The sequence below is a fragment of the Tenrec ecaudatus genome, chromosome 15 (assembly GCF_050624435.1).
Source record: "Tenrec ecaudatus isolate mTenEca1 chromosome 15, mTenEca1.hap1, whole genome shotgun sequence".
NCBI classification, from domain to species: Eukaryota; Metazoa; Chordata; class Mammalia; order Afrosoricida; family Tenrecidae; genus Tenrec; species Tenrec ecaudatus.
The window spans coordinates 69,955,533-70,027,621 of NC_134544.1; the positions used below are offsets into that span (position 1 = coordinate 69,955,533).

The window sequence follows — 72,089 nt, forward strand, 5'->3', positions numbered from 1 at the left end:
TTTCTGTTTTATCTTAAGCACCAGACCATTCCTTGTGTAGCTTGGGAAATCACCCTTCTATTCCCCATGTGCTGGCAGTATCGATTAATCTTGTGCTCTCACTCCAGTTCTTCGAGTTTTCTCTTTCCTTATTCCCCGAGTCCAGCTGGGAAGCAGAGTTACGTTTATGATTATGAAATAAAAGATAAACAATAAAAAAGCACATTTGTACATTGGTTGCCATCATCATTCTCAAAACATTTGGTTTCCACTTAAGCCCTTGGCATCAGCTCCTCATTTTCTCCCTTCCTCCCTGCACACCTTCCCTCATGAACCTTGATAATTTATAAATGATTATTTTGTCCTATCTTGCATTATCTGATGTCTCCCTTCACCATTTATTTCCTTTTTTGATACACACTGAAAACAACAAATTTAATGAACACAAATTAGATATCCTTGAACCTCAAATAATAACAGACTCCAAGGGACAAAGGTGCAGTTTCTACATGAGCAGTTGTTTGGTTTAATTAATGGAGTGTGTTAAAGGTGTGGGGTTCATTAGAAGAAGTAGCTATGTTCACTGGTAGAAGACTGGATCAATTTTTCAGAGTGCAAATGAGTTAAGAGTCTCATTTAGATTCTCAACATCATCCAATGTTGGTCCAAATTTTTTGTGGGGGCTAAAGTGTGACCATTTGAATCAACATCCTGCATTATCAGAGAAAAGCCTGGCAGTTTGCCTCCTTAAATATCACAGAGTCACCTTTGAAACAGTTGATCTTGATACTTGATGCTGCCAGGTATCAAGACACACTGGAAAACAGTGGGCTCAAGATATCCAGACAAGGGATTTCTTTTTCAAGGACAGCACCCAATTCTTGTTCAGAAAAGACACATAAGTGTTTCCAAGTGCTCTGAGATTTCAAACAACATAGTAGTCATTGAGATGGGGAGGTCCATAGTAAGAGAAAATATTGGGACACCTAGAATTTGCACTTCTGAGGGTGAAGTAAATGGGTCACGATAGGTCACCACTTTCCAAGTTGAATATTGGCTGGTGAGACTGTTGTTCCTGGGGCTGAGAGCATGAGAGTCACACTCACATTTGACAAGAACTTCAATTGAGCTGAGCTCAAAGAGAAAGAAGAACCTTGGTATTGGCCCTCTTTCAGGATTTAGGAGAAGCAGCTCCATTATTCTGTGCCCAGTGATCGGTCAAGTTGATTGTTGACATCATTGAAGGCAGGAATTTGCAGGTGTCTGAGTGGTACATAGCAAAAACTGAGTAGGTTACAAGGGACATGCAGTGCACAGCAACTTGGCTTGAGAATGTTTTCGAAGGCAAACACTCACTGGTAGGACTCTGCATAACCATGACCATGTCCACGAGATTCCCTGAGATGTCCAGTGACAGCAGGCAGGGGCGAGCATGCTCAGGGAATCAGGATCAAGCGGGGGTTCCAAGGTCGGAAGATGGGGTCACAGCAGCACCCAGAAGCTTTGACAGGATGCTGCATCTCAAAACTCTGAGGGACAGGGTCATCTGTTGACGATCCATCAGCAGGCAGGGGCTCAGAGGGAAGGTGCACAAGTGATCGTGCTGTGTGCCTCATGTCCCTGGACTCCCTGGACTGCTGGTGGGATTCAGTCCCAAGGGCTCCTAGTGCGACTCCCATTTGTGGAGGCTGGAGACACTGGACAGATGGAACTGAGGTGGGAAGTGGGGAGACACTGGATCCCGCAGGACTACTGACATTGAAGGTAGGGACCTCAGACTGCACAGCAGAGCTGCCTGCCCAGGAGGGATGTGTGAGACCAGGACACACCAGTGCACAGCCCCCAAGCCCACTGTGTTGCAGCCAGAGTCAGAGAGCAAGTCCTGGCCCTGCGTGGATTAAAGGACTGCAGATGCCCCTGAAGAGCTTGGGCTTCCTTCCAGGCCGTCCACTCCGGGCTGGTCAGTGCTGTGAGCTCCACGTGGTCCACGGAGGTGCGGTCCCTGCCCTGTTTCCACAGCTCATTGCGCCCAGGTTGCAGAATGCGCACGAAGGCGTCCATGGGAAACGTGACCCCAGCTTCCCCGCAGCTGCACTGAGAAGCAGCTTTACCGTAATTAACCCAGCGCAGGACGGCGAAATGGATGGATTCCGTACAGTTGAAACCGCTATGGAAGCCAGCGTGGGAGCCCTAGGGGAATGTGACCATGAACACGCCTGCTTCCTGGGTGATCCGACCAAAGGGAATGCATTTTCCCTGAGGAGGCTGGGTGAGATGAGGGCCACCTTGTGCCGCAGGAAGTTCTCTCGCAGACACTAGAACTGCCAGGGAGCTTTTCCAGGCGGGCTCCTTGCTCAGGGGGCACCGCATACCAAGTGTTGTGCTCCTTGAAGTGCAGGTGGGTGATGCTGTACAGGTCCTTGTCCTACGTGTGCCAAGCGGAGGTGGTCTTCCACAGGCCAAAGTACAGGGAGTAGGGATTGACGCCTTTGACAACAACTCCACACTCCTGCTCCAGGAGACCCTGGATCGTCCCCAGGTGTGTGAGGTTCCAATGCCCTGTCTTTTCACCAAACAAGGAGCCGCATACCTTAGCCCCATAAATGGGAGAATGGTACAGGCAGCTCTTCCAATATGTTCGCTCCAAATCCTCAACATCCCAGTGTGTGGGAGTGCGATGTCTGTCAGTGTTGGCCAAGTGGCGATGCTCCTTTACGGTCATTGATTTCTTCGTTTTATGGTCTTGCAAAAAGACACCTGCCTGCCCCATAGCTACCTTCTGAACAGGACTGGCTATGAGGTGGCATCCACATTGTCAGTTCTGTCTGGCTGTCCACCCTTCAGTGTGATTATCTTTGCCAGGCCTGCATGGTGGGCACCTTGGTATTCCATATAAACAATATATTTGTTGAAATCCTTAAATTCTTCCATGAGGGGCCAGAAAATCATGATTTTAAGACTTGTGTTCTGGCTTTGATAATCAGGGGACTTCAGGCTGCAAAATAAAGTCATAAAACCCTGTTCTCATGGCCGTTCTGTGTATCTTGGAATTCTGTGCTTTTGTTTCTTTATCTCTCTGAAAATTTATTCCAGTGTATTGATTTCTCCGTGAGAGCAAATGTACTTCCTCCAGGCATGTTGATTCACTAAGGGAATTCTACTATGGTGGACAGCTATTGTTTTCCCCCAAAGAGACAGGACTTGGAGTAGTTTTTCCCAGACTGCCCCTGCCTCAGTATGCTGCTCTGGAAGGTTACTCAGTTGGAAGGGTATCTGTATTAGTTGATACTTAATTTCAGTTGCAATCATGTGAAATCTCCAATTCCACTAACAAGAAGTGCCTCCAGGGGTTTTTTAAAAAGTAAATCTAAAGAAAATAATTCAGAAACATTCAACATAAGTGAAGGTTTCCAGAAATGCAAGTAAAGAAACAATCTGGTAAAGAAAAATAGCATGAAGATGGTAATATCAAAAATAACACTTAATGTAAAATATGAACCAAGAGAACTAGCCAAACAGACTCAATGACATCAGTTCGACCCTATAGGACATGGTGGAGATGTCTTTGTGCTTTTCTCTGGCTGTAACTCTTTTTTAAAATTTTATTTTAGCCCATTATGGTTTGTTCTCTACAATATTTTGTTGGAGTTCAACGATTTGCACTCGTAAGCTATATAGCCAAGAGGCAACAGAGTGTAACACAGAGACTTATTCTGAAGTCTTTGTACTGAATGCCATACAAATCTGCTTCGGAGAAACAGATGTAACAAAACAAAACAAACACATAACTTCCAAGGTTCCAGAAACCCAGCAGAAAATAACAATTTAGTGTATTTGTGGGTGTTAACATATGGAAAACAGATATTGTGCAAATCTTAAATTGACACCCAGGGCTTCTTTTGTATAGATATTATAACAATATGCAGTACTTCACCTACAAAACTTTCTTGTTGAAAGGTTCTCTAACACGAGTGGCTTTATTATGCAGAGACAACATTTTATGAAACTCACAGTGGAAACAATCCAGTATCGACAAACCCTAGTGATCAAACACAATCCTTTTAATGTAAAGTGAGGACAATTTATAGAGTATGTCCTAGCTGTGGGTATTATGAAACAACCCAATTTTCAGACCAAAAGGCACTCACAGCAAAGGATGATATAAACTATGAACCAAGCCAGCAGTCAGATTGGTTCTGTGAAATCTGATTACCTACTGTTCAGTTATGCAGCTCAAGGACAAAGGTAACACTAAGCAGAAAACTCACTTCCTTCCATCTACAAATCATATATGTATCTGGACACCCTCATGACTGATCTGGTCAAGCAGGTGGAAGGCAGTTCAGAGCTGTCATCTCCCTAGCAGAGCTGCCACATGGATAATCCAGGCTTCTGTTTTTCCTGAGAGCAACCTGCCATACGTGTTTCTGAGGTGTCCATCACTGTACACTTCCAGACCAGGCACTGTTCAGGACTGACACAGAAAGCACCATTCCTTACAAGTATTTTCCTTGGCCAGCTCTCAAATCCCCTTGGGCAAGCAAAGGGGGAAAGAGCTTTTCCATTGCTGTCTTTTTGTGTGGGAGCAAGAGGAAAAGTGGACGGAGTAAGGCTTCTTCACTCCAAAAGCAGGAGGCCACTTCAGTGTGGTGCTGGGCTCAAACCAGCCTATTTCTTGTGCACTGATTTTAACATTTCATTTTCTTAAATGGCAGGTATCCTACGACACCCTCACCAAAATAAAAAATGAATTGTACACTGGTGAAGACAAATAGGTAAACATTTATACAAGAAAATATAGGCTTAAAGAGCATGGCACTATAAATGCTCGCATGGCCAGTCTCACTGAGCGTGCTCAGGGGTGAAAGTTGAGCACTGGGTTTTTTGCTTTTAAAAAAAGCTTTAGAACCTAAACACAACTCTAACACAGAACATTTGAACATTTATGAGTCTACCCCTATGTACTAATACTGTTGTACAAACCAAAGGTGGATGGTTTAATTCAGAGCCAACCATCCGTACATCAAACCATGGTGTAAGACTGACTTAATATTTTCAGCATCAGGAAATCTTGATACAATCCCTTCATCTTCAAAAGGGTTTTGATCAACCTTACAAGGGGAAGGTGGCAGGATGTGAAAACCCAGCAGTTAAGACAGGTGACATGACACAGGTTTCTCGTTTATCAGCCCAACCTTCCCCTTAACCTTTCTGCATCCTTGTCAGAACAGCAGAGCACAGTGTCAAGAAGATCCACTTACATTCTCATTGTTACCAAAAACCAAAGACACTAATGCCTGGAACAGAATGCTCCTCAAATTGTACCCATTTTCTACATTCCTGGCAGGAGGAATCTCAAAGGAGCTCCTTTGGCCCATTTCAGAAAGTCACACCTTGTCCATATAAACTTTAATACACCAATCATTGTGTTCATTGGGTTGATGTCTGATCCATTTTACGAATTCTCTAAACATGTTGCTGAAAACCAGTAATAATATCCTTGGGATCCTTTCTTCAAACTGGCTACATCTTCCCATCAATCATTTTAGCAGTGCCTCTGTTAAGATAGATCCAAAGCATCTCTCAAGTCCCTTCGTTCTATGAACTCTGCCACCAAATTAGTGAAGAATAAGCCAGACAGGAGATACTTGCTGACAGACGTGGAAATTAGCAACAACGGCAACAGGCAATATGTCACAAGAAGGTTGACTTATCTTGAATGAGTTTAGGAATTTTCTCTGGTGCAGTGGAGATTTCCAATACTTTAGACAAGCTGAAGAGTCACCTTGTTAATTAACAGCTTTGTTTTAAAGTCTTGTAAGAACCCCGCTGTTTAAAGGTCTTTCAGAATGCTTGCCTGAAAAGAAAAACGCTTGGAGGTCCTGAATTCTTCCCTAGAACAATGTGTCCTTACGAAGGTCAATTCAGCTGCTTGTTTGATCTCTGCTTTCTGAGAACTGAGATCCAGCTATAGGCACTGCTCCCAGAAGAGGATTTGAGGTGTCCGGGTGGTAAGGAACAGACATCTCCTTCACACGTGTGCAGCAATGACATCAGGTCCTCCTTTGGGCATCTCCATTCCATTCCATTCCTCAGCAGGCTGCACAACACTCTAAATAAAGAATGCTACAAAATTGCAACTGACACATGAGGTTGTGTCCTCAATCGCAATTCATTCATTTGCATGGGGAAGACATCTTTGAAATCATTTCTTGAGGTAGTTCATCTGCCTGGATTAGTGAAACATTCTGTTGTGTGACCGTGGCTTTATATACGGATCAATCTGTTCTAATATCTTCTCTAGAAACAAGATAATTCACATCCAGAAAACCTGAAACACAAGTGAGTGTTGGTTTTCTTTCTGGTGGACATTTCCAGAGAAGAGTGTCTTAGGGATTCAGAAACAAGTCTAGTGATACTCCACTTGAACTGCAACTGTCCTTTTTCCTTTAGGTCAATCTCTGGTGCAGTTATAGGGATGGCCCCATCCCCATCCCAACACCCAACTTACTGCTGTTGAATCAATTCAGACTCATAGAAACTGTACAGGATAAAACATCATTGCTCCTTTGGATTTCTGAGACTGTAAAACATTCCATGAACAGAAAGCTACATCTTTCTCCTGAGGATTAGATGGTGTTCTTGAACTTCAGAACTTGCAATTAATAGTCTATTGTGTAATTCACACCATTGGATCTCCTAGGTATGGGGTGGTGGTGTAGTTTTGGCCTTTTTAAAGACGGTTCTATTTCATTTTTTAAAGTCGATAAGTAATTTCTTTTAAACTTTGTTCAGTAATTTCCTTGTCCTTGAAGAGAGATGCTGGGACCTTGTTCAGAAGTTACTTACAATGATAACTGCATTATAATTATAGATTGCTTAGAGTGTGTTATTTTCACAAAGTTGAGTCTTCCTCTTCATGAACCTGGTCCAGTATTCTAATTATTTGCTTTTCTTTTGGTACCTTGGAGTAGTGTTTTTCTTAAAGGCTTCTTTCTACAAGACTTGTTTTTCTGCTTAGGTTTATTCTATTTTTTTCTTATCTTTTAGGGGGCTATTGTAAGTGGCATTATTTTCTGATTTCCTTTTTAGAACTTTCAATAATTTTATTCTAGGGCTTTTGGATTTTCTGTGATTAGAGTTATCATCAGCAATTACAGAGTTTAACTTCTTTGTTGCCATTTTGGATGCAGTTGGTTTACATTTGTTGATTGATAGCTATTGTTAACAGTTTGTGTTAGTCAGGGTTGGCTATAGAAAAAAAATCATAGACACTCAAATCTGTTTAAGAAAAACCTTTATATAAAAGAGCAATTGTATATTGAGAAAACATCCCAGCCAAGTACAGATCAAATCCATAAGTCCTATATTAACCCATATGTCCAATGCCAATCTATAAATTCCTCTTCAGACTCATGCAGCACATGAAATGACCCTGATTACAGGAAGATCATAGGCCAGTAGATGGAAAGACTTGTCGATCCAGTGGCAATGGAAGCATCTGAATGCTGGCTCTTCCAGCTGCAGCACTCTAGTATATCTTCATGTGTCTTATAAGCAGGAATGCCTCATAGGAAGTGTGGGTGAAAGGTCAGCCCCCGCCAACTAATCATGGGTTTTATAGGTACAATTGTACAGGTGAGGTATATAAAGATTATCATAAAGTCATAGAGAATAAGGAGAGATTGAAATAATGGAGTCAGACGCATTTCATGGTAGTATGCTCACCTCAGCCCCAATTGGTGGCCCAAGTGGAGATGGGAGACAGGAGGGCAGGAAATAGAGGGAGGGGGAGGAGGAAAAGGGGAAAGGAAATATTGGAGTGGCGAGACAGGGAGAGTGAGGGGAGAGAGCTTTTTATTGCTAACCCAGGTTTATATATCTTTTTTTTGAGGGGGGGCATGCAAGGCCCCTAATTACAGGTAAAGACATGCATTACAGGACAGGGTTGTGCTATAGGTAATACAGTATTGGGAGGGGGTGGCCTAGGGGTACATACCTAAAGGAAAAGGAGAGATTAAGGGTATACATATGACAGGATGGGCTGATTGTAGATTCAGGATGGCAGCCTAACTTTGGATGTCACCTAGCAGATTTGACCTGTTCTCTGGCTCTCCGTGGAAACCATTATCATTAGGGTGCGAATCCCACCCACAGTGTATCAGAGACCTTCAGGGAGTATATCTCTAGAAGCATCTGACCTCCCACCATGTGCTGGAAAATAGCCTCAGTATGTAGCACATCTTTGGGGGAGACAAAGCTCGGGAAGTTTTTTGTATCCAGAAGGGAGTACGTGTGTATCCCACCTCCAGCAAGCTATTTATTTCCATACTGTTACCAAATGAGGTTATCAAGCTGCGACCTGATTGACAGGCTAAATTCTACCCCTTCACTTTTAACATACTCAAGTGGACAGCAGATTATGCAACCACCACAGTGTTTCAGCACAATATGAAATAAGATTGGTATTTAATGATATCCTTATTTGATTCCAATTTGAAAGGTGAATGCGTGCACTTCCTCTCCATTGAGTGCAATGTCTGTCATTGGCCTCGTAGTTTGCTATTTTAAGTCCTATCAAATCAGTTTGGACCCACAGCAACACTAGAGAAAACAGAATGAAGCATAGGTCTTGCTTCATCCTCACAGTTGTGATGCATGAGGCCTTTGGAGCAGTTACTGTGCCAATCTATCATATTAAAGGTCAGCTTTTTAAAATGACCTTATGCTTTATAAAGCATTATGTTCTTATCCAATTCTCATTTTCCTAACAAATATCCAAAGCACTTGGGATGAAGAAATCACCGCCTCACTTCTTTCTATTAAGCATCAGAAGTATACATCACCCAATGTATAATTATTTGTTCTTCTGGTGGTCCATCCTACCATCACATTATTCCCCAGTACAATAATTCAAGTACATCATTTGATCTCTGATCTTTTTCATTCATTGTCCTCGTTTCACATGCACATGAGACAATTGAAAACCTCAGAGTTTGGCCAGGTACATCTGAATCCTCAAAGAGACATCCTTGCTCTCCACCTTTAAAGAGGTCTGTGCAGCAGGTTTGCTCAATGAAATGCACCACTTGATTGACTCAAGCTTTCATGAATATTGATTGCAGATCCAAGCAAGATAATTTCAATATTATCTCCATTCATCCTGATTTTTTCCATTGGTCCCATAGTGGAGAGTTTCATTTTCTTAACATTGAATTTTAACCTAGCAGGACTGGATAGGGAAGAGGTTGTACACTGGTGCATATGGAAGCTGGAGGCACAGGGAATCCAAGGTGGATGATACCTTCAGGACCAGGGGTGTGAAGGGTGATGCTGGGAGAGTAGAGGGTAGAAATGATTACAAGGATCCACATGTGACCTCCTCCCTTGGAGATGGACGGCAGAGAAGGGGGGGAAGGGAGACTCCAGATAGGGCAAGATATGACAAAATAACAATCTATAAATTATCAAGGGCTCATGAGGGAGGGGGGAGAAGAAAGGGAGGGGGAAAAAAGAGGACCTGATGTAAAGGGCTTAAGTGGAGAGCAAATGCTTTGAAAATGATTAGGGCAAAGACTGTACAGATGTGCTTTATACAATTGATGTATGTATATGTATGGATTGTGGTAAGAGTTGTATGAGCCCCTAATAAATTGTACCCCAAAAAAAGAAAGAAAATGATTGGGGCAAAGAATGTACAGATGTGCTTTATACAATTGATGTATGTATATGTATGGATTGTGATAAGAGTTGTATGAGCCCCTAATAAAATATTTTTTTTAAAAAACCCAGTGGGGAGAAAGCTGATGGTGCCTGACTATCAAAGGACATACCATGTGGGGCCTTAAAGGCTTGAAAGTAATCAAGCGACCATCTAGCTCAAAGTGAGCAACAAAGCCCACATGAAAGAAACACACCAGCCTGTGTGATCAATAGGTGCCAAAGGGATCAGGTATAAGGCATCAAGGCACAAAATATATCATTGTGAATGAGGGGGAGTACAGATTGGGGACCCAAAACCCTTCTTTGGGGACTTGGACATCCCCTTGCAGAAGGGATGCAAGGAGGATAAAAGCCAGTCAGGGTGCAGTGCAACAACAATGAAACATAAAACTCTCCTCTAGTTCTTAAATGCTTCCCCGCCCACCCCCACTATCATGATCCCAATTCTACCTTACAAATCTGGCTAGACCAGAGGATGTACACTGGTACAGATAGGAACTGTAACACAGGGAATCCAAGACAGATTGTCTCTTTAGGACCAGTGCTGAGAGTGGGGATACCGGGAGGGTGGATGGAAGGTGGGGTAGAAAGGGGGTACTGATTACAAGGATCTTCATATAACCTTCTCTTTGGGGGATGGATAAGAGAAAAGTGGGTGAAGGCAGATGTTGGACAGTGTAAGATATGACAAAACAATAATTTATAAATTATCAAGGGTTCATGAGGGAGGGAAGTAGAAAGGGTGGTGAAAATGAGCTGATATCAAGGGCTAAAGTAGAAAGCAAATGTTTTGAGAATGATTATGGCAACAAGTGTACAAATGGCCTTGACACGATGGATGTATGGAGTGTGATAAGAGTTGTATGAGATTCCAAAAAAGTGATTAAAACACACACACACACACACACACACACACACACACACCAAAAAACAGATCCAGTAAAATAAGATATGTCTACAAAGAAAATTATGAAACAATGCGCCAGAATGTTATTACAGTGAAGGATGACAAGACTATGTCAGCAGAGAACAGTTGCTGGAGTAGAACATTATGCTTGGTAAATAAGAGGGTCAGCGAAAAAGTGGAATACTCTCAATGCAATGGATTGACACAGTAGCTGCAACAATGGGCTCAAACCATAGAACAATTATGAGGGTAGTGCAGGACTACACAGTGTTTCTTTGTTGTTGTTGCTTTTAAATCATTTTATTAGGGACTCATACAACTCAACACAATCCATACATACATCAATTGTGCAAAGCACATTTGTGCATTCATTGTCCTCATCATTCTCAAAACATTTGCTCTCCACTTAAGCCCCTGGCATCAGGTCCTCATTTTTACCCCTTCCTCCCTGCTCCCCCTCCCTCATGAACCCTTGATAAGTTATAAATTATTATTATTTTTCATATCTTTCCCTGTCCAACGTCTCCCTTCACCCACTTTTCTGTTGTCGGTCCCTGAGGGAGGAGGTCACATGTAGATCCTTGTAATCGGTTTCCCTTTTCCAACCCACCCTCCCGGTATCGCAACTCACATCACTGGTCCTGAAGGGATCATCCACCCTGGATTCCCTGTTATTCTGGTTCCTATCTGTACCAGTGTACATCCTCTGGTCTAGCTAGACTTGCAAGGCAGAATTGGGATCATGATAGTGCTTGGGGGGGCGGGGAGTAAGCATTTAGGAACTAGAGGAAAGTTGTATTTTTCATCGTTGTTGTGCTGCACCCTGTCTCTAGTGGCCTACAAATGGACTTTGGGTCTCCACTGCACACTCCCCACCTCATTCACTCTGGTAAGAGTTTTTGTTCTGATGATGCCTGATACCAAATTCCCTCAACACCTCATGATGGCACATGCTAAAGTGCTTCTTCTATGTGGGTTTTGTTGCTCCTGAGCTAGATGGCCGCTTCTTTATCTTCAAGTCTTTAAGACTCCAGACGCTATATCTTTTGATAGTCGGGCACCATCGACTTTCTTCGCCACATTTGCTTATGCACCCATTTGTCTTCAGTGATCGTATCATGCAGTTGAACACACAATGATAAAATTTTTTGTTTTTTGATGCCTGATAACTGATCCCTTCGGCACCTCGTGATCACACAAGCTGGTGTACTTCTTCTATGTGAGCTTTGTTGCTTCTGAGCTAGGTGGCCGCTTGTTTACCTTCAAGCTTTTAAAACGCCAGATGCTATCTCTTTTGATAGTCAGGCACCATCAGCTTTCTTCACCACATTTGCTTATTCACCCGCTTAGGCTTCATCGCTTGTGTTGGGAAGGTGAGCATCATAGAATGCAAATTTAATAGAAGAAAGTATTCTTGCATTGAGGGAGTGCTTAAGTAGAGGCCCAATGTCCTTCTGCTACCTAATACTAAACCTATAAATATATGCACATAGATCTATTTCCCCATCCTCATATATAAATATATTTGCATATATACATGTCTTTATCTAGACCTCTATAAATGCCCTTTGCTTCCAAGCTCTTTCCTCTATTTCCCTTGACTTTCCTCCTGTGTCACCATCATGCTCAGTCCCCACAAGGGTTTCAGCAATTCCTCTTTGTTACATTACCCTTGATCATGCCCTACCAGGACTCCCAAACCCTCTTCACCACCAATTTGTATCACTTTTTTCCTTGTGCCTGGGTTTGTTAACACCACTTCCTTAACCCCCCGCCACTTTCCCCTCTCCCATGTCCCCCCTGGAACTGTCAGTCCCATTGTTTTCTCCTCCAAATTGTTCATACAGCCTATCTTATTTAGACAGACCTGTGGAGATAATAACATGCACAAAAACAAGACAGAACAAAACCAAGCAACAATGTACAACAAAACAACAACAACAAACCAATGACAAAAACAAAACATGACAAGAAAGAAAAGCTTGTAGTTAGTTCAAGAATCATTTGTTGACCTTTCGGAGTGTTTTCCAGTACAGTCTGTTGGGGCACCATGCTCTGACCCCAAAGTCCACCTTCAGCTTTACCTGGGGACCTCGCTGCTCCATTCCCTTGCTGTTCTGTTGCACCACCTTAGTGTTTTGCCTCGGTGTGGCAGGAATAGATCAGGTACAATTCCCACACTGTGCCTCTGGGGTTGTCCCCTGTAGTGCTATGGGTCAGTGAGGGTCGTCATGTCTAATGGTGGGGTTGGCTATTTGAGCCTCTCTGGACTCGCTGCTCTAATTGGGATCATCATCCTCAAGGCCTTGTGGGCCAGGATATGCTCCACTCTCTCCTCCTCCCCCTTCTTCAGCACTTGTGTGCTCTGATCAGATATTTCCCTCTCCCAAAGCTGCAGATTCAATGCCATCTTTTGAAATAAATTCTTCTGGGGTGAGGGGCAGGTGTCCACTTAGTATATGAGATTGGAGCCGGCACCCCCAGACCTCTCCACTGGTTCCCTACTCCTCGCCAGCATGTTGCATTCACATCTTGGAGCATTGGGTTGAAGTCTGATCCTTCTTTCCCGACAGTGTTTCCTTGTGTTGTGCATGGGGTTGCTTTAAGTCAGAAACTTATTCAATGGTACCTAAGAACAACAAGAAACCCAAAGAGACCTACACAAGTGGAATAATAGCCCTCATGGATAAGAAAAGTCAATATCATATAAATATAAATGTCACTGAAAACAATTTTAATCACACCAAAATAATTGCGAAGTAGCAACTTTATGCTATATAGAAATGTTAAAAGTTAATATCAACTTCATACGAACAGGGAAGATATACACGATAAGCAATGAACTGCAAAAACAAGAAGAATGAAGTAAGAGACTTTCCACTACCAACCTCAAAAAACATTAAACAGCCACAGTAGTTAAAACTGCTTGGCACTTTGGAAAAGTATAGAAAACCCTTCAACACAGGACTTAAAAGATATTGAATGGGAAAGAATCTTATGCTTCAACCAATGGTGATTGCAAATTGGATCTCCATCTGTAGAAGAGTAAAACAAGATCCATGCCTCATCCCATGAACAAAAGCTAGCGGAAGATTGATGGGGAAAAACCACAAAACTAAACATAGTGGGTGGAAGGAAGAATTAAAGAACTAAAGGAATGGTGTATGTTTCATAGGTGCTGCACTGCACGCTGCCTGGTCCGTCCCTCCCTTGTGGCCTTTCTGTGAGATGTCTAAGTGTCTACAGATAGGCTTTGGGTCTACACTCTGACCCCCCTCACTTGCATCGATATGCTTGTTTGTTTTAGGTTTTAAAATGCCTGATACCTGATCCTGTCAACACTTCATGATCACACAGGCTGGTGTATTTCTTTCATGTGGACTTTTTTGCTTCCTAGCTAGATAGCTGCTAGTTTATCTGCAAACCTCTAAGATCCCAGATATTATATCTTTAATAGCTGGGCACCCACTGCTTCATTCATTTGCTTATGCACTCATTTTGTCTTCACCGATTGTGTCCAGAAGGTGAGCATCACTGAATGCCATATTATTAGAACAAAGTGTTCTTTCGTTGAGGGAGGTGATTGAGTAGAGGCCCAATGTTTGTCTGCTACCTCAATACTTAACATATAAGTATATGTATATATAAGTATATGTACATATGTCTATGTCCCTATCATTATATAAAAATATATTTACATATACATAACTCTATAAATTTATAACTGTATTTATAAATCTATAAAAGTCCTTTCCCTCCCAGTTCATTCCTCTAGCTTTTTTTATTGTAATTTTTTTGCAAGTTTCTATTCTTAGATGATAAGAAAAAATATTTTTAAATAGATGGATATAATGGCATGCTAATGTTTTTATGCTCTTAATAAATTAACAATGAATACTTGATGGAAAGGTGAATATAACTTTGTTACTCCCATGCATATCAATCACCTTGATAGAGACATCTGGAGAATACTAAAAACTGGTAACATATAAGCAAGTAGTTTTTAGTATTAATAAGGATGGCCAGTATTAACACATGGATATTAATAAACTGGCTTTCCCAAAATACAGGTCTGTACATGGCATTATGAAAAAGTTTTGATCAATAAGACTGGGGAAGAGCTCAAGTAATCTGTACCTTTGAAAATCTTTGTAATTAATAAGGTTTCATGGCTAGTAAGGAATTATTGCTTTAGAGCAGTGGTTCTCAACTTCCTAATGCTGTGACCTTTTAATACTGCCCCTCATGCTGTGGTGACCCCCAACCATAAAATTATTATCATTTTAAGCATGTTATTGGGGACCTGTACAACCCTTATCAGAATACATACATACACCCACTGTGTCAAGCACATTTGTACATTTGTTGCGATGATCATTCTCAAATATTAGCTTTCTACTTGAGCCCTTGATATCAGCTTCTCATTTTTCCCTCTCCTTCCCCACTTCCCCTCGCTCATGAACCCTTATTTATAAATTATTATTCTTTTGTTATATCTTACACTGTCCGATGTCTCCCTTCACCCACTTTTCTGTTGTCCATCCCCCAGGGAGGAAGTAATATGTAACTCCTCATAATCGGTACCCCCTTTCTACCCCACCTGCCGTCCACCCTCCTGGTATCACCACTTTCAGCACTGGTCCTGAAGAGATCATCTGTCGTGGGTTCCCTGTGTTTCCAGTTCCTATCTGTATCAGTGTATATCCTCTGGTCTAACCATATTTGTAAGGTAGAACTGGGATCATGATAGTGGGGGTGGGAGGGGAGGGAGCACTTAAGAACTAGAGGAATGTTGTATGATTCATCGTTGCTGCACTGCACCCTGACTGGCTCCTCTCCTCCCTGAGACCCTTCTATAAGGAGGTGTCCAGTTGCCTACAGATGGGCATTGGGTTTCCACTCTGCACTCACCCTCATTTAAAATGATATGAGTTTTGTTCTTTTTGCCTGATACCTGATCACGTTCACACCTCGTGGTCACAAAGGCTGGTCTGCTTTCTCCATGTGGGCTTTGTTTTTTTCTGAGTTAGATGGACACTTGTTTATCTTCAAGCCTTTAAGACCCCAGATGCTATATCTTTTGCCAGGCGGGCATCCTCAGCTTTCTTCATCACATTTGCCTATGGACACATTTGTCTTCAGTGATTGTGGTGGGTAGGTATGCATCATGGAATGCCAATTTAATAGAACAAAGCGTTCTTCCATTGAGTAAGTACTTGAGTGGAGGTCCAATGTCCATTTGCTGCTTTAATACTAAACCTATAAATATTCCCCTCCCCCCACTATCATGACCCCAGTTCTGCATTACAAATCTGGCTGTATCAGAGCATGTACACTGGTACAGATGTCTGTACCAGTTTTCCCTAAGAGGTCTGGACACATGGAATCCAGGACAGATAAGCTCCTCAGGAAGAATAATGGGAGTAGCGATACCATGAGGGTAGGGGGAAGGCAGGGGGAGAAAGGGGAAACCGATCACAATGATCGACATATAACACCTCCCACCCAGGGTGAAAAGCAACAGAAACATGGGTTAAGGGAGGCAGCATAAAATAATAATAATCTATAATGTATCAATAGTTCTGAGGGTGGGAAGGTGGGGGGAGGGAGGGCAAAAATGAGGAGCTGATGCCAAGGGTCAGAGTAGAAAGAAAATGTTTTGAAAAGGATGATGGCGACACATATACAGATGTTCTTGACACAATGTTTGGATGGATTGTTATAAGAGCTGTAAGAGCCCCCGATAGCATGATTTAAAAAAAAACCCAAACATCAATCCAGAGCTACAAAGATCATCAGTGGGAACATAGGTACAAACTTAAGGGCCCAGTTGCAAGGCATGCACATATTATCAAATATTTTAGAGGAAACACACACAATGGAAGACAAAATAAATGGTTAGTCTTACTTACAATAAGACCCATATGTGCATCAAAACATTCAATAAGAGAACAAAATGTTTTCCACAGACTAGAAAACAATCCTAAGCAAGGACACAATGGCCAACTTAAATCTAAAATCTAGAGAATGCTGTAATACCACAATAAAAAACAAATAACTCAATTATAAAGGCAGCAAAACCCATAGTTAATTAAAAGAGACATTCAAATAGCAAAAGACATGAAAACAATATTCACAAACATTAGTCATAAAGGAGATGCAGATTTTTTTAAAAAGTGATATCATGTCACACTGACAATGATAGCCCAATTAAAAAGAAAACCCAAAAAACCCTACTGGAGACGAAGCAGGGAGATTGGGACTTTCACCCACTGGACTGATGGTTCTGTCCAATGGCTCTGCAAACCTATCTGGTAATGCTACAAGCAAATATTACACACTACAAATAAATGGGATAAGAAATTGCATACCATCCATCAACAAGTTTTGTGGGTTTATATCCTAAAAAAGTAAAATCGCATATCGCAGACAGACCTATGCACTTCCATGCTCATCAGAGCACTGTTCACAGTATCAAGAAATTGGAATAATCCCAAAGACTCTCTTTAGAAGATTGGATATAGAAACTTTGGTTCATACACACAATGGAATACTACACATGTCTAAAACTGCTGGAGAAAACACAAAGCACATTATGACTTAGACCTGTAGAAAATTTTAATGAGTGAAACTGGACAATCACAAAAGAACAAATGTTGTATCAGACCACTGTCAGCATAAACAGCAACAGAGCCTGACAACTCTGCTAAGATCATGTAAACATTTAATACGACATCCCAGGCAATGTTGTAACATGATTCTCTAACTATGTACTAGGTATCGCTCTCTCATTTGTTCATCTAAAATTTTAAAAGACTAAGCAAAACAAAATAAGAAAACAACAACAAACATTTCTATAGTAGAGGATCCACCTCAGTTGGGATATGTTGTCATCTAGCAGGAAATGGAAAGGGGCAAATAGCTTCTGACAGCATCCCAGGATTACTTCAATGTACTAGAATCTCCGAACTACTCTGTTGAACTTAAAGCTGAAACTTGCTGTTGTGGGAGGCACAGATGACTGATATCCCGAAGTCTTGGGCTTCAGGGTATGATCCAAGATTTTCAAATGGAAAAGCCAAGATCAGAGGAGGGAATGGTATTAGAGGTTCAATTCAGTGGCTATCAGTGTTGAAGTTCTCTTGGTTGTGGACAGCAGAGACTCCAAGCTTCTAGTGAAGTTCTGTTGTTTTTCTTCCTCTCTTGGCTTTGAGGTCACCAGGAAAAAACAGATGCTTACAGATGTTTGTTCCGCACTTGTTTTTTTCCGCACTCCCAGGTACATTCCAGGTTTATTATATTTGATGACTGTAAGTTTTGTGTGGAGCTTTGCTAAAGGGAGGGGTGATTAATCTGACCCTCTGACTTCATCATTCTTAAGGAAACATTGTGAACGAGGTCTGAGGTGTTGCCTTACAAACATCCATGTTTATACCCCAGTGGCAATATAGGCCCAGAAGAAATTCCTGACCCTCTTCCAGGATAGATCTTCTTTTTTACCTCATCCATTTCCCCCTCAGTTACTGTAGTTTACCACATGTGACCATAACTTATTGTTTGGAACCTTTAGCTTGTACATCTAGGCATTGATATCTTTTTTTTTTTGCATTGATATCTTATGGACAAGAGGGTCTATTTTCCGGGGAAAAAGGTATATGGTATCCTCTTTTCCCCTTGGTGTCTATGTGGTTTAACCAATATAGTATACTGGCATGATAAGAAATTATATTTTCCCAACTATTATTTGACAGCTAGTTCCCCTGGGACATTCATATCTGCCGCTCAGGTATATTTACAATAAAAGACACGCACAATGGCATGTTACTCTGCTAATGACATCCAGCCTAGCCCAGTCCTTCAGCTACAGGAGAGAATACAGCCTCAACAGCCGTCGGATGCCCAGCTCCCCCAATTCACCGGAACGGCGTGATTCTGCATAAGTCCCACTGGAACTGCTGATCTGAGTGAGCTTCGCTTGTTGCAGTATTAAAAAGGAAAAGAAAATGTGGTGAACAAGAGAGAGAAACAATGTGTGATGCTTTCCTCATCAGGATGTCTTTGCGTTTGCATGTTTCCAGTGCAGCTGGTGGGCTCTGGGAGACTTGAGGCAGACTAGGGCACCCCTGGATTCTCCTGCCCAACTTGTGGATTGGCTACCAGCGGTTAGGACACGGATTTCACTGCCAGTTCCCTGTAGGGGCTGAAGTGAGTAACAATTGCTGGTCCTTATGGTGATTCCCTAGCCTACATATACACTGGGAGTAGCTGATTGACAGTCAGAAGTAATGCCAAGAACATACTGCATCTTCAAATGGACAGCCTCAATGTTGGTAACACAACCTTCTATTCCAATAATGGAGACAGGGTAAAGTAAATCTGTAAGCGTCTGGACAGAAACCTCCCTACAGGAAGGTTTGGACTTCAGGGATTGCTGAGGGCTCTCAGCCAGGACTCAGTTCTGGCAGACAGGCTGGAGGGGGGTTAAGAGCTGGCTGCCTGTCAGTGTCTCCATCTTACAGTTTCCCTTGGAGCTTCTCTCGATGTGAGGGTTTGTATCAACCACTGAATTAGAAACTTTGCATTGTAAGGGGAGGAAACAGTCTCCTATTTCCAAAGAGCAGAAGGACACATATGGAGTCAGATACACACAGAGGGCACAAGGAAAACATGGGGGATCTTTCAACCATGATGCAAATCTGTCCCCAGTAAGGGTATTGGGAGGCAAGGGCAGCTGGAATTTCCTAGAAGTTAGCTCAGTCCAGGATGAACCAGCAAGCACATCTCAGTGTCCTCAAGCCATAGTTGGGCATCGGAGCTGTCTTGTGTATTTCAAAAACTCTTGTATCTTAATCCCCTTAACAAGTACAGACACTGACAGGGAATCAGGACCAAAGAGGCGATGGGTTTCGGAGGACACATTTGAGGGCCTGGAGCATTGTGCTACCTTGTGTAGAGTGAGGAGAGGTGCTTTCACTGAGCAAACCTCATCTACTGTTTGCCTTGTGCCGTGGATTGCATTGGCCCCACCCCCTCACAAATGTTTACAAATGACACGTGTCAGATTTCATAGGAGCATATTAATTTAAGTAGGTGTATTTAATTATAATTTAAACATAAATGTAATTCAATAATTAATATAATTTAAATGTCACTTTATTTCCATTTCAACATTCACCTACGCACAATGCTGTGAGCTGAGTCCAAAGGAGAGATCCAGGTGTTGGAACAAATGCTTCCCTCTCGGCCTGGATGCATTCCAGGCCTCCAGCCAGGGCAGCTTGCCAGACCGATGGAAGTGCCTTCCTGAAACAGGGGTCACCATCCATGCATTAAGATTTTCAAACAGGCACGCCATGGGTTCTGGGATGAAACCTTCTCCTCCATGTTATTTCCTAGCTATAAAATCAGACAACAAAACAAAAATAAAAAGTTGTAATTTTAATCTGCAAAGTTTTATACCTGTTTACTGTACAATCATGGCATCCACATTCGGAGATGGAGGTGACCTGGACTAGTGTGCAGCTCCATTACAGTGTGAACCTTAAATTGTCCCGCCAACCACCAGCAACAGATGTCATGAGCTGCGTGTGCTAGAATGACCAGGTTCAAGTAAAGCCATGCCAGTCTGTGTGTGCAAGCTGAATGAATCTAATGCACTCCCAATGAAAAATATTATCATGTCATTTGCTTGAAATCTTAGATTTTGGTGAACCTCATGAGTATTTTTTGCAAAACTTTTGTTTATTCTCCTTAGCAAAATCTGGTTCAAAAAATCCAAGTGACCACCACCTTGTACTTGGATTTCTGCGTTGTTAAAATACATATTAGTTCAGATATACAAACAATCATTCTGTAACTTAGTGGTGTCAACTGTGAGAATGGAGAAAAATCCTTCTGATGGTGTATATAAATGAGAAAATAATCTAGATGGGAGTTAAAATTAAAAATATATATATATTTAGGGATAGTGCTACTGAGTTCCTGGTCAATAACATTATATATATGATGTTATACATATATATTCCAAATGAGATGATCTATGAATTTTGGTGATAAATTCAAGGTTGAGATCCCTGAGCAGTTATCAAGGGGTCACACGTAAAGGACAAATAGAGAGGCACACTTTGGTTGGAAATGCTCCCATTTCAGGTGAGCCAGAGTCCCCTGGGCAAGGGACATTTAGAACAGTCTGCACTCATTCCTACATTTTGAGAATCTGAATGGACCTCATTTAACCCAGAGTGCTTTTTGGGTCTGAGGCTGGTGTATTTTGGTTCAAGATCTGAAATATCGTTTATGGATCTTATTCTTACTTTGCCCTATCTACTAAACAAGTGTTTCCCACTTCTTGCTCTGAATAATCTCTTTACTCAGATTCATGACCCTTGAAATAGTGCCCACCTTTTCTAGGTGGCAACTTCTTCCCCGAGACATTATGACACATGAATCACTGTACTGACACCGAGACACTCTGCCACATGAATCACTGTACTGACACCGAGACACTCTGCCACATGAATCACTGTACTGACACCGAGACACTCTGCCACATGAATCACTGTACTGACACCGAGACACTATGACACATGAATCACTGTACTGACACCGAGACACTATGACACATGAATCACTGTACTGACACCGAGACACTATGACACATCAATCACTGTACTGACACTGAGACACTCGGACACATGAATCACTGTACTGACACTGAGACACTCTGACACATGAATCACTGTACTGACACCGAGACACTATGAGACATGAATCACTGTACTGACACTGAGCTTTTCCTTAGGCATCTTGCACTGGGATATAGTGTGTGCGTTGCTTGTAAGATCCGTGGGTTTCTGATGATCGTGGCCCAAGGTGGGGAAATCCCTGGCTGATTAACAGTAGTAGGTGGCCAAAATCTACTAGAGACATCCTGCCAGACTCGGCAGGTCATAAAATACAGAGACAGAAGTGGAGGGCAACCTCTGGTGCCAGCATCTGGCATGCGGCTTCCTGACCTTAAGAATTTGGACTGAAGGGCACCCACCAGCACGTAAACCATTTCAACCACGGTCATGGGTTTCTGTTGGACGTTGCGATAATTTTCAGAGCCCAGAAACATGAGAGGATATAATCAAGGGAGAAGAGGGTGGAAAATAGCCCTGAATGGCTTCCTGGAAGAGTTGAATATTTGAGGCATCATTAATCCCCAACTCCTTGGAATATGTCTGGCATTAATTCTTCTAAAACATATATTCCCACATAGAAAAACTACCAAGGACTTTGAGGAGGTTGATTAAGAGGCATTTTTAGATCCCTTGAGTTAGAAATACCTCAGTCCTTGGGTTTGCACCAGAAAGAATTCACACCGAAGCCTAGTTTGTGATCAAAGTGAATTTTATTTTTATAAAGGATAGAAACCGTTTTCAGGTGTTAGAGTAAATTGAACTAAAGAGAGAGCGAGAGCAGGAGCAAGATAACACGGCACAGCTGCTGCACCGGACCACAACCAGGCTGCTCTGAACCGTGTAGTAGCCGCTGGGAGAGAGCCATGATCTCAACGTTTTTGGCTTTTTCAAGGGAGGCGTGGTCGATGATACTGGTTAACCCCATTGGCTGAATTAAGCCCACCTGGCCTAGATGGCGTCCCACCCAGGTGTACCGGCTTCCTCTCCCAAAGTCCTGAATGTGAGCATGCCCTCTAGCCTTAAGCAGCTTCCAACTTCCTGTAAGGGCAGCGGGAGGCTTTGGCATGTAGAGGGCCAGCCCTCAGTTCTGCCTCTAGCTACCTCACAGCATCAGGGTCTAAATAAGGAATGGGTTTTGGAGAGTGTGGGCCAATGATGATACTCTGGGGTGGACCTGATGGTTTCAAGGAACTCTGTACTGTCCAGTCCTCGACACACAGGACATACGGGAGCCTCAGTCAGGGCAGGAGCAATGAAGGCTGGAGGGAGAGAATACTGGGCTCAGAAATGCTGGGTTTCCCTTTGACCATTCACACACACCTCTTAGGAAAAATGATCTCTTATTACAGACTAACACACAAATGAGTTCAAAAGAATTACCCTACAATGGACTTAGAAGAAACAAAAAAGCCTCTATTGATAAACACAGGGTTCCCTCCTATGCAAATCCTTCTTCAGACACTAGGTTGAAATCCCAGCCTTGGGCACTGAAGGCTATCAGTTCTCTTTGGACAGGCCTGTGGGTCCCTTGGGAAAGCACAGCTGTGGTCTAAAGATGCCATTGCTGTGTGTTCTCCTGTGCCTGATGACAGTTCCCCAAGGTGAGGGTCTCAGAGATCAGTGTGGAGTCTATGGGGATGGTTGTGACTGCAAGTGACGGACGGATTCCAATTATCTTTATTTATAGGCATCCTGCCCCTGGTGCAGCTTCAGGAGTCGGGTCCAGGATTGGTGGAACCCTCCGAGAAACTGTCCCTCACCTGTACTGTCTCTGGTTTCTCCATCACCAGCATTGGTTATGATTGGAACTGGATCTGCCAGACCTCAGTGGATGGGATACAGAGATTACGATGGTGATACAGATTATAACCCGTCCTTCCAAAGCCAACTCTCTATCACCAGAGACACATCGAAGAATCAGTTTTCTCTGCAGCTGAGCTCCGTGACTGCTGAGGACACAGCTGTGTATTACTGTGCAAGGATCACAGTGAGGGGAAGTCAGTGTGAGCCCAGACACAAACCTCCCCTGCAGGGGAGACATTGGGCAGCGGGGGGCTCACAGGTCCCACAGGACACACACACCCAGCCCTAGACAGGCACATGTGAATGACAGGGAAGATTTCCTGTTGAAATTAGGGCTTCCTCTCTTACATCTTAGCATCTCCAGGGACAGTTTTCCTCCTCCCACCCCACCCCCAGAGTTTCTCCTCACTGCAGGCTTGAATGGAGGAAAAAATATTAAAGTGACTCTGAAACTTCATACTCTTCCTGGATGACCCATTTTTCTTCTCGGCAAACAGATTACCATGGTCGTTCTCATCCTCTCTGTTACTCAAAATCTGTAGACAATGAAATACAGGCATGTACACATTCATGAGTGCAGAGCACGATTTCAATTGCTCTGAGCTCACTGATCTATTACAGCCCCTGGTTAGGACTCTGGAGGTCTCTCTGACATGCTCCCTGTGCACTGTGGGTAGTAACTGACTAAAAATCTCTAAGTCTGAGAAAATAATTGAGGTGACTTTGGGGGTTAAACATGTGACATATCCTTCGTGATGCTTTCTCCCCACTGTGTCCCTTGATGCAGAAACAAGTGTTCTAGGCACAGAGGGGAACAGCTGAACAGGAATGAGCTGTCTGGTTCGAGGACTCCTTTGTAAGATTACTCATTGAAGTCCCAAGGAAGGGAACACATGTTGGAAAGAAAACTTTAATTTCCAAAAGATAGAAAATGTATCACAAGAGGAGGACATTGCAGGCTCATATCGCAGAATGTTTTTAGAACTGAGAATAACGTGACTTCTCACGTATTTTGAACCTGTGATAAGGGGAACTGGTTTCTAGAAAAAGTACATCCTGTTTGGTAGAGTGTCCACAAAACAGAGGAAAACGCTCAGTTAGAATCACAGACACAGTGGCTGCAAACATGGTCTCAAACTTAAGAGCAAGTGAGGATGGTTCAGGACTTGGAAGTTTACGTATTTCCTGTGAGACATTATGAGTAAAAGTGACTCAGAAACACCCAACAACATCTTTGATGGCGTGAGGTACAGAATATTGAGATTAATTTTGGTCAGCTAAGTGTAATTACCTAATATAATCACATATTATACCATTTTTAAATTTTAAAAATGTTAAAATTATTTAACATTTAAAATTCAATACATATAACATTCCTAATTAAGTTACAGCTACATGCTTTTCAATTAGAAAAACAATGTGTAATAAATAAGTAGTAAATACATATGCAAATAAAGGTTATTTACAACACCACTATCCCTGATGGCATAGTGGATTTCACATTGGGATGCTAAGTGCTAGGTCAGCAGTTCAGAATCACCAGCCACTCCATGGGAGACAGATGAGGCTCAAAAAAAGATTCACAAGATTGTAAATTATAGTCCAAATAATAATTGTAATCCAAATCCAGAGGAGGAAATAATATCAGAGCTTAATTGTGAGATTCTGGCATGCAGAAGGCCACGGAGGACAGTGGAAGTTCAAAATCCATGTGCAGGATCTCCACAGGGAATACACCTCCTGTGATTCCCTCTCACCGTAACTGAGGGATGGAAGAAGGTGGTGATCAGAGAGTATTGGAGAGATGACTGTAGGAAATCAAAATGACACATCTGACTTGGATGATTAGCAACTTGTCATTCACTTGATCTCCCCTTTGATATACTTTGTGCTGAATCTGGGTTTTAACATTTTATGGGTTTATTTTTAAACATTTAGGGGTTTATTTCTGCTATGTTTGTCATTGTTGGTAGCGTTTTTGATTCTCATATATTTTATATGTTTCTTAGTTTATGAAGCACAGGGTGGGTGACTCTACAGAGTCAATAACTAGAATAAGGGTAATGGGAGCTTCAGCAAGAGAGGTGGGGGAGGTAACAGAAAGGAGTTCAAGAAGGAAGAACATGTTTTCTGATTGTACAACACTGCTTCATATGATTTAACTATAGATGGGAAGATGTCTGGATTAGGTCCTAATAAAAGGGTTTTTGTTTGAAAGAAATAACATTTTAAAACATAGTAGCTGTGGAACAAATGTTTTAAAGCATTTTCATTTTGAATAATCTCAAAATTCATTTTAATAAACTAATATTGCAAATTAAATAAGAAATCTAACATTGATATAATGTTATCTACTTAATAAAAAATTGCCAATTTCTCAATTAAAAAAAAGTTTTACGGTGCGTAAAACTCTAAGGAGCAGATCTACTCTGCTCTAGACAGTCACTATGATTCAGAATTCACTTGGTGCCAGTGAGTTATGTTGTGTTTCCAATTTGAATCTTATTTTGGTTGCTTATGTCCATTAGTTTGTTTTCTGTATTTGGTTGAATCATATTTAATACGATTGTCAGGAATTGATCTTTTTTCCCCATTACCTTGGTCTCCATAGAATCGCCTACATTGTGTTTTAGATTAATGATGCCATCTTTTTCTGTCGCATCACTGATGGTATTATTTATAATATCTTTATTAACATGTTAATGGTTTTCCTTTTAAATATATTTTTTGTCTGTGCTTCAATTTACAAGGTAGCTTAGTGAAAATAACCTTATTCTTCCTTCCATCTGTATTTTTCCCTTCTTTTGTAGTGTAAGGACGACTTAACAGTGTATTTCTGTTAAACCAATGCCTGAGGTCACCAGCAAAAGCACAGCTTACACACAGGCATTGGATGCAACAGTTGTTTGCTCACACAGAGAAGAGACCGAAGCAGCTCATCATCAGGAGTGGGCTCCAGTCCCCACAGCCAGTGGTTTCACTCAGCAGCCAGTGCTGCAGTTGAACAACAGTGTTCCCTCCTCACCAGCAAAGATAGAGAAGTAGGGTTGTGCTAGGAGGTGGAATCTCCTGGAAGGCAGTGAGATGGTTTTGTTGTTGTTGTTTTGTATATTCCGTGTAATGTGAATAACAGTCAGGTTGGGGAATGCTAGCATGTGTTCAGAAGAAGGTAGAGGAGGTATGCTGTAGGACGCCAGCTCATAAAGAGTGTATTTGGATCCAGAAGCCTTGGGAAAGGCAGTCAGAGAGCAAGGTCATCACATTCCAGGAGCCAGACTGACACATTTGGTCCTAAGACCTAAGCACACCTGGGTCTGTTATGGACTCTGGGGAAGGACAGCAGACTGCACTTGAACTGCCTGCTTCCTCAATTTCCGATTCTTACTGGGGTTTATCTCAGATGTATATTGGCATTGGGGTTAACATTATTGAATTTTTGCTTTGTTTTTCTGTTTTACATTAGATGAAACGTGGAATTTATGAACATATAGACATAGCTAAGACAATAAGGGATTCTGGGGCCTGTAGTAGGGGGTGGCGTGGATAAAAGGGAACTGATGCCAAGGAGTTCAAGAAGGAAGAGAGTGTTTTGAAACTGATTTTGGTAACAATTATACAATACTGTTTGATGCACTTGAACTATGACTTGATAATATTATTAGCACCAAATAAAATGGTTTTAGAGGAAAACTAAGAAAATAACTAAAATATTAAATACTATTCCATTACTAACAAGTTTTAATTTCATATTTCTGGCTTATATAACAATCTTCTATAGTTCAATATTTTCACTAGTTTTTTGAAGTGTTGTTCCCGTAAGACTTTCCATCAGTTTCTGATTATGAAGGAAAAAGTTATCTTTCATTTTTAACTTATTTTTTCTCATGGTACATGTACAGGCAATCAAATAATATTTTCAACATTCTTCTCATGCATAACTAAGTGGCATTAGATTGTCATTATGCTCAACAATTGCCAAAAACTGTAAAATTTCCTATCACACACATCACAGAAACCCATAAAAAAGAATTCTGACTTGACAATTTCCTCCTTAACATGGAATAAATAACTTTATTACTTTCTTGCTTCAATTATTTCAATAGAAGCCTGCTTTAAGGGCCTTTCTCTTCCTGTGGAAAGACTGAAAGCTAAACTCTGCTCCGTACCTCCCTTGTCTTTCAGGCAAATCTCTCTCTTAATCAGTATTTTATTGTGGAATGCATCTCAATATCGTATCTGTATAAATATCTATGTCTATAGATCATACTTCCTTCCGCTGTACCGAATTCAGATTGTCTGCAAGTTGTAGCACTCTCTACCTCCAAAGCTGTTCACAGTGAGGGAGGGTCAGTGTGAGTCCAGACATAAAACTAACCTCAGGGAGAAAGCGGACCTGCAGGGATGTTAAGAGCCACCAGCTTTGGGCCAAGAGAAGAAAGAAGTGAGGGCAGGAGCATGGATGAGGGACTGCAGTGCCGGGTCGGCTAGAACTGCTGTGCTGACCACTATGGTAACTCTACGGCCCAGGGCAGGAAACCTGCGGAGACAGTGCCAGGTAACACTCCTGACCAATAGCGTGAAAGCTTAGGGCCAGAAAAAATGTTGCTGTGGGACCCACAGAAGTTGGAGGACAGTGTGAGGTCAGGGAACACCTCTCCTGTAAGTGATGGGATGCTGTCAGCAGGGCGCTCTCTGAATACACTGAGCCCAACACCCACCCGGTACTAATTCATGGAAGAAAATGGAATTTCTTTTTATTTTTGTGGTTTCTTTTAGCCTCACAAATGACCCTGATGTTAGGAAACCTTTTCATTCCAACTCTAAATAGAGAATATAACATTGAAGTACCTTTTACTTCTTTCCAAATACTGTGAAATAAAACAGGGGAAAGAAGAATTTGGGATGACATACACTTGTTTCCCTGTGTGTTCAGATGGATGAAAGATTCAGGTGACCCCAGTCTTGATTCCAAACATGAGGATAGAGATGGTCTTTAATTTCAATAGATCATTTGGGTACTTTCGACGGGAATGCACATAAAGTTACACTGAACTTGAAATCTGCACAGATGTGCATATGGTTGGTAGAGTGAAGACCTCATAGGACTGTGTTCTCCCAAGGACTCCACCAGCATCGCGTTTCTCATCTGAGTGCCAGAGCTCTGGGCTCCATTCGGCCCTGTCCACCTTTACATACAAGTGCACCTCCCACATGCAAATACCAGCCCCGTGAAACAGCAGCGCGCATGTACTGAAAGTCCTATTCCTTTTCACCCGGAGAGCATTTTCTGGGTGTGACGAGTCTTATCCACAAGAACACGAATTGTGTGTGGGCTTCCTTTTCTGGTGGTGACTCCGGGAGGTAAGTGCTTCAGGCACTCCTACATGAAGTCTAGGGTGGCAGCATCGCAGCCCAGGACTCTGTTTCTCTTCATCCCCAGGTGTCCTGGCCCAGGTGCAGCTACAAGAGTCAGGCTCTGCACTGGGGAAGCCCTCACAGACCCTGTCTCTCACCTGTGCTGTCTCTGGATTCTCTTTAACCAGCTATGCTGTGCACTGGATCTGCCAGGCTCCAGGAATGGGACTGGAGAGGTTTGGTGTAATAGATACTGATGGGGGCAGAAAGTATAATCCAGCTCTCCAATCCCTAGTCAGCATCACCAGGGACACCTCCAAGGGCAAAACTTATTTAAAACTGAGCTCCGTGCATCCTGAGGACACAGCACTGTATTACTGTGCCAGACACACAGAGATGGGAATTCGGTGTGAACCCAAACACAAAACTTAGTACATCAAGTCATGGTTTTAGGAGACGTGAAAGAGATAAGTCAGCGATGTTTTCCTCTCAAAAGCTGTAGTTTCCCCACCTTGTCAGCACCTCTCTATGGACCACCAAGCACAGACTCTAGGGAACCTTCATGTATCTGAACTTGCCTTCTTCTCATTGGAATGGGCTTTGTCGATTTGACCATTTATTGAAAGGCAGACTTCAAAGTAATAGTTATCGGTTCAATCTGTTGACAATTCAGGGAAATAACTAGTCCTGTTTTTTTGTCAGTTAGAAATATTATTTTAAAAAAACCCAAACTGACTGCCATTGAGTTGTTGATAATTTATAGTGACGCCCATGTGGGTTTCTGAGATTCTAACTGCTTATCGGAGAAGAAAGCCCTGTCTATCTTGTTTGGAGTGGGCACTGGTATGCAGATCTCAGCCCAACACATAACCACTATGTCACTAATGTGAGTATAAAAATATTAATGCAGGAAAAATTTCTCAAGTGAGCTCCAAATTTTCTCCAAGCGATCAGATGGATGTTCAGTGTTTTCATTCCAGTGAACACTCACAAGTGTAGGTTTATGTAATAAATTTAACTTAGAATGATCTAAATAATACTGAATATGTTGAATTGTTATTGAGTTGGCTTCAACTCGCAGAGATCCCAGGTACAACAGGAATAGATACTGCCCGGAAGTGCACTGTGCTCACAGTGATTCCTCCGTTTGGACTCACCATAGCAGACTTTGTGACAATCCAGCTCCTGGAAAGACTGTCTTTTTCACCGACTCTAATTTACCAAGCACAAGACCATTCTCCGGGTTGTGGTGCTCCTACCGACATGTTCAAATGAAGGAGATAACGTCTGACTTGAATGCTTCCAAGAAGCCAGATGTGCTTATTCCAAGACAGACCTGTTTGTCCTTCAGGCAGCCCACAATACAGTTAATATTATTCTCTAACACCATAACCCAAGTGCATCAATTCTTTTGATATTTCTGGTAGGGTATTTGACCTTTCTTAGAGTCACTCTTAGTTATCCCAATTGTGGCAGCTGTTTCTGACACTACAGATACTGTCCAGGGTTGCTACAGAAAACACACAATATATAGGACAGCATACTCTACGTATGCGACAATGAATACTCAAGGAGCAAAAAATAGCAGTAGCACTGATGTTGAAGAAATCTATATGGTGTCTTAACACTGGACAATATGAACAGGAATGTTCGTCTTCAGAATATTAAGTTGATGCATGTAAGTTATGCTCAGGAGAACCTGGACCAAAAAAGTATGTGGCACAATGATTAAATGCTCAACTTTGAGCCAAAAGGTTGGCAGTTCAGAACCATCCAGTGACTCCCCTGGTTAAAGACCTGCTAACTTTCTGCCATCAGTATTTCAGAAAAGAAAATCCTATTCAGACAGTTCTTCTCTTTCACGTTAAACTTCTTTACGAGTCTCTAACAACCATCCTGCGCCCATGTAACTTTGGATGCTTAAAGCTCTATAAATATGTAGACATGTGCTACCAATAATTACCCAAGACACAGTGAACTTCAACGTAAGAGCAATGATAAAGACAGTGAATTCTGTTACATATTTCCCTTTGTTAGGTGTGTTTTCCTGCATAAAACACATACGATTTCCCAAGCACTGTTATTTAACCTGGGAAGAATGTTGTGTATTTTGATTTCTTTTTTATTATGTTAAGTGCCACAGAGTCAGTTCCTATTCTCAATGCCTCTCTCAGCATCATAATTGCAATGGATATTTTGAGCTCATTGAAACAGCCATTGTGTCAATCTATCTCATCAAGGGCCTTGGTCTTCATTGATGTCCTACTTTATCATGGTTGATATCTTTTTGAAGTGACAGGAATGATAACTTTCCATGAAACAAGGTCTCACCATCCTTGATTCTAAAGCACTCACTGGCTGTACTCCCTTCAAAACAGACCTATTTATCTTATTACCAGTCTGCCCCACAGTACTTTCATCATTCTTTTACAACACCATAAGTCAAAGGCCATCTCATTTTTTCTATGGCCTTCCTTATTCATAGTCGAGTTCATATCTATATAATAATATTGAAAATATCATGACTTGGCTTCTAAAAGTGACAGTTAAGAAACCTTGTACTATGGGCCTGTTGGTGCAGAGACAGGGCTATGGTGGTGCTGTGGGATCAGATGTGGTTGCTCACCACAAGGCCAGGGATTCAAACCAGACAAGGGGTCCCTCTGAGTAAGATGAACTTGTCTATTTCTGTAAATAATTATAGGCAGAGAAAGCCTAGCGAGCAGTCCTAACCAGTCTGATAGGATTACTATGAGTCAGAAAAGATGCACTCACAGTGGGTGTGGTTTTGGTGGAAGAGATTGTTCATTTCCGTGCATAAGCAAATGTGGCGAAGAAAGCTGATGGTTCCCGGCTATCAAAAGAGATAGTGTCTGGGGTCCTAAAGGCTTGAAGGTGAACAAGCAGCCATCTAGCTCAGAAGCAAAAAAGCCCACATGGAAGAAGCACACCAGCCAGTGCGATCACGAGGTGCCCAAGGGACCAGGTATAAGGCATCATGCAACAAAAAATATATATATGTATGTGTGTGTACATCTATATATATATATATATGTATATATATATACCATATTGAATGAAGGGGGAAGTGCAGAGTGGAGACCCAAGGCCCAAGTGTCGGCCACTGGAGATCCCCTCATAGAGGAGTTTAGGAGAGGAGATGGGTCAGTCAGGGTGTGAAGTAGTACCGATGAAGAACACAGCTTTCCCCCAGATACTGGATGCTTCCTCCCCACAACTACCATGATTTGAATTCTACCTTGCAGGGCTGCATAGGGCAGAGGTTGTACACTGGTACATATGATGGCTAGAGGCACAGGGAATCCAGGGTGGATGTTACCTTCAGGACCAAGGGTGTGAGGGGTGATGCTGGGAGAGTGTAGGATGAGTGGGTTGGAAAGGGGGAACTGATTACAGGGATGCATATGTGACCTCCTCCCTGGGAGAGGGACGGCAGAGAAGGGGGGGAAGGGAGACTCCGGATAGAGCAAGATATGACAAAACAACGATGTATAAATTACCAAGGGCACATGAGGGGGGGGAGCGGGGAGGGAGGGGAAAAAAAAGAGGACCTAATGCAAAGGGCTTAAGTGGAGAGTAAATGCTTTGAGAATGATTGGGGCAGGGAATGTATGGATGTGCTTTATACAATTGATGTATGTATATGTATGGATTGTGATAAGAGTTGTATGAGTCCCTAATAAAATGTAAAAAAAGAAAAGGAAAAAAAAAAGAAAAGAAAATGATTAGGGCAAAGAATGTACAGATGTGCTTTATACAATTGATGTATGTATATGTATGGACTGTGATAAGAGTTGTATGAGCCCCTAATAAAACGTTAAAAAAAAAAAAGAACTGTGTATTTCTGGTTTCAAGGAAGCCATGTGAAGTCCAAAGTGATGGAAGAGTCAACTTTTCATGTTGTTGATACCCAGTTTCACAAATATCCCATGAGATCTTGAAGCCAAGGTGATGTGACACTGGGATACCCCACAGGGGATCAATGTAGTCTCCAGAATGCTTCTTGTAGTCTTATCCTCTTGTAACTTTGGTTCTGCTTCCTTATTTCTGCCTGTCTGGATCAGCCTATTAATATGTTGGTCTCAAGTTCCCAATTGTCAGACTTGAGATGAAAGTATATTTAATGATCTAAGTGACCAACAAAACTCCCTTCACTGATCCCTCTGAGTACAACTGTGCTGGTAGGACACATTCAACATGTACTTAACCAGCCTTTGTGAAGGCAGGCTGTCTAGAACGTTGCTTCATAGTCTCAGCCTAGAATTGTGTACTATCACTTTGTAGACAACAACCGGAAATATAGTAGGGACAGAAAATGGATCGAGAATAGTGGCAAGTGAATCTATCATTGAACTAATGAAAATTAGGAAATAAAATTTTCCACATTTAGTTCATGCAAAGGGATTCTCTCCTTTGTGAAATCTCTGATGTGCTTAAGACACCACTTCTGGCTGAAAGCTTTACTGCATTCATCACATGAAAAGTTTTCCTCCGGTATGAATTCATAGATGAGTTTTGAGATGTGCTTTCTGAATGAAGCCTTTGCAACATTCACTACATATATGGGATTTCTCTCTCTCCAGGATGAGTTCGTGATGAACAATGAGCGCATTCTTCCTGAGAAACGCTTTTCCACGTTCACCACATACATGGGGTTTCTCTGGAGTATGAGTTTGCTGATGCTCAGTTAGCTCACTGTACCAGATAAAGGCGTTTTTCCACATTCACCACATACATAGGGATTAGCTCCTGTGTAAACTCATAGATGAATTTTGAGACCTCCTTTCCGAATGAAGCTTTTGCCAGATTCACTAACGTACATGAGGTTTCTCTCCAGGAAGAATTCCCGGAAGAACACTGAGGTCCTTCTTCCTGATAAAAACTTTGCCACATTCATCACATACATGGGGTTTCTCTCTGGTGAGTTTCCTGATGAACAGGGAGCATGTACTTCCTGAGAAAACCTTTTCCACATTCATCACATACATGGGTTTCTCTCCAGTATGAGTTCGCTGATAAACAGTGAAAGCAGTCTTTCCAATAAAGGCTTTTCCACTTTCACCACATACATGGGGTTTCTCTCCAGTATGAGTTCACTGATGATAAGTGAGAGCGATTTTCTGAATAAAGGCTTTTCCACATTCACCACATACATGGGGTTTCTCTCCAGTATGAGTTTGCTGATGAATAGTGAATGAAGTCTTCCTGGTAAACCCTTTGCCACATTTATCACATATATGGGGTTTCTCTCCAGTATGAGTTTGCTGAAGATAAGTGAGAGTGATTTTCTGAATAAAGACTTTTCCACATTCACCACATACATGGGGTTTCTCCCCACTATGACTTTGCTGATGAACAGTGAGAGCAGTTTTCCAAAAAAAGGCTTTGCCACATTCATCACATGCACGGGGTTTCTCTCCAGTATGATTTCGTGGATGAGTTTTCAGATTTACTTTATGAGTGAAGCCTTTGCCACATTCACCACATATATGGGGTTTCTCTCTAGTATGAGCTCTCTGATGAACGGTGAGAAAAGACTTCCTGGTAGAGGCTTTTCCATATTCACGACATACATGGGGTTTCTCTCCAGTATGAGTTTGCTGATGAACAGTGAGAGCATTCTTCCTGATAAAGGTTTTGCCACATTCATTACATATATTGGGTTTATCTCCAGTATGAGTTAGTAGATGAGTTTTGAGTTGTATTTTCTGAATGAAGCCTTTGCCACATTCACCACATACATGGGGTTTTTCTTCAGTATGAGTTTGCTGATGAACAGTGAGATCACTCTTCATGGTGAAGTCCTTCCCACATTCACTGCATATGTAGGGCATCCCTGCCACATGAGTTTCACAACATCCCTTGAGGTATGACTTACTGTGATAAGTTTTGCCACAATCCAAGCATTTATAAAGCTTTTGTCCTTCGTGAGATTTTTGATAATGTTCATTGAGTTGGAACACATTATTGTATTTTTGCCCACACTGACAGGTCTTATCTAGTATATGAATGAGCTGGCATTCATAGAGCAAAGACTCCTCAATGAAGGTCGTCCCACATTTATCACCAGTGTGCGGTTTCTCAATTTGATCAGATTCCTGATGCTGTGACTTCGAGATCCTGGATTGTTCACACTCAGAGAATTTCATTTCAGTACAAAATTGCTCCTGCTCAGTGTGGAGGAAATTGTCCTCATCTTCCTTGAGCACAACTGACTTCTGTGTTTTGTTGCTTCTGTTCTGATTTAATTTCAGAATGATTAAATCTGATTTTACTATTTTTCCATGTAATCCAAACAACTCATACGTTTCCTTTGGAAGAAAATAATTTCTGCGCTGATAAACAGTACTTTCCAATGTATTAAATGTATACTATTGTTCCATTCTGTCCATGTATCTTTCACATTGCATGTGTTCAAGCAAATGGTCGGCATCTTTCTGGATTTCTATAAAAGAACAGAACATTGATTCTTTTCAAAATCTTGACTTACAATGGACTCCTTAAAATATGCATCGATACGAAGTAGATCTTTAGTGACAACCCTCTTATATGAATATAAATAAAACACTATGCTTGATGTTTATTGCTCATTGGAAGAAATACAAGCGTGTAAATAATCCAAATGGTAAAAATAGTTATTGTAGAACTCTGGTTGGATATGAAAGGATGAGTGAACACAGATTTGGCATTTGCTTAAAGAGGTATATGAAAATGAACAACAAATGTAATAGAAGGAAGACATTGAGAACAATAGACCACAGGTCGGATAAGGCTTGCTAATTCCAGCCGGTAGGGGTTACATGTATTCTATTCATCAAGCTTTACTGAAAGACAACTGAGTACTACATAAAGTTGGAAATGTGAACATTGCAGAATGTTCTACTTGGGGGAAAAGCATTTTTAGAAGTATATATGAAAGGTATTGTGGTACAGAAACATATGCTTTATGTTTATAGAGCCTATATTCTAGTTTACACCACTCATCTTTCAGTGTTGTCCTGCGGTGGCTTGCACGTTACTGTGATGCCAAAAGCAATGCCACCCAGTATTTCAAATAATAGAAGCAGGATCAGCCATGGTAGACAGGTCTTAGTGGAATCTGCAGAAACAAGGACTGGGAGGAAGACCTGGGGATCTACTTCTGGAACATGAACCCCTTAGGTTTAATGACAAGGAAATAACACTGACGAAGTACTAAATCCTCAAAGTAAAGTCAACAGTAATGACGTGAATGGAGGAAAACTTGACTGAAAATGAGAAAAAATAGCTGCACACATATTCTAAGAATGTGGAGACGGAATATATGAAGTATTATCAACAAAAATCTGCAAGTTTTCAAAACAAAATGGAATGTTTAAAAATCGATTGTGTATGATTATTAAACTTAAATAGACTGGTATTGTCTACTTATAATTACATAATCACGTGGTTTATAAGGCTAAGAATGACAAATGAAAGAAGCCTGGCATCGTATCCATCATCAAACAGTACATGGTAATATCTTCGCTAAAGAATAATTCTGTCAGTGGAAGGTTAATATTCATATGCCTGCAAGTAAGACCAGTTATAAGTGCTATTTAGATTGGTACACCAACTGTTTAAGCAAACGTAAACCGTGGGGGATCCAGCCCCACACTCAAATGGGCCCTTAGGAATAGTGTGTGCAATTAAGGAAGATAAAGCAGACAGCAAAACGGGGAAGAGTGGCCTCATCTCCAATCCCGGAATGAGACAGCGAGGTCATTTAACAGTGAGTTTATATAGTAGCGAGCCATGCAAGCCTTCAGAAGGCACGGACACAACAGAACGGAATAGTGTGAACATGGGAATATCCTGCATTCTTTTAGAACACTTCATGGTAAGTATTAGGCTGTGGGAAACTGAGGACCTAGAAGAGAGGACACAGCCTAATTGCTTATTCTCAGAATTAAAGAAGATTGCAAGGCCAGGCATTTGGGTGGAGGGAGGAATTCACATTTGTAAATTGGAGAAGAATCCAAGTCACATTCTCCTAATTAAAAATTATCCTCACAATATCCTCTCATTATAGTATTATCTTAATGATACCTCATACAAGCACATGGCTTATTACTATCTGCCAGCAATTTTAACTACAAGAGCAGACATGTTGTTCTTGTTCTCCCCACTGAGGAGAGAGTACTTCAATTCACCTGCCCTCACAAATGGTTTTCAGTTGCTCACCCAATTATTTCAGGGACCCCCCAGGGTAAAAGTCCTACCTACCTTGTTAGGTAGGTAGGTGTCTGTGTGTGTGTGTGTGTGTGTGTGTGTGTGTGTGCTGGGGAAGGAGCGGAGGGGTGGGGGAGGGAGATTGCAAGCCCTGAGACTGTATAAATTGGTGAAAGAATATAAAGCCTTTTTATTTCTGCCCTTCAATTATACAACCCTCCCATAGGACCCATCCAGAGGGCATTTAAGAGACAAAGGGATACTTGACTCCTTGAGTGATAGCATCAAAGGGAACCTGATTGCTTTTTAAGCTAGGCATCTTTTAGCTGAGTAGCAAGAAGTGAGGCACCTGTAGAAGCTGTATACTAACATCTTACTGGAGGGCAGTTGTGGAAAAAATTCTATCTGGAAATTGTGCATTTCAGCTCTAGCTTTATCCTTGGGACTTGTGGAGGTTTTCTTCTAACACTAGTACTGGTCTTCCAAGCCCTGAAGTCAGGAGTAAAGAGATAAGGCTGCTTTAATCCAGGTTCTCTTTTCCACAATAAAGAAATTGAGGGTGGGGAAGGGAAGGGATAAAGGAGAGCAGATAGAAAGGAAGTCAAGAGGAAAATGTTTTGAAACTGTGGTAGCAATTGTACAGTGATTGAACTATGAAATGTTATATCTGTAAGAGCTCCCCCAAAAAAGATTAAACATATATATTGAAAATTTTACATGACTTTTATAGCCTGATATTGATCAATCATACAATCATGTACACTGATGAACGTAACATTTGGGGAAATTGTCAGTAGGTGGGAAATGTGACCTCCATGACAGAAAGGATATGCAAGTTTAGCAATAAAAATGTGAGATGAATGATGAATTCATACCAAATTTCTTATTAAACAACAGAATTGGAAACTATACATATGGATATTTCTGAATGGAACACATGAAAATCAAATCAACCACATCCCTAGAAAGAAATGGTGGAGAAGCTCATTAGTCAAAACATGTCCAGGGGTTAACTGTGGAACAGACCATCAATTGCTCAAATCCAAGTAGAAGCTAACCAAAATACCTAGATCACAGAGCTGAGAGACTATGTAAAGAATAAACTGGAGTAATAAAAGACTGATGACTGAAGACTAATGACTGAGACCAGATGAGTTCTGGGATGACACAAAAGAAATCATACATTTAGAAATCAAAAGGATACTTCAAAGACAAAAAAGAAAAGAGAATGATATTGATTATTCTATGCATTGTTTGAATTACAGTAAAAAATTCTGTTGGAATGTCCTGCAAAAATGTTCTTTAGAAGCAGCAAAGGTCATCTTTTGGGTTGAGGACCTGTTAAGAAGGGGTGGGCCTAAAGAAGGCACACTGCATAGTAAAGAATATAAAGCAGACATACGCTTAAGGAAAAATCCAAGAATACAGGATGTTAAAAATGCCCTTTCCACTTACAAAGTTATTGGAGGAACAGGCAACTTAAAAAAAAATCTTACATGACGCAGGCGGCCATGGTGCGATTCAAGCACAGGTGAGCCAATCCGGCCCGGCCCCTGGACCCCCAACCCTCAGTCCTGCGCTCATCTCCCTCCTGCCACAGGAACAATTAGAACGTGCCAGAAGTTCCTGATTCAGTACAACGAAGACAGCTGTTGGGACTGCTGCAGAACTGCACTGACAGAGGAGCACGGAAGCCATCCTGAAATCCTCTCCAGGAAGCTGTTGGAAGAGCCAGACAGGAGCTTTCTGACAGTGGCGGTGAGGAACCTGCAGTGGCCCCCAGTGAGCCTGTGCTTCCCAGTCCCAGGCAGACTCCGGGTCTGCCTCAGCAGCGCACTCAGCTTTCCAGAGGCAGCATCTTCGGCCACAGCTCCAAACTGACTGAAGGGAAACAAATCCAAGTCATCTTCGTCAGGTTGTATGCAGGCCGTCTGGGAAAAGTAGCCCTGCTATTTTAGGCAGTTTTGTACTTAGCTGTCTGACAGGTCTGGTTTCTGAAGCGTTTTGCATCCTGTGGTCAAAGTCCATTGTGCCTGCACTCCCAACCCGTCCCCTCCTTCCTCCCATGTGTATGCACGTGTGCACACATTGGAAAGCGGCCTGTGTGATACTAGATGAAGTGTGAACAATTGGATTTCACTTTGAACGTCTCTTGGGTGGGTCCTAAGCAGAGCAGGTCACTTAGAATTAAAGTATTTGTACTTTTCTAAGAAAAACAAAACAAAATCTTACAGGTAGAAAAAAATTGAAGGTGCAGTGCAAAATTATATGCTAAGCTGATAACAATTTTCTTGCTAGGAAGGTGACTTTAGATACCTGAAAATAACCGAAGTCATAAATGTGTTTCACCAAAAGGAGCAAACTATGGAGAAACATGTCTGTTAAAGAATTCCAACAGACAAGGCAATTTGACCGTCTCTAAAAGAAAATAGAAAGAACTTATTTCACCAGAATGAGGAAAACTTTAAAGAACCAGGAGAACAAATGAGAAAATGGACACCAAAATCTTTAGAGAAACTCCAAGGTGGGGAGCTAAGAAAGCACAAAGGAGGACCATTTATGGTTCGAGTTGAACATCCAAGATGGTGCTCCATCTGTTTGGAGAGAGGCTTGCAAGATGGATATTCAAAATAAGAGAGACGCATATAAGAGAGGGAAAGTTTTGAGAATCTTAAAGAAAGAAAATTATGGAAGCAAACATACAATAGTATAAATCAAATAAATGGAAATTTAATCTCATTTAGAGCTACAGGGGTACTTTTCTCAACTGCTAGGAAAAGTGAGTGCTCACATTCAAAGAAGCACAGACTTTTATGCATTTTCCAACATCTATCATGGATGTGAGGCCCTCTGCCCGTTGAATCAATACCCCCAGCCTATTACCCTTAAGGTATTTTGACTATACACCTGATAAAATTCCACTATAGCTTGTTTCTAATACCGACCACAGTTCTCCTTGTTACAATTGAGAGACAGATTCTGGGGTGACAACTAGATAACCTGTTCATGAGAAATTGCACAATCTTAGACACACCAAAATTAACCTAAAGTTTGTAAAGCCTGCAGAATGTTGTATTTCTAGGAAAATAATGTTCAAAGGAACAAAGTGTTCTCTCAAGGGCAGAAGACCCAACCCACTAACTTAAGACCAGAGGATGCAATGAGAATCTACCTCTTTGAGAACACCACAGACACTACAAAAATTTTAACACATAAGACAGGAAACGCCAATGACGAGGTCAATGACTTGAGAATTCTCCTCACCAATGGAAACCAGGTTGTGATAGTTCTCCAACATCACATCCTGATATAGGGTCTTCTGAGCAGGGTTCAGGAGCTGCCATTCCTCCCAGGTGAACTTTACAGCCACATCGTTGAATGTCAGTGATTCCTGTAGAAAGAGGAGTCGATTTAATGGCGTATTTTATACTTGAAGATTTTAAAAATATATCTTACAGTAAAGAAAGCAAAACAGTAAGAAAAACTATTGTGACAGTGCATTCCATAATGTGTGGAAAACTGAGGACTTGGTAAAAAGTATTTGACCTTATTTCTACATTCGCAATTATGAGGACAGAACACGAGCCCTATTTCCAGAAAGGTCCCCACTGTTCTAAGAAATGTTTTCAAATACACATTCATATAGCTCTCCATTAAGGAGCAGTGTTAAAGGAATTACCATAGTAGATGAACAGTTTCCGTGCCTGGCTACTTCACTGTGCCTGAAGGTTATTTGTAGATCAGAGAAATCAGGTTCCATAGCTAAGCCACCATAAATGTCACAAATACCTGGGGAGGGCTCAGGGTGGGATTGAAATCAACTAGCACTAGGTCAACAGGGTGACTCACCATCCTGCTTATTATGTTACCCGCTGATGATAGTACCCACTGACTATGTACACGCTAACTGCATGACGTGCACGCCTATGGAAAGATCTGTAAACTCCAGTACATATACCCATTGGAAAATACATTCACTTTCTCAGTCCTGACATAGGTTGAGGAACCCCGTGCCACACTGGTCAGTCTTTAATATTTGCCACAATTGCAATGTCGTTCCTGAGAACCACTGTTCGAGTATAGCGGACTCCCGTGCTCTATAATAATGCACCCACTCATAACATTAGAACTTTGAGGTCCAGTGAAACTATCTGAATGAGCTAGAAATAGCCAAGATTTATACTTGCACAAAGTAGATAAACACCTGTTTATTATCAAATGGAATTAGGACTTCTAGCAGTATCAGTGTCAACAATTATCAGGAAGAGTTCAGATGGGGGAGGTCAAACATACCTCAACTCTCCACATTTTTGTTAACTCTTAATCAAGTCATTCCTCCCACAGCACTCTATGTCTCATTGATAATCTGTTGCTACGGTCACACAAAACTCAACAGATTAAAGTGGTCTATTAATGAACAAGGTAAAACTCGGGTTCAGGAACAAAAAGATATAACTGAGAACCAAGATCAAAATGTTCATAGGCAATATCTCCCTTCCTGAATGCAGTACAACTTTCTAAGCTCTTAAATGTCACCTTAGGACAAGCTCCTCATGACAACCTTAGGACAAATTCTTCGCAGCCACTTTCAGACCAGATTGCCTTAACTTTAATTGCAAGGTCCTCTTGCAACTGCCATCTTCCACCACATGCTCTCCAAGGGGTCTTCGTAGTTTTGTTGGGTGGACCTCTGGAGCCCTCCTAACCTTGCCTAGGCAGGGAAGGTGCTAGGTTGACCCAAGAAGCCATCATATCAAGAGGGAGAGAGAGAGAACTGCCTGCACGCATGGTATGAGAAGAGACAGTGAGACATTGGTTTGTTGATTTGGCTTTGTTAGACCCTGAAGCCACATAGTTCACATTGATCCCATGGATTAGGGATTTGCCAATTTCAAGAAATGCATGAGCCATTTCCTTGAACACCTGTGAACCCACTGTGTGACCTGACTTGAGAACTTCCCCTACTCCATGAGTCAACAGCTTGCGGTATGACTTTCCCATTTGGGTTCCTCATCCCCTGCAACTTATTATCTGACCAGATTCAACAACTTCACTTTGTGAGGCAGTGGACTGTTGTCTGCCCTGATGATCTGGTTCATCAGCCTTTGCAAACACATGAATGAGGAGAACCGTACAGATTGATCCCTGACCTCTATACAGATTAGGGACTCACCAGAATCCACATCTTGACGAGGTATTTGTTTACTTGATGAATATTTAGCTTTGTGAGATGCTACAAAGTAAATCATGGAACACCGTGAACCTCTATCTCATAGGCACTCACTCATCTACTGCTGGTTCTGCAAAATGAACGTTAATATTCATGGTTCAAGAGCTAGACTGATGGAGATAATGACCAGGGCAGAAGGGACACAGTGACAGAGTCAATGGTTACAGGTCCAGAAAGGACTTTTCAGCCAAGATAGTGGGGCAGGCAGGCAAGATCAAGAGGAGGATATCCCCCAAGGAGATGAGAGAAGGCTAGACAGATGGAACTATGAAATGAGCCTGCCTCCGTGGGTAAAATGTCTGAGGGACCGAAAAAACAAGCCTGCCCTGAAGAAGAGCAAAATTTTCTATATGGCTCTTTAATATGAATCCCAATGTGCAGCCTATTCATTCTGATACCAAATTATATGCTGTTACTTAATAAAACTTGTACCTGTGGCTCTGGACTGTACATTTGCACAGGGCCACTGCAAAAAGTTAATGAGCACAGTAGGAGAGGACTGTGGGAACAATAACTGGTGCCATCACTGGAAAAGTATGGAGAGTACAGGTATGCTTAAGCTCTGCCTCATATGAATCCGACCTGACGTTGATGGTTGATTCTCTCTCCTGCATCTATAGTTAGAGGAGGGGAGAAGATGTCAATCATTTTTGAACCACTATTGGCTGAGGTTAAAAATTTGGGTTTTCAATTTTAGATTCATTAATGAAAATGCGGCTCTTTGGGAGATTATGTAACACATCACCTTCAGAAAGAAGCATTAAAGAAACTTAGTCAAACAAAAATCCCATGGAATACAGACACTTCTAAAGAAATGATCTTATTTCCCCTTAAAAACTAGGCATAGCCTATAATTTGAATGACTGCCATAGTTTGGCCATAGAATAATGATTTAGATGATAACGTGATCCCAAGAATCTTCAGAGACGCATTATGTTCAATGTCAATAGTTTAGTTTTAATCCTATGATCTATCTATTCCTAATCTCAAGCCCAATGCTGAAATCAGAGTTCAAGTTTATCTCTAACGTCTACAATTTCAAATTTCCACTTTTCCAATGAACTGGATCTGTATTATGCAGGTTTCCACAATCCCAGTATGAAATATAGAAAAGGATAAAACACATCAGAATCACCTGGGCCTTGGTCATTTTCTTCGGTCCTTAGAACACTGCCAGCAACTGGGATACTCTATGTTTGTCTTATCTGGATCAGCAATAAAGATGTTCACAAATTTCAATCTCTTATGAGGACATCCCAGAAATAATAATACCAAAATCAGGAACTTCTTCCTCCTTCCTGTACGCCGCTGCTGGTGATACACAATCTGCAAGCTGATGGGAGAATACAATGTGAATAACACATAATCTGTAGGTCCAAAAGCTATAACAATTCCCTTCCTCTTATTGCACAAAGTCCTCAATACTGTTAACTGTGCCCTTACTGAGTGATGGAAAAATGATTTTATCATGAGCAATAAAATCTAAAACTCATAACCTTCAGACATGTGAGTAAAGATGGCTTTATAATAAATAGAGATTGGACAATCAAACATACATTGGACAAAGTCAAATAAGCTGTCAAAAAGAAACAAAAAGCAGGATCCCTACCTCACAGCACACGTAACTATCAATTCCTTACTGTGTGATTCTCAAGGAGAATGATAAATCAATGAACCTTGAAGATGGTTATGTTAATTAAAGCAGCTGGAAACATTTTGAAAGGGCTATATAAAAAAGCTAGTATAAAGTGAACACTATTTTCTAGAGGAACTATACATTGTAAAATCACTTTAGAAACACTGTAAAACTCCCCATCAAGTAGAGTTAGATGTATAAGCTGTTGATGCGACACAGGAGAACTGCTCGACCGAGTTTCAAAGACTGTAAAGACATGACAAGCAGTTAATAGGTATGTACCTCTAACCTGGAGATTAGCAGTCCAACCCTTAACACATGTCAAAACAAGGGTTCCATATAAACACTTATATATCATCTATTACATTGAATTTTTTTTATATACAGCTTTCCTCAAGTTCCTAAATGCTTCTTTTCCCCCTCAACCCCAACCCCAAGTATCATGATCTGAATTCTACTTTGCAAGTAGGGATAGAGCAGAGGATGTACACTGGTGCAGACAGGAGTTGGAAGCACAGGGAATCCAGGGCGGATGAAACCTTCAGGGTCAGGGGAGTGAGTGGTGATACTGGGAGGGTAGAGGGAGAGGGGTTGGAAATAGGGAACCGATTACAAGGATCAATATGTGACCTCCTTCCTGGGGGACGGACAACAGAAAAAGGGGTGAAGGGAGATGTCGGGCAGGGCAAGATATGACAAAACAATAATTTATAAATTATCAAGGGCTCATGTGAGAGGGGGGAGTGGGAGGGAGGGGAAAAATAGGGGACCTGATGCAAAGGGCTTAAGTGGAGAGAAAATGTTGTGAAAACGATGAGGGCAAAGATTGTACAGATGTGCTTTACACCACTGATGTATGCATGGACTGTGATAAGAGTTGTATGAGCCCCTAATAAAACATTTTAAAAAAATAGATTGAAATTTATGTGCAGATTTTGGAATGAAGTAAGAAGTATATATCCCCATAGTGAGTGCACTTTTGAATCCAAAGATAAATGATGTTTTAATGTAGCATTATTTGTGGTAACCTAATGCAGTTTGACAGTTGACCTAGGCAGGCCCGTAGAGAGGAGCTGGCTGGAAAGGAGTGCAGGCAATCTACTTCAAAGGCATTCTCCCCTGGGGGAAGATGATCTACATCTTTGGATAATTATCAGAAAGGATTCAATGGAGACCTAATCAAAGCGGGGACACAGCAAACAGACACTCTGTTGTCACTGTCATCAGCAACCCAAACCTAAAACCCAACTCACTGCCATCAAGCGGGTTCCTGCTACAGCAACCCTTTAGGAGGTGGACCTGCCCCTGGTGAGTTTCTGAAACTGTAGCCCTTTACAAGAGTAGAAACCCTGTCTTTCCCCCAGGTGTTACTTGTAATTCTGAACTGCTGACCCTGCAGGTAGAAGCCCAATCTGTAACCACTAGGCCTTTTGCAAATTGATTACTTACCCAGTGAATTCTATCATTCAGGGAGATGAGATGAGACATTGGACCATGATGGACAGGACAGCATGGGCCCCTGTACACTGGCGCTCTCCTGGGGTCAGACCCCAGGAAGCATGGATCCCTACTTCCCCTCAAGCTCCTCCACCCTGGCCCCACCCCCAGGAGCCCCAGGGTTGCTCACCCTGCTTGGAGTCAGGTGAATGGATCTGGTTCACAACCCAGTCAGAAGTTGAAATCTTTCTTGTGAGGCTTCAATGTGCAAGACAGTAGTAACAGACTTCTAGCTCCATAGACTGGACTGCATTTCTCAGTGCCAAATCTTTGTTGATGAGCAGACAATTTTGAGAAACATGTCAAGTTCTTGGCCTATACTTCTTGAGCTAAATAGTGACCACCCCGAACCCTTGGAATCAAAACCATGCCCTTATCTGAGGGTGCTTGCATTAAAAACAGAGCCCACTCTACATTTACAGAGCAATTTTACCAATTTCTCAAATATAATTATCAACTTTGGATCCACATCCTATATGTATACAATATTCATTTTCAGAATAAAGTGCAAGTATTTTTTTTAATAAATCATTTTATCGGGGCTCATAAGACTCTTATCACAATCCATACATACATCAATTGAGGAAAGCACCCTTATACATTCGTTGTCCTCATCATTCTAAAAATTTGCCTTCCACTTGGGTTCCAGGAATCAGCTCATTTTCATTTTAACCCCTCTCCCTACCTCACCACTCCCCCCTCCCTCATGAACCCTTAATAATTTATAAATTATTATTTTATCTTATCTTACACTGCCCGGAGTCTTCCCTCACCCACCTTCCTGTTGCTCATCCCCCAGATAGGAGGTTACATGTAGATCCCCCAGATCGGTTCTCCCTTTCTACACTCCCTTCCCTCCAAGGTACAAGTATTTAAGGCCTCATAATTCTCAAGCTTCATTGAAGGTAAACATCTTCCTTCACCAGAAATCTAACTTTAAAAGGAATATTTTGTGAAGAATGTTCTCTACCAGCCAGTACTACCCCAAAGACTATAACCCTTGACATATTTGGCGAATGTGATCAAGTTGAATAATGCTCTTACATGCCACTCCAACTGATGCTTAGCTTTTCATCATGTTTAACCTTCTCCAATCTGCTTGCATCCTTTGTATTCTTTACAATATCTATTATGTGTGAAGAAATGCCTATGGTTGGGTAGCACATTTAAGTGCAACACTATGGTAATTACAGAAACTTCTTGTGGAGGTGGACAACAAGTGACAGAGAGACACCAATAGGACATCGAGATGCACGTTGGCCAAGACAGAGATATCCTAAACAAGAAAACAAGCCAGGCGAATCCTTACGTGCTACTCTTTTAAGCTCTTCTGCTTACTGATGTCCAATTTAAAAGCCTTTGGGAAAGACTGCAGCCTACAGTCAAGGAATGGCAAGGGGTAGGGAGATGGGTGATCCCAAGAGCCAAGGTGAGGCCAGAAGCTTAAAAGTACAATGTGGATCCAGGGAAGAAATGACTGATCAACGATTTTGTAATCATGGCCTACATTCTGGATTCCAAGCTTTCTAGGTAACGCTGACAGATGGCAAACAGCAAAAACTGTAGGAGTGGGCTTATTGGCTTGGGTTCTAGGATGTCCCATCCACAGTCTTGGTCTGCTAGGGAGAAGAGGAAAAGCTAGTGCCTAGACTTGAGCTGGTGAAACATGTTCCACCAGGACCCAGTTCGGCAGGACAACAAAATGAATGTGGTGGGAAGAGGCAATGGTGTGATAAAGTAGTGAGGCATTAGCCTGAGTGGTTAGTTGGATATCATTGTCACTTCCCTTTTGTAACCCCCAGGGTGTCTCTGAACGCAGGGCTGTGAGGTTGCAGTTATAGGATAAGGGGTGTAGACTAGTGCTCCTCTAAAACAAATCAGCAAGTCAGACAACTAGAGAAAAGCGCAATTTGTTTTAGACTCTGTCATGTATACCAGTCATGAAGCTTACTTTGAATATAATGCTCACCATTGCACCGGGTGTTAACCACAGGTTTCAACTCTAGCGCCTTACATTGGTTGGTAGCAGAGTAAAGTTGGCTTCCAGGCCCCTCCTGAGCAACATTCTTAATTTAAGCTTGATTAAGTTTTAATGCCTTCCAGAAATACTGATAACTTATGCGAAAAATACAAAAAAACAGAATGGTGATAGTAACCGTTGAGATCAATAGCTACATTGTATACATGCCTTATTATGCTTATTTAGAGTATTTCAGAGGAAGGATCTTACTTTGAGGACTAGGTGCACATCACCCAAATCATGGTATTGTCAATTGCCTCTTATGTATTGGCAGCTGAACACTGCATAAGGAAAACTGGAGAATTCATTTATTTGAGTTATACTGCTGGCTAAGAACACTGAAATAACATTGGTGTCCAAAAGCACAAACCAATCTGTCTTTGAAGAAGTAAGCTCAGAGTGCTAGTTAGAGTCAAAGATAGTAAGCGTTCCTATTACATACTTTGGACAATGTTGTCAGAAAGGAGCAGTCCCTGGAGAAGGATATTGTATGTGGTAAAGTAGAAGGTCAGGGACAAATAGGAATCCCCAACTAAATGAACAGACACAGTGACGACAACAACCGTTCATCCTAAACAGTGAGTCTGGCATAGAAGACTGTGTTTCCTTCTGTTGTGTACTGGGTCCCTATGATATGGAGTCAACTCAGTGACACCTAACAACAACCACCTCAGAAACCACTAATCAGTACCCAAGACAAGCACAAAATACCAGTGTGTAAGTTATATTTACAAAAGTTATTTCCATGGTAACTGATGCCAAACCTTTCATGTGACATTTGCTGGAACATAAGCTCTCTTATTAAAAAGAAGGAATGGGTTTGGTGTGTGTGTGTATGTGTGTGTGTGTGTGTAACAAAGTAATGACAAAATCACTGAGGTCTATCATCACTGAATCAAAATTAAATTCCATGAGAAACATCAAGGTTAACTATAAGATAGGTTAAAGTTGAAGATTCTGGTAGCTAGAGACCAGAGTATTCATACAGTATGAATAATCACTTTGTGTTGTGTTATTTAAGCTCAAGTTATTGGGTACAAACATAACCATGATTGTGAGAGTACATTACTAACATTTTCTATGAGACCAGTAATAAGCTGATACCAAGGTCAGATGATACTTCAAGAAAACTGTAGACTGATATTGGTAATGGATCTACATGAAAAAGTTCTTAAAATTATTGGAAATTGAGTCAGACAACACATCCAAATAATTATATACCACAATTAATTGAAATCTGTCCTAGAGTTGATTTAACATCAAATAAGCACTGTTATATACCAAAAAATATAAACAAATTATCTTTTTTATACTACAAAAGAATTGATAATTATCAATTATCTAAATAGACACATAAAACATACCAAACAAAATCAAAGGCTTTTAATGTTAAGGGAAAAAACCCTCCACAAATCTAACATAAAATGGGTATACTTCAATAGGTTAATATGCTAATAAACATTGCTTTTTTTAAAAAAAGGTCAAAATGTCAGACTTAGAAAAACTACAAAAATATCCACTTTCACCAGATATTAAAAACTGACTGTATATTAAAACTACAGTAATCAAAATAAGATTTCTTTAAGGACAAGGCTGCCAAAGAGAAATAAAAATTCCTCTAAACATAAATTAATGATTGTATCCATGAAATCTTTAAGATATGCCATAAATAGGTAATAAATATAAAAACGTAGGCTACATTTCAATACGTAAAAATAACTTTGGGAACTTAATTCACAAACCATCAATTGCTAAACAACAGCTCCCAGACTATTAACCCTTACACCTTAACATGCTGAGCATCCTGACAACACACTGATAATCTTCCCAAACACTGAAACCCTAACTACCTGAAAAGCCCCTCACCATCCAGAATGGCTATTAATACCCTGAGCACTCCCTGATAGCAAAAACCAATTTAAAAAATTTAGCCTAATTCATTTATTCCAATTTAAAAAATCAGGAACACAACTTGGAATATATTCTATAACCTAAATCCTAACTATATAACTCAAAGTCTCAAATTGAGGAACCAACTCCCAAACTGTACTGTTTAAATCATAGCTCTACATCTTTATACCATAATACATAAGCCGTAAGCAACTGCAAACATAAGCTGTCAGGCAGGACACATTCTAAACAGAAAGCCCTTTACCAGACGTCTTGATTTTTAACAATTTTTCTCACCTCCCGCGGTGTTTTTAAAAAGTCGCGATTTTTGGAAAGAATGCATGACAAGCTAGAGTATCCGGTTTTTGGCTGCCATGTGGCTATTTAACCAGGATCTGAGTTTGATCAATGGTGTCCTGCTGGTACCTTGCTTTACCAATGTTAAAATCTGGTCACCTTACTTTAATCTCTCCATTAACATCTGACTCCTGACACTTATGTTCTATTTCTATCCATTGACTCTTGTTCTTGAACCAGGAACATTAATCCCAGGACCTAATTCCAATCTTACCTACAGATTCTGACTCTAGCACCCTACAACCCTAAATTGAACCCAAATCTAACCCATCAAGAAAGTCACATTGCTAGGTATGTATGTGGAGCTATCTTCTCTCTCAGACTTTACCTAAATGTAGGGAACTAATAAGGTAGGTAGACAGACAAAACCAGGAATCACAGGCACATTTTCAGTAAACTATTAAATCATTTTCTTTTCTTTTTTTTAACTATTAAATCATTTTCATCTAATTCATGGTAGTTGGCAAAATAAACTGGTTGATAAATGTTTATATATGATAACAACAACATGTCCATATGACAGGTGTCTTGTGGATCTCCCCTCTACTCTGTCCTGGCCTCAAGGAGTCTTTTCTGCTATCGGACATATGCAAGGATGTTACCCAATAAGCAAGGTGCCTGAGGGTTCAGTTGTACTGATTTATTAATTTATACATCCCAATTTCATCTGGTTTCTTCCTCAAAGATGTAGCGAAACCCATGATCAATAAGGCATATTAATTACTTCTTAATTTTGTCACCGACCCCTTCCCTCCCCTCATTCCCACAGGACACTCAGGTCACAAAAGATGCAGGAGGCAGAAAATTAAAGGTACATACATAGGAAGCATTGTATCCACTTTTCAAAACTAACATTGGCCTTTTACTGAGACCTAGGGAAAGGGCTCAGTGAATGATTTTATATACCTCCTCTACCAGTGTGCACTGATAACCCGAAAATATCTGACTCCAGTCAATCTTTAGATCTGTGTGAACCAACAGCTTAACCTCACAGGACATACTTCAAGTGGGGCTGTATCTTCACCCCTAACTGGAAACATGTCAATCCTAAGGATACTCTGTGTGTCCAGTGCCAGGGACTCCCTGTCAGAGCACACTGGGGTTCTCCTCTCACTGAGAAAAGTAAGTCCTCAAATACTTCCTCATGATAACAACAGCGGGGCAACCCCTCTCGGACCTAACCTGTGAAATGCTGACCGGACACCCTGGGCACATGGATATCTCAATGAACTCTGAAATGAAAGTGAGAACTTGGTATGGGCCAATTAGCAACTAAGAAGTCATTAGTGGAGAATGATTAAAGCAGCAAATGTACAAATGTCCTTGACACAATGGATGGATGTATGGATGTGATAATAATTCTACGAGCCCCAATAAAATGATTTTTTTTAAAAAAGAAGGATTTATGAACTAAAGTCCAGTTTAGTCCAATGAGAGAATGCTATGGATAAAGACAAAAAAGCAAAACTTTCTTCAGAACAAGAATAACTAGACGGCTTGATGCAAGATTTAAACAAACTCGAGAGTCCCTCTGGCCAGCTATATTGGGCACAAGAATCCTAGGGAGCATCATCAAAGCTCGGGGGGAAAACTATTTTTCAATATAGATTTTTAAAACCAGCCATACTATCAACAGGAGAGCACCCCAAACCTCCCAAAATAAAGGGATTTTCAGCCATGGAAAAAAATAAATAAAAGAAGTCACTAGTGGACACATCACGGCCAGGATGATGGCACAGGTCTGAATACCTTTGACTGTAACCACAGGGGCTTCCAGAGGCAAAAGACATTGTTTCTCCCTGAGCCTGTTATTACATACCTACTGGAGGAGGGTACCTGGCCTAGGATAGGCCCGCGTGCACAGGTTCCAGGGTCTTTTACCATCCAAGAAGCACAAAACTGCCAAACAAGAATGATCTACTATCTTTCCACACAGCATAGCCTGATCTGAGATCCACATCTGTCCCAATTTCAGCACGTCGAATAATCTGTCTCCAGGATCACCTTGGTCTGAGCTCCAACTGGGAAATAAAGGGGATGCTAGAGACAGATTAAATGGTAACCACCCAGAATTACTTCAGCAAGATCAATAAATCAATGTAATTTTTCTTCCAGGTGCCTTCCTTTTCGGAACAGCCATCATGGGGCTTGGAGTGGATTACCTAATATAAACTGATGCTTGTGCTAAGAATATGCAGACTTCATGAAGACCTGATTAGTCATCTACAGAGAAGGTGCCAAGGATGAGCTATATCTGTGAATCCATAGCGGAATGGGGGACATGGCCAGCTAGTACTGTGGGAGACACGGTGAGGGAAGTCAGTGTGAACCCAGGAACAAACCTCACCTTCAGGAACGGGCTACAGAGGGTGCTGATGAACAAGTGAGCACAAGAACCAGCCTCTGAGGCAGGTAGAGAGGGGTTGACAGGGTGGGTTTCCTGTTCTGAATTTCATCGTTTTCTCCAAGAAAACATCTCTATTTGTATTCTTATGTTCCAAAGCCCTGAGATCTATAAATTCAATCATCGGGCTTCCTTAGAAGTTAAAAAAACTGCATGTGAACTATTTGCCTTCAGAGATCATCACATCAGTCAGAACCAGTTTTCATTTAGGAGAAAGTATAGAAACCGATGACCAGAAAAGATGGTGCTAACTGCAGGTCTGAAGGGAGTGACCTCACTTGGGTTGTACACAGACCCTAGAAAAGCAGCTGCCTTAGAGAAGTGCTGAACTTGTCTTATAATTCTGTTCCTCCCTCATAGCTGTGAATATACCATTTGTAATAGGGGAAATGTTACTGTCCGACAGCAATGTCACAAGAATCTTCATTTTTATGGAGGTTCCTTAACAGCCCTTAACACCTTTCAAACAGTGAAGATGTGTGTTTACGGGATGGAAGACAATGAACGTCTAATAATCAGGCCACACTCTAAACCTATACTGGAGAGAAGGGTACACAATGGAAACAGAGTTGCCTTGCTGAATAACACAAGTCTTTTAAAACACAGCATGAGCAAAAGTGCAATATTGTTCATATTAGGACCCAGAAATGTGGAGTTAGATTCCACCCATGTTCTTAGGAAAGTCGTGGATTTAGAGTCCTGTAATTTTCTGTGTAGTGTTGAAGCTTCTCATATACTGATGAATGAACTAAAACAAAACATTTCTGTGCAAATAAACACAAAAATAATTCTCATTAAGAGTCACGATGTCAGAATAACGGGGTCAAAAAATGTGCTTGACACAATGGATGTATATATGGATTACGACAAGAGTTGTATGAGACCCCAATAAAATGATTTAAATAATAATAATAAATAAGAATCACCATGTCTATTATGCAAAACATGTCATCTTGGCAAGTCTACATTAGTCAGTGAAGAAGCCCTACTGCTCCAGTGCTTAAATGAGTGTCAGCTTGATGAAATGAAAGCAGTTGAGTCCCACGAGGTGGCAATCTGTTGAAATACAGATTACAGCCACGAAACCTGGAAAAGTTCAACGGCCCATGGCATCACTACCAGAATGCACTGGAGTGCCCATGAGAACAATAAACCAGTGAATAAAACAAGCCTTCTATCAAGGACACTTGGATAAAAGGTTAGAACATTTAAGTTCTACCATGCAGTGTGGCAGAGAAAATGGTCACCTATTTTAAATAAGATGAGATCTTACTTTATATAAGAATTATATATCTGGATGTTGCCTTTTACTAGGAACAATTATAGCACATTTTTGAAAATTAGGAGCTAACATTGGGACATAGTTCTACCCAGTAAAATAAAAAAAAATTGAAAAAGAAAGTAACCAGAGCAAATAAATCAAAAGGATAAAAAGAATTTACATACTTAGAATTTGGTTGCAAGAAACATTTTCTGTATCCACTAGGATAGTGGTTGTTAACCTTCCTAATGCTGCGACCCTTTAATACAGTTCTCTTCACTTTGTGGTGCGCCCAACCATAAAATTATTTCCGTTGCTATTTCATAATTGTAATTTTGATACTGTTATGAATCATAATGTAATTATCTGCAGGATGTATTTTCCTCGCTACAAATTGATCATAATTAAAACAGTGATTAATCAGAAAACAATATGCATTATATATTGTGAAATGTTTATTTCTAATTACAAATAAAGGAAATTTTGTCTTGAATCATGGTGTAGCATGAGTTAGAGTCTTCACCTCCGGGTATTCATATGTGGGCGTATATGCATGTGGGTGGACCTGGCTGGAGACAGAGGCGCAGTGTCTCAGGTCCTAAAACCATCTAAAATATGTGATTTGCCATGGTCTCAGGTAACACGTTACCACCCCCGCCCTAAAGGGTTAACAACACACAGGTTGAGAACCGCTGCACTAGGATAACTGATAAAGGACCGATTTAAATTCTATGTCACTGTGAAAATAAAATAGCAAAAAAAGTGCTGACCTTGAGGACATGTGTCACTAAAATATATTAATGCACAAAACCCAAACTCCCTGCGTTGAGTCAATTGACTCATAGTGACGCTATAGGAGAGAAGAACTACTCTGAATTTTCAAAACCAAACTCTTTACAGAGGAAGAAAACCTATTCTTTTTCCAGATTTATACATAAAAGGACCTGAAACATCAATCAATAATTGCTGGATTCTGCAAAACAAGAGAATATAAAAGAAAATAAAAAGTCCTACAAAAAATTGAGTGGACTTTACATCTGGGCCAGCAATGCACTAAGAGCCAAGAGGGATGGTATGGGAGTGATAGCAGTGGATTGAAGAGTGCAGTGATAAAGAGAATTGAGCCAAATAGGACAAATCTCTCATGTGAGGTTTATTTGGGGAGATATCCCCAAGTTGGATTCTTCACACTCCAAGTGGAAAGTTACAGCATCAGCAGAAATTAGGAGACAAGTCCCAGTGGGCTGTCTTAGAGATTAAAGTCTTAGCACCCCAGTTAGTAAAGGTGTATGGATGACAGTGACTGCCTAAAGTCAAATTGAAGGGTCTACCCGTAGATTAGGCCTCCATGGAATTATTTCTGATTATTAAGCAAGGATATAGATTAGATTTGCCTAGAGGCAGAGGAAATGAGAAAGTCGACGGCCTCCACCATTCTCCAGCCAATCCAGGGTGTCCTATATTCCTTAAGTTGAGCCCAGGAAACCTACATCAGATGGCCCTGGACCACTCTTGTAAAATGTTCTATCTGACAATATAGATGTCCCAATTATGGTCCTGTCCCTTCTTCTGTAGTCCCACTTATAAAAATGATTGTCCATCAATCATGAACTTGTGACAGTTTCCTTTGTTCTAATATAATTTACCGTAATTAGATTCTCGACTTGAGTGTTTCCTTGAACTGCACCAATGATCTGCTTCATCTGGGTGACGTCTGTTTGCGTCTTGTATTCTCTTTGTCACTATTAAGACTTAATAAATGGTCTCCTTAAATTATATTTGAGATTGGAGTCCATTTTGCAGTCTAAAACAGAGCACAAGCTGGTTTCTGAGGGGCAGAATTGATTGACAAGGCACAAGCAGGAATGATGCTTTAGAGTAAAACAGAGACACCATTTTAAATATAGTTTAAAGTGAACATTTGTTAAATCTTAACTGACAAACGCAGCACAGACACAAATACATCTGGATGAGTGAAGCCACCCACAGGAGGTTGAAATGGCTTCCCAGGTTCACAATTGAGATATGGGATAAAGAGGTTGTGGGGGAGGGGCAGGGCAAAAGAAACGCCTACAAAAGCATGATTGGTGGCCAATGACAGGCAATTCCGAATGGTCCAGGGCCTTCTGACCCATGCAGTCAGGGCAGGTCTGATAGGGGATAGCTAGGAGACCCCTGTACTGTCTGCAGTTTGCTGACCTCCATCAAGGACACACAGGCTTGCAAGCTTCTCAGAAAGACCACCCCTCCCCCGGCTGCCTGGAGAGAGGTGAAGGTAATCCACACTCCAAAGCCCTCTGCCTGAGGGTCCAGTTACCTACAACCTTGCTTCCTGGTCAGAAGGCGTTCAATGAGGTTTACGTGGGACTCTGCAATCCCAGTGAGAACTCAGTCTGTGCGGGGATCTGGGGCCGTCACTGCTATGGTACCCTTTTTCAAAGGAAGGTGCTGAGAAGTTAAGCTCTAATACAGACCTCGGTCAGCAGTGGAGCGGCCTGATGACTGCAAGGCTGGCCTCTCCTTTCGGTAAAGGCCACTCCGGAGTCCCCTGCTCTCGTGCCCGATTAACTGACAAGGAGGGAACAGGCCATAGGCAAGAACCCGCCCTCAATTGGGCATTTCTGGCGTGAGGGGTGAGGGTGAATGAGGAAAGTGAAGCTCAGGTCCTGGAGTGGCAACTGATCCATTCTTAGTAGTTTCTTCTTAGTCTGGAAGTTCTGCTAAACACTCTTCACTCTGGATGACCCTGCTCGCATTTGAATCACAACAGGGAAAGACAAACTAAGGAAAAGTAGTGGGTGGAGGGCATGCTTCCCAACTTCTTTGACTTGTTAATTAGCAATTCAGGAAAAAGTATATCATATTAAAAACAAAAAAAATTAATTGCCTAAGTCTTTCCTTTAAGAACAGTTCTAAGGAGAGAGAGGTAATAAAGTGAGGATTAACCTGATAAAAATGGACCTTAGTGACAACTGAACACATCATTGAGGGATTGAAAATTAGCAATTCAGAAAGAACACCTCAGTAAATTAGGTAAGGAGGTTTCTGATCATTTCATTGTTTCACCTAAAATCACATGGGTGTCGTTTTGTTTTTTTGTTTTTTTAATGAATCTGAATCCTGCAATGTCCCATTCAATGCCTTATATACTTGGGTCTGTCCTCCATGGTCAATGGCCCACAAGATTTTTACCTTCCCTAACTGCTCAGTTCAGGTGCTCCCCTTTGAGGGTTGTGGCCAGGCTTGTTTTTCATTGCTATTGAAATGACCAGTGAAAAAGCAGAAGTTGGGCTCACAGTGAGAAGTGCTCAGGGATTATCAGGCCATCATGGAAAAAATGGCTTAAAAGACTTTTGACAGAGGACAATTTCTATTGGACCCTGAGATATAATAAATTTCTCTGCCAGGGAAATGTGTTCATTATCAACTCTGGAAAAAAGCACATTGTAATTTAAAAAACAGCAACAACAGTTTCTTCCCTCTTTTCTCTTGTCCCGAGCCTTCCTCTGCATCTTTGCTTATGTCTGTTTGACTAAGCGTATACTGTGTTGCTCTCATTTTCCAGCATAACAGATTAATAAAGTCAATGATTCTTAGTAAATTGGGTACCCATAAAAAAAAAGCCTTTACTGATTTCCTTTGTCTTTTTTGTTTGAACTTTTTTTTTCTATAGTTAACGAGCCTAATATAGTTCGGTTTTACTTTCCTGCTTTTTGGAATTTTTTGGTTTTTGTTAGTTACTCAGACCAATATTTAGATTGGAGGAATAAGAAATCTTGAGGGATTTTTTAAGAAATATGTACACTGTATATATTTACACAGCCCACCTCAAGAAATGGATATCAAAAGTAATATTTTAAACAGTCCAAATAATAGTCTCTTTTTTTTCTCTGCCCCATCTTCCTCAACAACCTATTGTAAGGTCTCTCTCTCCAGGCTAGATTTCAGCCTTGGTCCTTGGCTCTGCGCGAGAAAGATTTCACGCCGAAGCTGGACTCGTGATCCAAGTGAATTGAATGAGAGTTAAAAGAAGCTTCAGGTTTTATGCGGCACCCTTAGGATTCCTTCGACCCTGTGGCCTGACAGAGACTGCTCAGGATCATGCAAGGATCTCTCTCCTCCCAGGAAGAGGACCAGACCAGCCCCTCTCCCTTCCTGTCCCTGCCTTTTCAAGGGTTCCCGGGGGAGGCGTGGTGAATGACCCCAGGTCGCTCTCATAGGCTGAATTGCAATCACCTGGACCAGGTGGGCTGCTCCAGGTGTAACGCCAATCTGAGCCCACCAGCGGGAAAAACCAGCTTTGTTCTAGGTGGGCTCTCCTGGGCATGCGTAAATGGACTTCCCAATTCCCTAGGCTTAGCTGCCTAACACTATCACTCTCCTATCCCTGTTCCCCCCTCCCACCCCCCCCACCCCCGTCCTTTGCCTCTTCACAGTTATCAAAGTATTATCTTTTCAAGTATAATCCAAGTTTCTTTATGTATGGTTTTCATTATAATGCTAGTGTTATTAAATATTTATGTTTGTAAGATTGACTGAGTTTGCAAAGCATAATACGTTTTTTCATGCCTCGTGGTGTTTTAGACAGTCCTTCCCCCCGCCCCCCTCCCCGAGTAAGTATATAACTCTATATGCTTACAGATAATATAACTATTGATTCAACACTTTTTCAAATTTACAAGATAAAACAAGGCTTAGAACTGGATCACTTGGTCCTTTTTCTCTTATCACCTCCCAGTTCAGAATGCTTGCATTTTTAAATGGCCAGCATCTTCTTGGACCTACAGTTAAGCTCAACACATTCAATCTCAGCATGATCTTCTTTGTGGTTTTAGCCTTCTTCCAGAAAATTGGCTTTGTGTGCCCACCACAGCCACTCTGCTTCCCATCATAGGGTCTCCTTCTTTGCGCATACAGTGAATCCTTGACCTTCTTATACTGGGTCACTTTGTGAGGTTGATGGTTGCCGCATTTCTTACAGAAAGTTCTCTGGGCTTGGAATACATTGACTATCTTTGCAGAGATATGGCCTATGCAGTGTAAATGGGAACTGAGAGTCTGCCATCCTTGTCTCACTCCACTTGTGCCTAACCCTAGAGTCATTTTGTTTTCATTGATGTATGATATTCTATTGCATGGAAGTACCGGGGTTTGTCTATTGCTTTATAATAGGTGTCCATGGTTGTTTCCTTGTTTTTTATATTTTGGAAAATACAGCAACAAACATAGGTGTGCATATGTCTGTTCGTGTTGTATTCTTTATCTCTTTAGGGTATATATAAAAATGTACATATGTAAATATATATAACGAGAGGGGAATAGATCTATGTACTCATATCTATACGATAAGAATTAAAGTTGCAGAAGGATATTGGGCCTCAAATCAAGTACTCCCTTAACACAGGAACACTTTATTCTAACAATCTGACATTCTGTGATGCTCACCTTCTTGACAACATTGCTGAAGACAAAATGTGTACATAATCAATGCAGTGAAAAAAGCTGATGGTGTACGGTTATCAAAAGATTTAGCATCTGGCATCTTAAAGGCTTGGAGACAAACAAGCAGCCATCTATCTCAGAAGTAAAAAAGCTCACATGGAAGAAGCGCACCAGCCTGTATGATCATGAAGTGTCAATGGGATCAGGTATCAGGCATCTAAGACACAGAATAAAGCCATACCCAATGTGAATGATGAGGCACATGGAGTGGAGACCCAATGTCCATCTGTAGAGATTGGACATCCCCTTACAGAGGGGTCACAGGGAAGATATGAGCCAGTCAGGACGCCATATAGCACCAATGAATCACACAACGTTTCTCTAGTTCTCTTGGTGCTTCCTTCACCGCACTATCATGACCTCAATTTTACCTTACAAATTGGACTAGATCAGAGCATGAACACTGCTACAGATAAGAGCCCACAACACAGGGAATCCAGGATAGACAAACCCCTCAAGGCCAACAAGAAGAGTAGAAATGCCAGGAGGATTAGACGAGAGTGGAGTGAGATAGGGGGAATTGAGCACAAGGCTCAAACTAGAACCCCCTCCCAGGGGGAAGAATAGCAGGAACGTGGGTGAACAGTGAAGGAGGACAATGTAAGATATGGAAAAAATAATAACTTTTCAAGGATTTGTGAGGGAGGACGGGTGGGAAGGGAGGGGGAAGAAACGAGGAGCTGATATCAGGGGTTCAAGTGTGAAGATAATGCTTTGAAAATGATTATGGCAGCATGTTTGCAATTGTGCTTGACACATTGGAGGAATATATGGATTGTGATGAGATGTAAGTGCCCCCAATAAAAGTACTTTTTTTTAAAATGATGAGATTACTAGGTTATATTTGTGCTTGTATTTGTTTAAGGAAGTGTCATACTGTTTTCCACAGAGATTTTAAAATTGTACAGTCCCACCAGCAATGTATGAGCATTCCAATTCCTACTCTTCTCCAGTAGCATTGATTATTTTGTCTTATTGAATTTTGATTAAAATGTGGGTATCAGGTGGTATTTCATTATTGTTTTAATCTATTTTTCTCTTCTTCCTAGTGAACATTAACATTTCTTTACATCATTGTTGGACACCTGGATGACGTCTTTAATGAATTGTCTAATTTTGTCTTGTGCCTATTTTTTGATTGGGTTGTTTGTATTTTTCTTGTTAAATATTGTAGTTCCCTACAGATTTTGAGATTTGTCCTTAATCTGATGTATTATTACTAAATGGTTTTCTCGTTCTATGCATTCGTTATAAATTCTTTGATGATGTCTTTTGATGTGCATAAATGTTGTATTTTCAGGTGATCTCAGTTCTTTACATTTCTTCTATACTGCAGATATTTCATTACATTCACAGTATGCTTGTGTCCTGTGTTAGTGCCCTTTAGTTTGTCCCTAAATTTTCGTTGTTACTCTTTATGTTTCTGGGGTTTCTATTTAGATCTCTGATTTATGGTGAGTTCATTTTTGTACATGGTGTGCAGTATGGGTCCTCTTCATTTTTTTTTGGCAGGTGAAGATCTAACATAATTTGGATCTCTGAGAGAAAAGGCTATGTCTGCCCCATTTACTCTGTCTCAAACCTTTATTAAAGATTAGGTGTGTATAAATATTTGATTTTATTTCTGAGTTTTCAATTCTAATCCATTGGTCTTCATATGAATTGCTATATCAGTACCAGGCTGTTTGTTTACCATGGCAATATAATATGTCTTAATGTCTGGGGGTTAAAGACTTCCTACTTTTTAAAAAACATATTAATAGTGTTTTATTTATACCGAGTTTCTTTTCTTTCCACATAAGCCTTTACTGATTTAAGAGACTTACACCTATTCCCTTAGTAGAGTGAGGCAAAAAAAAAAAAAACAAACCCAAAAACAGTGCACATTTGGTGGGACTGCTAAGTAGGATGGTGTCAGAAATGCAGGTGGAGATCACAATGAACAATTCTTTGGCTTACTGGTTAATCTAAGAATCCAACAGGGATTGCTTTAAATGTTAGGTGTTAGTTCAGATAGATTAGAGAAACAAACGCACAGACACTCATATCTGTGTAAGAAAGAGCCTTATATACAACAGCAATTGAACATTGAGAAAACATCCCCGCCCAGTCCAAAAGAAGTCTATAAGCCAGAGGTTAGTCTTGTCTGCAGGAATGTCTGGCAGGGAGTGAGTGTGTGTCCCACCTACAGTGAGATATTTATCTCTTTAGCACATTTAAATGAGGTCATCAAGCTGCAACCTGATTGACAGGCAAAACTTCAGTCCTTCATTCTCAAGTCTCAAATTGAGAAGAGATTTTGTAACTACCACAGGATAATTCTGAGCGACAACCCTAGTAGAACTGTGAGATTGAAGGGCATCTATGTCTGAGACCTATGTTAGCTAGGACTTCAGGAATAAAGAATTGTCACTTTAAAAATAAAGAAACTGGATTTTGAGAAGAAGAAGTCTTACCTCTAAACACAATCCTACGTAAATAATTCTTATACAGGATCAGAATCTGGGCCTGAGTTTTTGTTTAGTAGTTGTTGGTCTTACATTTTTAATTGCTGTTGTTATTGTACTTAAGATCCATACACCATGTCATTTTCAATGCACATGAATTCGTTCTATGTTTCTGTAGTTCCAAGTAAATATGTCTAAACAATAAATATATATAACTGTGCCTAATATATACCTGTGCCTTAAACAGTCTGTTCATATGTTAAAATGAATTTTATATCAATAAAGAATCTATGTCCTCTTCAGTTTTTCTTTTCCCTTTTTTATTGAGACTCAGCAATGTTGATGTCTGATTTGTAAAGAATCTGAATGGCTTTTAACCCTGCCACATTTCTCAACCTATATTTTTAAAAAAGAAAATTTTACTTTATTTATTGTGTTAGTCTGGGTATATTAGAGAAACAAATCCTCAGAAAATCATACGTATCAGACAGTTTTATATAACGGGTTAATGCCCATCAAGAAAACGTCCCAACCCAATGCTGCCCAAGCCCACACGTCCAACATTAGCCCGTATGTCCAACACCAATCCATAAAGTCCTCCTCCATCTCACAAAATACACACAATGATGCCGAGTGCAGGAGGAAAGCCCAATCAGTGAACATGTAACCATCTCAGCGCTGGCAGGGGTCTCCACATGGCTACCACAGCACCCAGGGCTGCATCGGGGTAGGTCCATGTAGCTTCTCTTCAGGATGTGTTGCAAAAAGTGAACCTTGCCAGCTGAAGCAGAGAACTGGCTAAGGCAGGTACACCCTGATCTTATCATCAGAAAGGAATAGACCTGAGAACTTGAAAGGTGAGGCTTACTGAGACATTTATCTCTCCACCCTTCAACCGACCTCACATGTTTATCAACCAGGTTGTCACAATAAAGTAACTCATTTATTTATCTTGGTATTTATCAATTTTTATATATTTTAAATACCTCTCTTTGATTTTTGCGTGTAGAACATTATTTGAAATAAAAACATATCCTGTGTAGTTGCACTGCCCATCTCATCAAGTCAAATCAGTAAAAGTGACCCAGTTCTTCCCCCACTTTATGCAGTTATTTTCTTGGCTGTCTCTTTCTCCAAAATTTTATGACCCTTTCTCCTTATGGCCAACACCACATTCCATCACCCTTGCAGTCATTAAAACCTTATCTTTTACTATGAAAACAACATTTTCTTAATTTCTTATAATAATGATTTCATAAAATAGTTATCTTTGTGAGACGAATTAACATTCCTAATCTTAATGTTCTCTTGCTAAGTCCATGTCTTAAAATGACTAAAAGAGTCATGTTTTTAAGTGATATTCCATAACATTCCATTATATAAATACAGACGTTTGATAGTTGCCCTCCATTTAGAGTCAGTTTTTGATTGTCGCCATTGTTTTGGTATAATAAAAATGCCATAATAAGCAACATTTTGCAAATGTATGTCCATGTTTTGTTTTTTGTTGTTTTTTAAATCAAAATATTCTCCATAACTTTCTTGACTTTAAAAGAACTGTGAATTTCTGGTTTCAAGGAAGCCATGTGAAGTCCAAAGTGATGGAAGAGTCAACTTTTCATGTTGTCGATACCCAGTTTCACAAATCCCATGAGATCTTGAAGCCAAGGTGATGTGACACTTGGATACACCACAGGTGAGCAATGTAGTCTCTAGAATGCTTATTGTAGTCTTATCCTCTTGGAACTCTGGTTCTGCTTCTTTATTTCTGCCTGTCTGGATCAACCTATTAATATGTTGTTCTCATGGTCCCGATTGTCAGACTTGAGATGAAAGTATATTTAATGAACTAAGTGACCAACAAAACTCCAGTCACTGATCCCTCTGAGTACAACTGTGCTGGTAGGACACATTCAACGTGTACTTAACCAGCCTTTGTGAAGGCAGGCTGTCTAGGATATTACTTCATAGTCTAAGCCTAGAATTGTGAACCATCACTTTGTAGACAACAACCGGTAATGTAGCAGGGACATAAAGTGGATTGAGAACAGTGGCAAGTGAACCCATCATTGAACTAATGAAAATTAGGAAATAAAGGAAAAGGAGCACACTATTAAAAATTAGGTGTTCGGTGATGTGCAGTTACATCATCTCCTGTCAACTTCCGAAGGGGTGGACTTTCCCCATTCAATCAGGTCGCAGCTTCATGACCTCTTTTGGAGGTTCAAAGGGGCTATAGCTCACTCCCTTTAAGACACTTCAAATGACAAGCCACATGCAGCTACACTGATGTAGCCAGAGCCCTGGAAAACAATGTGCCACTTGCGAGGTCAATTAGGAGTGCCTTTTGATCAACTGGTTGGAAATGCTCAGATGTGTGCAGTTGCATCGTCATCTGTAGGTCAATTTTACTTTAATGACAATGGCATTTGAGGTTCATCTGGCATGTGCAGGTTTGTGTGCCTGCTGGAGTGTGTGTGCATGGTTGTACTCCAAATTCTGTGGCAAAAAGCAGGTTTTTGCAACATCCACAGATAAGAAGTATCTATGCATATATTTCTCAAGGGGTTAGCAGGCCATGAGCCCCTGAAGCATTCGACTCCATTGCTTATCTAAAAAAGGATGCTGCTGTTTGCCTGCCTATCTTTTTTTTTTGCCTGCCTATCTTAATGGCCTTCTTTACCATCTTCCTGAATTAAAAGACTTGCTCCACTAATTAAGCGTAGAAGCAATTTGTACAGCAAGTAGGGGACTGCTGCATTTTAAAATTCCAACAACTAAATCTGATACAGTTATATTTCTCACATTTTAACTAACAGCAGACTAACCCTTTCACTCTCCCCCCTACCTCATCAGTTTTGACTTAACCATTTCAATCCCCTTAAGGTACTGTCTTCTGGAAGTCCTTGGTACTTTCAGCATTTTTGGCCAATAATATAATTCAAATTAATTGATTCTTCTTTGGTCCTTTCTCAATATCCAACTTGCATATGCATATGATGGGACTGAAAAAAGGTGCACCTCTGTCCTCAAAGTGACCTCTTTCCCCTGCAGTACTTTAAAGTGGTCTTGTACACCAGATATGCCCAATGCACACATGTCCAAATAAGGTAAAATCCTGACAATTTCAATATCTCCCTGATTTAGCATATTATCTATTGGTCCCGTAATGAGAGTTTCGTTTTCTTTACATTGCGTTGGAATCCATATGGAAGGTTCCCATCCTTTCCAGCATGCAAGGCGTGTCACGTGCAGACTGACAGATGTTAGAAACCTTCCTCCTAGACAATGCAAAGTATAAGGCCAAGTTCTTCTTCAGAAACTCCAGCTTCTTGGATGATTTGCTCAGCATATAGATTGAATAAGCATGATGAAAAGATACAATTCTGACATACAACTTTCCTGATTCTAAACCACAAAATATTCTCTTCTTTATAGATAAGGGCCTCTTGGTCCATGTACAAGTTCTACATGAGGACAACTAAATGTTCTCAAATTTGAATTCATCTCAATGCTATGATCTTGTGGTAGACCAGGTTGTCTAGAGAAACAAATCCAGTGACACTCATATATGCATAAGTAAGAGTTTTATATCAAGAAGTAACATTATACCAACAAGGCATCTAACCCGTGTCTAACTCAAGGTCACAAGTCTGATGCAGGTCAGGGTCCTCTGCACACTTACAGAGCTGCAGCCTGATGATGTATAAAGGTGAAGCTGGATGTGGAAGATAACAGGCCAGTGGCGGCAGGATCAGATGGATCCAAGGTCAGTCGTAGTATGGAAGGGCACCAATAGCTCTCAGTCTCAGGCAGCCCACCTGGGGCTACCCCTAAAGGAAGAGAGTTATATCAAGCAGGAAGATGGAGTGGCAGACAATGGGAAATTTAAATATTCTCCAATTATTAGAAGGCCACACCCCCAAGGAGGCATCATGAAGCTGTGACCTGACTGGCAGGTTGGATTCCACCACTACACGTTCCTACATCTTCAAGTTGACATAAATCTACCTGCCATAGATCCATAGTTAAATGCTTTTGCATAGTCAATGAAACACAAGTAAACATTTTTCTGGTACCTTTCAGGAAAGACCCATCTGATGTCAGCAATCACATCATATTTGACATTCGCTTCTGAATGCAGATTGCATTTCTGGAGTCTCCCTGTTGAAGTACTGCAGCAATCATTATTGAATTGTCTTTTGCAAAATGTTACGTGCATGAGGTATTAATTCTATTGGTTCATAATTTCTACAGGTTTTTTTTTTTGCTCAGGTAGCTGAGTTTTAAATTTCTTACATAGAGAAATGAGTGATTCCTGTGCTTCATCAGCTGGTTGAAACATTTCAGCTGGTTTTCTGTCAACTTCTGGAGCCTCGTTTTTTTCTAATATCTTCAGTACTATTTGGACTTCTTCTTTCAGTACCATAGGTCCTTGATCATACACTACCTTTTGCTTTGTGTATTCCTTCCATCCTCTTTTGATACTTCCTGCATCATTTGAATTATCATTTGACGAAGAATATTGAAAGAACCATGGGCTTCAAGAAGAACTAACCAATCTGTTTCAGAAGAAGTGCATCGAGAATGCTCCTGAGAAGTGCGCCTTGGGAGATGTTGTCTCATGTGCTTTGGATGTGTTATCAAGAGAAACCAGTCCCTGGAAAAGCATATCATGCTTGGGAAAGTAGAAGGGCAGTGAAAAAGAGGAAGATCCTTGTGAGAGATTGAATGATTGACTGCAACAATGAGCACAAACAGAAAACTACTGTGAGATGGAGCAGGACTTGGCAGTGTTTCATTCTGTTGTACATGGGTTCTCTGGGAGCTGGAACCTAATTGAGGGCAACTATCAAGAGCAACAACACACTATCATTCATCCCACTCTCTACAAGGCTTTCCTGTTTCTATTCCTCCTCATTTCCTAAATTCTGTCCTTGGGTGTGTACTGTCCTTTTGATCTGACTTACATGGTTGGTTAGTCTATCAACAGGGTGAGTTTAGTTCCGGACTGTGGGAAAATAAGAGAGAGGGAAATATGACTAGGACTATATTCCCTAACTTATTATGGAGGGAATCTGGAAAGCTAGTATTCCATGGTAGGAAAGCCACCACTTTGGTATGGTAGAGATAAAGTCAAAGTACATTATTCTGCTTTAAATACCATTTCCACAGATTCTCCCCTAACAGCTATGCTGCCTTAAAGTGAGCACATGGTTGATTCTATCTCTCTACAGAAGCCAACATTCTTGTTGTCCCCTCCTGGCATAGTACCCATCCCCCCTCATGCTTTCCCCCAGTGCAGGTATTAGGTTTCCTCAGGAGTAAACTCAGAGACTTTACTGTGGTTACCACCCACCTTGTGATGTATGTAACTACTGAATGTGCATAACTTATAGCTACCTACAAATATCCCGACAGTAAAGATTGACTCTCTCCTCCTCCCTCTCTTTGCGTAAATCTGGCTACTGAGATCATGGCTGTCCCAGAAGTAAGTGTTTGGGTCGGGTCTGAACTAGGCAGCCCCCTTTTTGGACTAAGCTGAAGCAGGTCCAGATCCTGCACGTGCTTCCCTGCACATCCCAAAGGTCAGCAGCTGCTGGGCGCCAGATAACCAGTGAAAACAGATGTTACTGGTTCAAAGAAAGCAGCAAGCAATTCTCCCTCCCAGTTTCCAGACCCCATATGCTAATTGCCCTACATTCTTCACCACCCCTTTAAAATCCCTCATGTGCAGTTGCTGAGCATGACTTCCCTTACCTGTTGGCCTAGGTCCTGGAACCTCATCCGGGAGCTCCCCCACCTAATAAAGCTATTTCTGTTTCTGCTCTCCCACGTCCTGTCCTGTCTGTCTGCCTTCCTGTTCCTCAGTTTCACCCTTACAGTAAGCATGCTACTATAAAATGTGTCTGAGTCCTTTATTTTACTTTCTCTCTCCTATCTTCTAAGACTTTACTATGCTCTTTGTATATTATAGCCATGCAATTTCAACTACAAACCCCACGATTGTCACAGGCTTGTTTACACAAAGACTGAACTTGAGAGGTGACTAAAGACCATTGTGTTGAGGGTCTCTTTGGTGATTTGAATTTTGGTCCTCATTTTCCTCCTACTCTATCTATGATCTTCTAGTGGGATTCCTTTTCGAGCCCTTGGTAGTGGTAGCTGGGCACATCTGGGTCTGATCAATCACTAACATTAGGTTAGCAATTTAATGGAAAGTAGCTTGTATAACTGAGGGATCCTTTTGGACTACACTTGTGTGCTATGGTGGGTAGAGCTACAAAGATACATAGGGATCCCTGTTCGTGTAGTGGTTACGAGTTGGACTGCTAACTGTAAGACTAGCACTTTGAATCCACCATTCACGCCACAGCGAAAGATGGAGCTTTTTACTTCAGCAAAGATTTAGTGTTGGAAACTCATATGGGCAGTTCTACCCTGTCATATAGCGTCACTCTGAGTTCACATTGACTCCATGGCACTGAGTTGTTTGTTTGTTTGTTTCTTTTGACAATTCATGATTTATCCATGGGGACAGAAAGACTCACATGAAAGCAGGTGTAGTAGTTACATAATTTCATATTCATTTGATAAATAAGACTAGGGTTGGAGTTTAGCCTGTCAATCAGATCACAGTTCCATGATGCTTCCTGGTGGGCTAGACTGTCTCATGAGAATTCTGGGAACTTCTACTCTTTCTCACTGGAGGTAGGCTACCCTCTCTCTCTGCTTCACCTTCCCTCTGTTCGGAGAGGTAGAAGAACCACGAGAGACTTGCGCCAGCCCTAAGAAATTCTGCCGCAACTGGATACACAAGACTTTTAAGCCACCGACCTGTCATCTTTCTGCATTCAGCATCATTGCATGTGCTGTGTGAGTCTGAAGAGGAATCTATGGACTAGTATTGGACTTATGGGTTCATAGCAGTCTTATGGACTTGATCTGGACTGGGTTGGGATGTTTTCTTGATATCCAATTACTCTTTGACATAAAGCTCCTTCTTACACATTATGAGTGACCCTGGATTTGTTTCTCTAGCCTACCCAGTCTAACAGGGCAGGTATTTTAAAAGAAGTCCCTTTTAGTTGCAAAATCTACCCTCTGTTTCCCAAGATCTAATGATAAGGTGGCTCCATCAAATCTGGGAACATAAATCAGTTTAATTCAGTAAATATTTGTTGATAAGTGACACAGTGTTTTCTGTATCATCTGCACAACTATCTGACCATATTGGGAAATGTAACAAAGTATTGCAATCCTCGTATCTCAATTTTCAACCAGCAACTTTGAAATCTGACTAGAACTTTCATAAGGAAATTCTCTAGTGTATCAGGCATAAGAGAAGCATAATCCTTTTGGATGCAAATTAATAGAGAAATATTTCACTTTGATCTGTCCCATAAGCACTTGTTCTGAGAGACCCAGCAGGCAAGAGTTACTTAGAGGAAGGAAATTTAAATTCCAGACCTCTCAACTTGGAAGAGTCTCTAGAAACTTTTTGCCCATGCGCTTGAAACCACTGGACTGATAGAACCTCTGGTAAGTGATATAATTAAAGTAGCAGAGTGAGTAAATCATGATAAGTATCACTGAACTTAACTGTCAAGTTTAACTGCCCCAATAGAATTCAAGCAAAATGAAACAAGATAAAAGTACAAACTCCAATTCTAAGGACAGTCAAGTTTAACACCACCACCACCCCTTTCTCCCATCACTTTTTAGTGCTCCTGCTTAAGTTTTATTTTTACATTTTGTTACACTGACATAATTTACCGAGACCATATGATGCTAGGTACTTCTCTTTTCCTAAAGGCAGTCATACACCACAAAGCTTTGCGGTGCACTATGGTCCTTCACCTCAAAGGTCATTAGTCACAGTTCTTGCTTCAGCCCAGTAACACTGTGGCAGGGTGGATGGCTGGGCGTTTCGCGTTAGTTAGGAGGATGCCCCATCTGGGGAATCTGATCACAGGCTTACATACGTACATTGAACATCGTTTTATGTCGCCCATGCACCCTCTCGATGTCTGGTCTTGGCACACAGACTCCATTTTGAGTTCTGTACCTCCATCTTAGCTCTCAAGACTGACCGCTAACTGACCTCCCCTCCCCTCCCCTGCTCAACCCCAAATTCCTGGAACCAGCTCTTCCCAAAGCCAGAATGTTTTCTGAAGATGTGGTCACTCGACCCTTCCCTGACATATAGATAAGATTATCGACCTTCTCCCTTCTGAAGCACCTGTGTGAGCAGATCCTCCCCAGCTATGATCCTCCCCAGCTGTGCCTGCCAGCAGTGGACATAAAACGCCACCAGGATTTTTCCCTGCGCAGCTTCAATAGCTCAATACCCTGAGTTGCTGAACCCGCCGGCCAGCTTCGCAATAAAGCCTGCTTCTAAAACTTCGTTAATTGGGTCTTTGATTCTGTTTTCGCGTCCAAATAAGCCTAATACTCCACGCTGGGGAAAGTACCGTTTCTGCCCCCAGTTGCCATCATGACCTGAGCCTTCGCAGCTGCAGGCTGAGCCAGGGCTGAGGGCCCATTATTGCCGAGCGCCTCTCCCGGGCTCCGCCGCTGCGGCCCCGCCCCCGGCCCAAACAGCACCGCCCCTCCCGCTTCTGGGCACCTGGGTTTGCGCAGCCGCGCAATGGGCGGGTCCAGAGCCGCCTCAAAGGTGAAGTGAAGGCGGGGCCCCGACCCCGCCGGCTCCTCCCACCCTGGTCGCTGGGAGATGGGGCGGAAGTGCGGTGTCCTAGCCGGAAGTGTCGCTTTTCAACGGCTCCTACTTTTCACTCACTTTAGGGCCAGAGGAGCGCCGGCCATCTGAGCACTGTGTAGCCAGCGCTCCCAGGTGAGAGGCGCCCTCGTCTCCACGGACACTCGTGTGGGCGGCGGCCAGTTTGGGGTACCGTAGTGCTCCCAGCAGCCCTGCTGGGGTGCAAGCCCCCTTTCTCTCCTCCTGTCCTTCTCCGGGCGGCGCCCCTTGTGGTGAGAGGTGAGCGCCTGTCCCGGGACGCCGATCCCATCCCCCAGCTTTTGGATTGGTTGGGGCTCGTGGTGGGAATCCCCGCTGGGGAAAGGGGTAATCCCAAGCTGGGGTTCTTGTCTTCGGGGTTCCCAGGTTCGTTGCCTTGTGGGTTTCTGCTAAGCCCCCTCCATTGTTTCCTTTCCATACAGCGGTGCCTTCTCCCAGAGACTCTTGTCCCTCGTCAGCTCAAAGGGAAGAGAGCGCGTCTCAGGAAGCGAGTGGCTGCAGCTGGTGCACAAAACGTTAGTGCTTTCGCCCGGGGTTTGCTAAGTCTTGTCACCTGTGCGGTACCTTCTCCTGGGAGCGCGGGGAGAGAACCCAAGGTCCAGGTCTAGAACCTCCCTGGCTCTTCTTGTCAGCTGGTGTGTGGCCACAGGGAGCACACTCAGCCTTGTGAGTGTTGAAGTAGGCTAGAGAAACAAATCCATAGAAAGCCATGTGTTATAAGCATTTTATATAAAGAGTAATTGTACATTAAGAAAGCACCCCAACACAGTCCAGTTCAAGCCCCGAGTCCGATGTTAGCCCATATGTCTGATAGCTATCTATAAATTCCCCCTCAGACTAAAGAAACACGTGCAATGACGCTTAATGCAGGATGATCCCAGGCCAGTGGGTAGAACGTCTTTGGATCCAGTGGTGGTGTAAGCATCTCAGCAGTGGCAGGGGTCTTCTCGTGGCTTCTCTAGTTCCCAGGGCATAAGGTCTATCAGCATATTGCCATGTGTCTGGTCAGTAGAGGGTCTCTAAGGGAGTAAGCCGAAAGGGAGAGAGAGAGGGAAAGAATCTGCCTCCTGTCTCCAAGGAGCATATTCTAGAATTCCCATAATTGTCAGGAGAAGGCCATACCTACACACGAGCCATTGCTTAAATTTTGATTGACAGGCTGGACTCCACCCCTTCAGTCTTAATCATCAAATTGACAAATGATGATATAACTACCACACTAAACAATGGCATAAAATACCTCTAGTTTGTTTACTGGCAAACTTCAATTCGCTGGATCTTAAATCAGTTATTAAAGGGGAAAACTGATTTTCTTATGTAATGTGTGACTGCAGTACAACTTGGACAACTCAAGATGGTCACCAGCTGGTGTATTGATTTAAAAATTATTGAAGATCTCAATAATTTCTTTTCAATCTACAAAACATATTCTGATAGTCCATATATTCAAGTTTTCTCTCTCCTTCATGTTCAACCTCATTTATGTCAAAATTGTTCCACTATGCAAGTCCTATTGGCTCAGTAAAATGTTCCTCTCTCAGCCTAAGACTCAGTCTTTGATCCTTCTGATCACACTGTGCCCCCAATTTCAATGCCTTTTGTGTCTGACCAAACTGCTGCTGGGCCTTCTTTTCCCCTCCCCCATACAGCTCCCTTCAGGTCTCTCCAACCTCCTTGGATACTGCTGTGTTCTCCCAGTTGCCAGACTGTAACCCTATATCTCCTGCTATCCAGTCTCATTCTTCTTTAGCCTTCCTCCTCACCACCTCCTCCCACCCCTGCCTTGTCTCAACCTCCTCCCACCACCTCCGAGTCCACAAGTTTTAATCCAATATCCCCTACCCTGTTACCTCATACAATTTCTACCCGAACTCCTCCCTTGCCCATACCAGGATGGTCCACTCCTGCCACCTCTCCTGTCAGCAGTTCCCCTCCCACACTTACCATGTTTTAAGACATCTGACACCTCTCCCCTAATGCCAGCAACATCTCCACCTCTCAACCTTCTGTGTTCAGCTCTCTCCAGTACAAAGACAGCTTGTTCAAACCCATAGGATCTATCCTCATATCCTGCCCCCCTCATTCCCCTATGAAGTCACAGGACCAGAGAGAGGTCAGTAAAAGTTCACATTCCTTTCTTGATAAATTATTTATCAGTCTTAAGAAAACATCTTGGATGTTATACATTGGACCCAGACACTTAAAGAATTTAAGGTCTAGAAACTCCCTGGCTGGTGTGTGGCCTCATGGCATACACTAAGCCTTGTGGTTGTTGAAGTGATATTCCAGCACAACCACCATGCACTGAAATGTGATTGACATTCCACAGTTGCTGGGCTAAGCCCTTTTCAGGACTGGGGCCCTCAAGGAGATGGTCCAGTTGGGTGGCTGTTTGTCAACACCCTGGCAGCTGGCAAGTGAAGA

At 41.5% G+C, this 72,089-nt stretch overlaps 1 long non-coding RNA gene across 1 annotated transcript; it reads right to left on the reverse strand.

Annotated features, from left to right (window-relative positions):
- Positions 1–19,740: 19,740 nt before the first annotated feature.
- LOC142427967 (uncharacterized) lies at positions 19,741–45,288 on the reverse strand. The gene is made up of 4 exons (XR_012780125.1): positions 45,157–45,288; positions 43,029–43,226; positions 39,928–40,054; positions 19,741–20,005 (listed from the first exon to the last, which is right to left on the reverse strand). It is a non-coding gene; the product is annotated as an uncharacterized LOC142427967 (long non-coding RNA).
- Between the last annotated feature and the right edge of the window lie 26,801 nt (positions 45,289–72,089).